Source organism: Pinus tabuliformis, chromosome 5_1 (genome assembly GCF_031772625.1).
Source record: "Pinus tabuliformis cultivar Carrire ecotype Pingquan chromosome 5_1, CPIR1, whole genome shotgun sequence".
NCBI classification, from domain to species: Eukaryota; Viridiplantae; Streptophyta; class Pinopsida; order Pinales; family Pinaceae; genus Pinus; species Pinus tabuliformis.
This window is the reverse complement of record NC_142305.1, coordinates 606762590-606834678: the sequence shown is the minus strand read 5'-3', so window position 1 is coordinate 606834678 and position 72089 is coordinate 606762590. Positions and strand designations below refer to the sequence as shown.

The 72089-nt window shown below is 36.7% G+C and overlaps 2 protein-coding genes, 1 long non-coding RNA gene and 2 pseudogenes across 3 annotated transcripts; 4 read left to right on the top strand and 1 right to left on the bottom strand.

Moving 5' to 3' along the window:
• Window positions 1-4953: 4953 nt before the first annotated feature.
• On the top strand, window positions 4954-5751 carry LOC149166375 (uncharacterized). The gene has a single exon (XM_089430146.1). The coding sequence runs from the start codon at window positions 4954-4956 to the stop codon at window positions 5749-5751; it is 798 nt and encodes a 265-aa protein (XP_089286272.1).
• A 21309-nt stretch (window positions 5752-27060) lies between these two features.
• Window positions 27061-27540, bottom strand: LOC149166374 (pentatricopeptide repeat-containing protein At3g12770 pseudogene; annotated as a pseudogene).
• Window positions 27541-27955: 415 nt separating this feature from the next.
• On the top strand, window positions 27956-28878 carry LOC149166373 (uncharacterized). The gene is made up of 3 exons (XR_016260415.1): window positions 27956-28251; window positions 28363-28575; window positions 28672-28878. It is a non-coding gene; the product is annotated as an uncharacterized LOC149166373 (long non-coding RNA).
• A 228-nt stretch (window positions 28879-29106) lies between these two features.
• Window positions 29107-30952, top strand: LOC149166372 (putative cellulose synthase A catalytic subunit 2 [UDP-forming]). Its single transcript, XM_089431328.1, has 3 exons — window positions 29107-29219; window positions 29331-29681; window positions 29780-30952. Exons 1-3 carry the CDS (start codon window positions 29112-29114, stop codon window positions 30362-30364), a joined length of 1044 nt encoding a protein of 347 aa, XP_089287454.1. The 5' UTR covers window positions 29107-29111; the 3' UTR covers window positions 30365-30952.
• A 24162-nt stretch (window positions 30953-55114) lies between these two features.
• LOC149166371 (threonine synthase 1, chloroplastic-like) lies at window positions 55115-65044 on the top strand (annotated as a pseudogene).
• Window positions 65045-72089: the final 7045 nt, after the last annotated feature.

Genomic DNA, 72089 nt, shown 5'->3' with positions numbered 1-72089 from the left:
TTTCATTTCCGGGATTGAGATCTGCTTAAGGGATATGTTTTGGTGTCTGTCGAAGAAAGAAATCCATGAGTGGTTCGAACATAAAGAAAAGGAATTTGCAGAAAAAGAAAATAGAAACCCTAGATTATCGAGTGAAGACTAGTTATAGAAATGCATTTACGAAGAGCAATATGATATATTATTTGGTTTGTTCCACATTAAATTGTAGGAGTGGGTGTCTAAGTTGACTGTGCATAAGATTTGTTTCAAAGGGCGACGAACCTAAGGAGTGGAATCGTGATTTCATACTACGGATCAAGAGAATCGATAACAATATCTCAAGGGAAGTTGAGTTTTGGATCGATAGCATTTTAGGAGGATTTATCACTGAGTTCACGATCGACATCATCGTTTCCTACAATGAAGTTGAATGAATATTCTTCAAAGGCCCACGAGGTAATTTCTTAAATTCGCTGAAGCTCTAGATTAAGATGTTATTGTGTGAAAAGGGGATTTTGCGAATGCAGTCAAATTAATGTTTGGGTAAAGAAGAAATAAGCGTGAACCAGGAGCTACACAAAGTGGAAAGCAATATAGAATAGAGCCAAAGAACTATATTGAGATTGAATATATCCCTCTATTAGGATATGAGAGCGAAGAAGAAAGAAGTAATCCTACAACCACGCGACATCCCCCTCCCCATCCTAAAGGCGTGTCGAACTAAGGAGCTGAGAAGAATAAGGGCATATTTGGGATTTCCCATCCATCTACCCCCCTCACACCCCATACCCCTCCCCATACTTCCCCTACACCTCCACCTCCACCTAGCCCACCAAGAAGAATAAGAATGGCTGATGACATTAAGTTGTCTGTCTTTAAAGGACTGGGATTAGAGGATCTTGACCAGTTTTGGTTCGTAGCTAATGTAGTATGGACAGTGAGACAGATTAATAATGACGATGTAAAGAAGGCGTAGATTGGTACGTCACTATGAGAGAGAGTGATGACATGGTATATGAAATACTCCACAAGTAAGCCGAATTCTACGTTTAATGAAATTAAGCAAGAATTGGTGTCAGAATTTAAGAAGCCAAAATCAGAATCGCAGTGTATCAAGGAGCTAAAAGAGCAAGCATCGACTGAATTTGTGTGGGAGTTGGATCAGCGATTCAAGGTGTTGATGGGTCAAGTGAACTTTGAAATACCCCCACAACAACACAAATAATGATTCATAGGCACGTTACTAGTAGATATTAGATTACCTTTGACACAATAGAAGATCACAATGCAAGCTGAAGCATTGGAGATTGCGATGAAGCTGGAAGCTTTGCTGGTTAGATATACTCATGTAGGAGTGTAGTAGATACAGAGTCAGCTAGCTAATCTGACCTTGGAATTACAAAATTTGAAGAAGGGTAAAGAAGTCATACTAGAAAGATTAGAAGTATGGTGTACAAAATGCAAAGTAGAGGGTCATTATAAGGATCAATGCCCCGTGTTTAGAGATTATATTGCAAGTGGAGTGTCTAATCCAGTAAATCCAGATCAGTGTTGCGAGATCTATAGAATACGAGGTCAGCATCACTCTAAAGACTCCTACCTATTACAGAAATACATACATACCTCGAAGAAGTTGTTTTGTAGCTTCTGTAGATAAGTAGGCCATGCAGAGAAAACTTGCTGAAGTTATGAATTAATGATGGAGCGCACTATTCATAGTTATAGATTACAAGCTGAAGGAAATACACATGAAGAGTAAGGCCAACACGCTAGTCGAGGATGATTTCAAGGACAAGGAGGAGGAGCTGGTCGAGGACGTGGCCAAATTATTTGTTATAATTGTGGACAAGAAGGACACTTTGTAAGAGATTGTTAGAACCCCACGACAACATGCAATTACTGCAAGTATTTCAATCATGTGATAGAAGAATGTCTCGTCCTTATTCCTGAGAAAAGAAACTAGCAGCCTGTAGAAAATTTCCAAATGATGACCATTGAGCTAGGAGAAGATCAATTGTCCATCGACATTGTAACAAGAAGCGGAACCGCAACTGGTAATGATAAGGTCGATGGGAAAAAGGAAGCTGAAGCTACATAAGGAAAACTACTGAAAAATATCCTGTATTTGATATCCTTAAGGGAAAAAAAAACATTCATGGAGGTGAGGTGAAGTTTTATGGATGATTGGTCCTTGACCTCTACTGCACAGTTGTCTCAGAAGGATAACCGTGAGATAGTACCGGTTGCGACATAAGAGGTGGATCGAATATCTTTAAATATTTTCTACAGACTTGCATGAAGTTGTTGAGGAATCAGAAGGCTATGGATGGATTACAGGAACATATAGACTCTTGTGCTTCTAAGGAGGTACCGCAGAGCGAGATGTGTGCAGTGAATAATCTGCATAGACACAAAAAGAAAATTGGGAAGGAAATGAGGCTTACAACGCAGATTGGAGAGTATGACATGGACCAGGTAATCTTGGATCTGGGATATGATGCTAATGTCTTGCCAAGGCAGACTTGGGAATCGATGGGTAAGTTGAAGCTGCAATGCTCTACTATTCAGTTGAAGATGGAAAATCAATAGAAGATCTTACCTTTAGGAAGATTGTCTTATGTCACATTGGACATCGATGGAGTGCGCACTACCACTGACTTTGAAGTATTGAGATAATGGGTGATAGTAATCCTTACCTCGCGTTGCTTGGATTGGATTGGTCGTTTTCTAACGTGGATATAATTAATCTAAAGAAAAGGAAAATGATATTCGAAAGCAATAATATGAGGGTTATTGTTCCATTGGATCCATCAGAAGGGGTGAGGTATACAAAGCCTGCCAAGGAGGAATATAGCACGGATGACGTTGATAATATCTATTAGATCACAACAAAGGAAGAAGAGTAGATCAATCCCACTGCAGATGGAAAGATGACTTGGGAGGAAGATAATCCCTGCACATCAGATTCATAAGAGGAATTGGAAAACTGGCAGAACAGATTGCATGAAGTGTCGACAAGGAGATGTGTAAGGATCACTAAAGTAGTGTGATGTATGACAACTGAGGTATGTGAAGTACCTTTATATGATGGTTTGGGTGATGTAAATACTTTCTTTAAATATTATGAAGACAGGTACTAGAAGGTCAGAGACAGTTAGCTCTGGATCAAGCACTAAAGGCTAATCATGATAGATGAAGGGGTAATCATAAGAAGAATATAGGAGATTGGAAAAAATGTAGAAGATTGATGTGGGTAAGATTTGGCTAAGTAGAAACAGAGCTCGCAGACAAGTATGATGGCCAAAATGATCCTAGAGACCATATACAGCTCTATATGGCAGCTTGGAGAGAAATTCCACGAGAAGACTGGGTGCATGGCTTCATCCATACCCTGGAGACAATTCCTCAGAATTGGTATTTGGAAACTAAGCTTTGACATGGCATTGCTAGTTGGGTGGAGATGGTGGATGAATTTGTGATGAAATTAAGATTTAAGGATGACTATCCACATATAGATGCAACCCTGAATATAGTTAAGAAGAACTTTTTTGAAAATGAAGTTCGAGTTATTTGGCAACCTGATTGGGATCCACAGAGCCAAAATGTGATAGAATGCTATAATCTCACTATAGAAGAGGACGAAGGTCCCTGCAACATTGATATCAAAGAGTCAGAGGGACATCATGAAGTGAGTGGACTTGAGATAGAGATGCTAGATATAATTCAACCACTAAGGATGAAGAAGGTAAATATATGGACAAAAGCTGAACCGAAGTATGCGACCGTAGGAGATTACTAGGACAAAGACACGGTCAACAAGATAAAAAATTTGTTGCATGAATACCAGTAGTTGTTTCCCATTAAGTTTTCAGACATGAAAGGCACCATAGGGGATTTGGGAGTTACAAGGATTCCTCTGAAGCTTGATGTGAAATCTGTTAAGCGGAGGCCTTATAGGCTAAATCCAAAGTATAAGGAGAACGTAGAAGAAGAATTAGACAAGATGTTAGCAGCGGGGATAATTGAACTTGTTGAAGAGTCTGAATGGGTAAGTCCCATGGTAGTTCAAGAGAATAAGGTGAAAGGGGAAATCATAATATGTGTGGAATTAAGGAAATTAAATGATGCATGCCTACATGACCCTTTCCCTACACCATTTATAGATGAAGTGCTGGATAATGTAGGAGGACAAGAGGCTTACTCTTTTATAGATGGCTTCTCAGGGTATCATCAGATCAGAATTCCGCTAGGAGAAAGACATAAGAAAATGCCACAGAATGGGGCTCTTATCATTATACAGTAATGCCTTTTGGGTTGAAAAATGTGCCTATTATATTTTCTAGATTTGTAATTGCAGCTTTCAAGGAGTACATACACAAATTTATGAAAGTTTACTTAGACGATTGGAAAATATTTGGGCTATTAAAGAAGCATGTGGCAAGCTTAAGATTGATGCTGGATACATGTAGGCGGTATCAAATATCGTTGAACCTAAAGAAATGCATATTTTGTGTGCCATTTGGAATATTATTGGGACATGTGGTTTTTAAATAGGGATTGATGGTGGATCCGACGAAGATCACAGTCATTTTGGACCTGCCAACACCGAAATCAGTAAGACAACTATGTACTACGCTAGGACACACTGTTTACTACAGGAAGTTTATAAAAGGATATGCGCAGATAACTGCACTGATGGAGAAGTTTCTAAACAAGGATGTGAACTTCTAATAGGATGAAGAATGCCAAAAGAGCTTGGATGTGCTGAAAGAAAAAATGGTAACTGCGCCGATTCTAGTTTTCCTAGATTGGAAGAAAGAGTTTCATGTGCATGTTGATGCATCTTGTATAGATTCAGGAGTAGTACTAGTGTAGCCAGGAACAAGGGATATTGATCATCCCATAATATTTGCAAGAAGGAAGATATCTAAGGCAAAAAGTAATTACAACACGACAGAAAGGGAGGGTTTAGCTATGGTGTATGCACTACAGAAGTTCATACATTACTTGTTGGGAGCACATTTTAAGATGTTCACAGACCATTCTGCGTTGAAGTACTTGGTGAATAAGCCTGTTTTAGGAGGGAATATCTATTTCTGGTTGTTAATATTCCAAGAATATGACTTGAAAGTTATAGTGAAGCCAGGAAGATTGAATGTTGGGCCTGATCATTTATCCAAAATAGAGACAGGAGAAGAACATACAAATATCGAAGATAACCTACCCGATGCACAACTATTTGCAATTAAAGTCACAGATATTATTAAGTTTTTTTCCATAGGAATGGTGCCCCTAGAGTACACTACAAAGCAAAGGAAGGAATTGCTGGTTCGAGCAGTTGATTTCTCGTTGATTGTGAGACACTTGTATAAAATGGGATTGGATGAAGTACTGCGTAGATACATCCCTGAACATGAAAGGCAGAGCATTCCAATAGAAGTTCATGGAGGAGTCACAGGTGGGCATTGTGTAGGAAAATACACTGTGCAAAATATTTTGAGAGCCGGGTTATGGTGGCCTACAGTGCATAAGGATGAAAAAGACTATTTTCAAGCATGTGATGTATGTCAAAGGGCAGGAAAGCCATCCAAAAGAGACAAAATTCCACTAGTAACACAAGTGACTTTGCAGGATTTTGATAAATGGGAAATTGACTTTGTTGGACCTATCAGCCTGATCAGGAAAAGGATTGGCACAAGATATATCATTATTGCAACTGATTCTTTGACAAGGTGGGCTGAGGAAAAATTGGTGAAGGATTGCAGCGCATAAACCATTGCGAAGTTCATTTTTGAATATATATTGTCCAGGTTTGGATGTCCGAAGATCTTAATGAGTGACCAAGGCACACATTTTTTGAATAAGACGATTGAAACACTAACTGAGGAATTTAAAGTTTACCATCAGAAGAGCACTCCCTATCATCCTCAAGCAAATGAGACAGTGGAAGCTTTCAATAAGATTATGGAGAATGCATTGAACAAGGTATGAAATGTGAACATAGATGACTGGGACATGAGGATTCCAATGGTGTTGTGGGAATATAGGACTAAATGTAAGAAATTGACTAGGTAGACACCTTTCAGGTTGGTATATGGATAAGAGGTAGTTATGCATATGGAATACATAGTGCCAAGTTTGAGAATTGAAGGTGTCACAAACATGGCGGATCTTAATGTTATGAACAAACGAATGTCACAAATAATAGCTTTAGAAGAAGAAAAATTCATAGCAGGATTCCATCAGTAGGTGCAGAAATCAAGGGAGAAATCCTGGCATGAAAAGCATATCAAGAAGAAGATATTTCAGGAAGGGGATCTTGTATTATTATATGAAAGTAAGTTTGTGAAGTTCCAAGGAAAATTCAAAACACATTGGTTGGGGCCATATATCGTCAAGAACATTTTAGATGGTGGTTTTGTTCAGCTTGCGAAGTTGAATGGTTAGATGCTTCTAGGACGAGTGAATGGTAGTAGATTGAAGATATACAGGGATGAGTAAGTCCCTAGAGCTTCGCACTGAAAAATGAAGGGAGGAAGTCTTAGTTCTACCTGCAGTTGAAAGTGGGCACGAGACTATAAAATACTTTGCAGGAAAATACTTTGTCATAGGAAGATTATTGCATGATACTTAGGAGTATGAAGAAGTTCGAAGGAGTTGCGATGAAGAAAAGGTGACTGCGCCAAAGGGAAAATATGACGAAGTTAGCCGGAAATATGACCGTTGAAAGGAAAAAGGGGCACCATTAAAAGGAAATTACCGTTGAAGGATGTGGGAGAAAAGCATTTATGAAGCACAACTAGCTGTATCTATCCCATGCCTCATAGGGCACAGGTACGAGTAGAAAAGATGTCGATGAAGAAACAAAGGAAATAGGGAGAGGATAGGAACATAGAGAACACCTTAGCGATGCGGGGGTATCAGAATATTTTCCCTTTGTGGTGAAAATCCAACCAAAAAATAAGCAGAAAGTGGATAAGGGTAAGGGAGCAGTGCCACTCATCCTCACTGATGGGGACATCGACGAGATAGAAGAGAAGATCCAGGAGATTAACATGAAAAACTAGGACAAGATTGATAATCGCTACAAAGCGATATTGGCTGAGGTGCAGTAGGGCATCACGGAGATGAAGGCATTTCTGCACGCAGTGAGGCAACCAGAGCAGGTAACCCAACCGTTGCAACTAGAACAAATACTGGAAATAACTTTTAGTGTCAGGATGTTACATGTGCTAGTTGGGGCACTAAAGTTTGAAGCAATAATAGACAAAGAGTGAGCCAAATAATGGTACAATTTCCATATGAATGTCACTACACTACCCCTCCATATGCTACATGAATTTCACCAAGGTATCACTTTAAAATTACAGGAACGAGAGCAGCGTATGTCATTGTTAAAATAAAAGGTGGAGTCAGAAAAAACATCAATGAGGAAGGAACTGGAGCAATTGACCAATGACAGAGAGGAAGCAAAGAAACAACAAGAAAAGTTGGAGAAGGCCATTGTTGATACTTGCACCACAGTTCTGGACGTGTAGGTCCTTGAGGATTAAGCACCACTAGAAAAGGTCACAAAGCTTGCCCTCGCAATCAAGGAATCAAAGGATACTATAGTTAACTTAAAATTTGAATATGAAGTGTAGATATCAGAGTTGCGAATAAGGTTGCAGCCAGTAACTCCACCAGAGGTTAAAGGGAAGAGACAAAGGGACCTCATCTCAACATTGAAAGGCATATCTAATACGATAGCAGATTGTGGAAAACTGCTCAACGATACGATGGAGATTTGGACCTCACTATAGGAGGATCAAAACGTCTTGAAGATAGAGGAGGAACTACAGGCCAAGCAAAAGCGGCATGATGAGATCCTGGAAGCTGTGAATACCTTACCAGTCTTGTAGAAGCTTTCCAGCATTACTAAAGGGAAGAACCTCCAGGTTCGAATAAATGATCTGTGGAGGAAAGCACACATCTTTCAGGAAAGGACTTAACCATGGCAGGAGGAATCCCTGCAACTTTCGTAGGCAGTGGAGGAGAGGTTGAAGGAATTGAAGAGAAGGGAAGAAAAAGTACTACAAAAGACTATTTTCCCTAATACAGAAGCTTTGCTGAAGGAGGCATGCCAGGAAGAAAAATTGATGGCAAAAATGGTCCAGCTGTACAACAAAGTGTACAACAGGATCTCAACAAAGATCAAGGGTGCCAAAGCTGAGTGACTCAGGATGAGTAACAGGTGAGTGTTGGGGGCCTATTGGGCATGGCCCAACTTGGTCCAGGTTTTGGGTAAAAGACCTTGCAGAAGAAGGAGTGGACCGTGTGGAGCTGGCAAAGATATATTCATCGCATGGTCTTTTAGGGCTTGGGGCATGGGATGAAGCCCTTATTTTGTAATGAGTATCATGTATTAGTCCTTGTTTTATGGATCCATGGTATGTGGATCATGATTTTGTAATGATGTAAACTATATAAGGAGATGTAATACTTTTTAATTGAATATCATATCATATCATCACAAGTGAATTAAATATCTATAATTCGCATCTGTAGTCTATAGTTTTGGGGAAGGCTCCACAGTTGAGTGTGCGGAGGCCTGGAAGAGTTTGCAACTGAGTGCGCAGACCACCTGCAGCTAGGTGTGCAGATCGAAGAAGTATATGTACTAAAGATTTATATTAATAAAGAAGAACCTTTGATGAAGTATTGTATCTCTTATGTGTGTATTATCTATTGTTATGTATTTGGTTATGTATGCTTTTCATTGAATTGTCTGAAGAACTGTAAGATATACTATTATTTGTTAGAGTTTATGGGTTTAAAGTGAATCTGTTAAATTAGTCATCTGCATGAAGTTCTATGCATGCAAAGTTATAAGATTAATATAAAGTAGAAGTATATACATGGTGCCACTACATGGATATCCCTTCAGTTGTAGAAACCTGGTTTTGCATCCTTCCATAATTGCTTTGGGTGAGACTGTGATATGCTTGTAGATTGTTTCTGAAAGGCCAGTAGTTGAGGGCTTTGTTGGTGCGCATCACACTCTGAACTTGGGTCAAGCCCCCTCAAGCCAACAACAACCAATCCAGAAGATGTTGAAGGACCAAGTGAGCCCATGCAACAAGTCATTATTCCAGAGGCTTGTAAGAGGCCAACTTGGTTAAGAACAAATCTATAGGAAGCCGAAGGACATACAACAACAAGAGGAATTTTCAAAGAGAGAAAGAAGCCTAAATGTTATTCATGATATGTGGCTTATATGACTAAGCTTATTGAAGTTGAACCCTCCACTTATGAGAAAGAAATTGAACATCAAGAATGGAGAAAAGCTATGTAGGAAGAATACCATTCGATAATGAAGAATGATGTCTGAAAAATAATTCCTAGACCTAGTGACAAATCAATTGTCACATCCAAATGGATATTCAAGTTAAAACATGCAGTTGATGGGAGAGTTGACAAGTATAAGGCTAGGTTTGTGGCAAGAGGCTTCTCTAAAAAAATGGAATTGATTATGAAGAAGCCTTTGCTCCTACAACTATATATACGACTATTAGATAATTTATCTCTCTAGATGCTACTGTGGGATGGAACATCCATCAAATGGATGTTAAGACAACCTTTCTAAATGGAATGATAGATGAAGAAGTTTACATTGATCAACCCTAGGGTTATAACATATAACTTGGGGTGAGGGCCAGTCGGGCGAACTTTTCGGTCCGCCCCCCCCAAAACCATACAACCATTTTATTTTAAATATATTTAGTGCACTGTATACGTTAAGATCTAGTGTGTGGGCTAGCAGTAATATGTTGCATTGTTCCATCAGAGGTCATGGATTTGACTCTTGTCATTGTCAGTTGGACCCTTAAAAAAAATTTGCACGGATCCGAGGACCACGTGGTGCCTTCCCATTGGGTCACATGGCATCCCCTGATTGGCTGATCCAAAACACAACAACCAATAAAAATTTTCCAACCCAACCCGTACGACTTGCCATGTGTCAGTATGAGATTTGCCCATCTGACGCCCATATTTCCCAGTCATCCTACTGACGTCAGTGCCATGTCACCATATGACCTGCCCATTCAGTAGTCGAGTCAACCCTACAAGTTGACTTTTTAGTTGTTTGCCAAAAAATCCAGAACGCGACAATGTTCACATACAATGTCGAATTGAGGCGACTCAAGCGTTGTTGGAATCAGAACAACAAGATCTAAGATTTGGCACTAGTTTTGGAATGTTTTGAGCACTTTCAATTTTGAGAAAATTTTTGATCCCCTAGATCAAACCACCTTAAACCTCAACCACAGTGATTCCACCTCCATTATCAGACATCAATGACACTAACCAGATTGGTGTCTACCCAAGTTGTCAGGGCTCTTAAAACTAGTAACTCAACCCACAGACTTCTAGGGCTCGAGAGTGTTTGTCTAACTCGGCTCTAGGGACTAGTAACTCAGCCCATAAAGGGATCTAGAGTGTTTGTCCTAAACTAGGCTCTAGGACTAGTAACTCTACCCAAGTTGTTGCAGGGATTCCAAATCATTTGTTCCAACCCACAACCATACGAAACATGAACACCAATAAAAAAAAAATCAAGTGGAAAAACCCACAACATCATGGCTATCTAGGAAATGGAAAGGCAAGGCTAAAACCACTATCAATCCAGGCAAATATCCATGCCAATGACAACAAATAACCAGAAAATCAAATGCATATACCATGCCTCCATCAATCAGCAAGGAAATCACACATTTAACCTATTACCTAAAGAGAATCCCAGTTTTAGTTATTGTTCCAACTGTTCCCTTATGCTTTCTTGGTTTCATTTTCCTTCTTTCCCCAATCCAAGTGAAAACTAGAGTACTCCAAGCATTCTCCAAGAATTCTCTAAGTGTGCAAATGTATGAGAGAATGATTGAATAGAAGAGAGCTCCACCCAAAAAATTTCAAAAGGGTAGCAACTGATCCTCATAAGCTTTTTAATCATTGAGGCCTCTATTTTCTTAAATTTTCCTTCAATTTCCTCCTCATGAAAATATGTGACTCTTCCTCTCCCTTTTCTCCTATTTTCCTTTATTCTCATAAATAAATGTCAATTAATGCTTCTTTTCCTTTGCCAATTTCCATAACCATTTATTAATCACCAACGATATCAATCGCTATGTTTTTCCCAACATTAAGCTTGGAATAAGTGTCCCGTGACCTTGGTTATAGTTTATTTACATGGAAATCAACCAGGGGTTGTTACAAACCCATCCCCCTTGGGGGAACACCGTCCTTGGTGTTCAGTGGCACTTATAAGTCAGTAAAACACATGCTACCCATGGAGCATTATAACACAACTCAATGCAACATTTACATCATATCATACTGCTGATACCATGACCATCATACCATGAACACCATACAACTTATTGGATAATTATAACACAACTCAATGCGGCATTTTATATATATATATATATATATATATATATATATATATATATATATATATATATATATATATATATATATATATAACCAAAAACACAACATCAAATGCATATATCAGAATGCATCCACTAAACTAGCGAATAGAGACGCATACATAGCCCGCATATGATCAACCATCTCCCATCTAGCTTCATCAAGCCCAAAGTGCTTCCACTGCACTTTAACTTGCTTGATTGCTCAATTCTAGAGCATAAGCATATTTCGCCATGGAAAATTTAAAATGCTAATATTCGCAGGTGGGCTAATTTTCCATGTTGTTTAAAAAAAAAGATTCACCAAATTCCATTTTTTCTGAAAAATATTTACCAAATTTTATAGTATAAAATTATTTGACCTTAAAAATAGCCAAAATTTTATAGATTCTATATAAAATCATTATAAATACAAATATTTTTACAAAATATCGTCAAACATTTTACAATTTTCTTATTAGGGACTAATAATATTCACCAAGGTTTCTAAAGTTTAAGATAAGTTTCCATCCTTATAATTTTCCTTGTCTTTCGTTGCAAAATGCACTGAGGTTCCGACTAGAATTCTCCTTATGGTTCCACTTACAATACAAACCAATCAATCACATGATCATCATCCTTCACATATATTTTAAGTAATGAAAGATGGAAAACATCATGGAATTTCATTGTTGGAGGGAGTGCAAGTTGGTAGGCCACTGGTTCAATCCTCTCAAGTATCTCAAAAGGCCTGTAATACTGAGGTTCCAGCTTGGCACATGATCCAATCCTCAAGGAGATCCTCTTGGGCTTGATGTGCAAGTACAGATGCTCCCAACCATGAAACTCCTTAAATACCTTGTGTTGATCTGCATAAATCCCCTACCTATCTCATGTTACCTTTAGATTCTTCTTGATAACCTGCATTTCCTATTCCATCTCTGCCAACATGTCTAGTCTAATCAGTATCCTATTCACTGGATCACTCCAATTGATGGGAGTATTACAACCCCACCCATAAAGTGCCTCAAATGGAATCATCTTCAAGGACTACTGATACTCGTTGTTATATGCAAACTCTATCAATGGAAGATACTCTTCCCACTTCATCTATTGATGCATGACATGCATTCTTAACATGTCCTTAAGAATCCTGTTAACCCTCTCTGTTTTTCCATTTCTCTGTGGATGATAAGTTGTCTTGAAAGCTAAATCTATCCCCAAATTCGCAAACAACTCTTTCCAAAACTTGAAATTTAAATTGGCTTCTCTGTTTGACATAATCTTCTTAGGAATACCATGCAACCTCACTATCTCCCTGATGAAAATCTAAGCTATGTCACTAGTTGATTTCGTAGACTTAACTACAATGAAATGAGCTACCTTGGTCAACCTGTCAACCACAACTATAATAGAATCATGTTGCTTCGATGTCCTTGGAAAACCTGTAATGAAGTCCATGGAAATGACCTCCCATTTCCACTCTGAAATCAAAATCGGTTACAATAAACCACCTATATTTTTACACTCTGCTTTTACCTATTGACAATCCAAACATTTCACAGTGTACTCAACCACCTCTTTCTTCAAGTTCGACTAGTGATAGAACTTCTTAACCGTTGTCAATGTCTTATGATATCCCAGGTGACCTGAATATGGATTAACATGAGATTCTCTCAAGATAAGATTCTTGAGCTCGTTGTTGTTTGATTCATATATCTTGTCCCTAAATCTGACCAAGCCATCCATTGTGAGATGACAATCCAGATACTAATCACATGTACCCTACTGTTATAACCTATGCTTAAGTTGTTGGTACCTATTATCTTATTATCCTGCCTACAAGATCTACTCCTACAAGTTTGTCCCATAAGAACTCACTGTTGCAATGTGATTTACCTATACTCTTCTACTAAGAGCATCTACAACCCTGTTTTCCTTTCCCTTAATATACCTCATCTTGAAGTCAAACTCACTAAGAGTAGCTAACCATCTAGTTTTCCTAACATTCATATTAGGTTGGTCAAACAAATACTTCAACCCACTATGATTACTCATCAAAACAAAACTTTTGCCAAGAAGATAATGTCTCCACATCTTCAAGGCATGGATGATAGCTGCCAAATCAAGATAGTAAGTCACATAGTTGTGCTTGTGCTCACTCAACTTACTTGAATCATAGTATTTACCTGTCCTTCTTGCATCATAACTCCACCAAGTTCCCTCTTGCAAGAATTTGTACATACCACAAACTCTTTATCCTGATCTGCAATCTTCAAGAAAGGAGCATTTGTAAGCAAATGCTTCAACTACTCAAAACTAGTTTCACACTCCTCAATCCACTCAAACTTCTTCCCTTTTCACTGCAAAGATGTAATAGGATAGGAAATCCGTGAGAATTTCCTGATGAACCTCCTATAATAACCTACTAGTACCATGAATGATCTGACCTCATCCACATTTCTAGGAACTGCCCATTCCATGATAGCTCTGATCTTTTCCGGGTCCACTACTACTCCCCTTGGAAACCACATGCCCCAAGTAATGAACTTGTGTCTGAAAGAAGTTGTACTTACTAATATTGGCATACAATTGATGCTCTCTTAACAATATCAACAATGTTTCTAAGTGTTTTGCATGCTTTTCATCATTCTTAGAATATATCAATATGTCATCAATGAATATTATCACAAACTTGTCCAGATAAGGATATAACACACCATTCATCAAACACATGAAAGTAGTTGGAGCATTAGTGAGACCAAAAGGAAATATACTACAAACTCATAATGCCCATACCTGGTACAGAATGTGGTTTTGTATATGTCTTCTTCTTTGATGCGTACCTGATGATATCCTTCCCTTCAATTGATCAAACAAGTCATCAATCCATGTAAAATTATACTTGCTCTTGATAGTCACCTTGTTCAACTGTCTGTAATCAATGCACAACCTGAGAGTACCATACTTCTTCTTAACAAACAATATTGGTTCACCCCAAGGTGATACACTTTGCCTAATGTATCCCTTATCAAGAATTTCCTTAAGTTGCAACTTCAATTCCACTAATTCTATAATGATTATCATGTAAGGTGCCTTAGATTATGGTGTTTCTCCTGTCATCAACTCAATAGAAAAACTCACTTCCCTATGAATAGGTAACTCTGAAATATCTGGAAGAAACACATCCTAAAATTTCTGCAAAACTAGATACCTCTTCAATACTTCAACATCCTCAATATCCTTCCCTTTGTCACTAGAAATACGAACTTCAAACAATACAAATCCTTTCTTGCTACTATGCTTTATTTTCATAGTTGTAACCATTCTCACTGATACATGCTTCTTCTTACCTTGTAATATTCTCCTCTCTCCATCATCATCTAGGCACTCAATAACCTTATCATACCAATCTACCTTAGTCCTATGAATGTACAACCAATCCATACCCAACAACATATTGTATGACCCTAATGGAAGCACATTTATATGTGTTGATGTGGAAATATTGTTAATCTCAAATGCACAATATCTTACCCAATTATGAACTAATTTCTTAGTACCTGTAGCCAACTGCACAAACCAAGGTTCTATATGCACTTATTTATTCAAGAAACACTTATCTACCAGGTTAGAACTGATATAACTATAGTTAGATCTAGGGTCAATCAAAATAGAAACAACTTAAGCACAAAACTTACCTTCCATCTTGATAATAGATGCTTGATGATCAACCTGCCTATTATCCAATGTTGCATAAATATGAGGGATACATTGTCCAACATCCCCAACTATATGTGCCTCCTAATCACTATAAATATGAAATCTTCCACCCTAATGTTGTGGAAAATCTCTCCTGCGATGATCCTTGCCACAAGTCCAACACTGTAAAGGCTTCCTACCATCATCCTTGTTCTTCTCCTTAGACTGAAATCCTTGTCCTATGTCAGCTACATTGAACTTCTTGTGCGACACTACATTCTCCTTATCATCTATATCCTGAGGTTTTCCTCTCTTCTTAGCCCACTTTACTTTATTCTTCTCTTTACCTTTCCAATCCTGCTTAGACTCAGTCTTGTGCTTCAAATCCTCATAACTACACTTCAACTTTCTGATGGATTCCTCCAATGATCTAGGCTCATAAAACTCAATTCTGTCTTTGAACGATACCGAAAACCCGCTGATGAATCTATGAATATTTTCTTTCTCCTTCTTAAGATATGGCACATATCTCAACAACTCCAAGAATCTGCTAATATACTCCTCATCAGTCATAGATCCCATCTTCAACTCATAGAAATTGTTTTCCCTGTCATCATAGTATCTTTGAAATAGATACTTCTCCCTAAAAAGTCTCTCAAAATCACTCCAAGTCAAGTCTTCTTCTCGAATGTCTCTGACATTCTTCACATCTTCCCACCAAATGTCTCGTTTTCCTTTAAGACTCAAAGTAGCTATCCCGGATTTCATATTTTATGAATAATCATGCAACCGAAAAAAATTATTCATCCCATGCAACCAAGCTTCTGCATCTTGTGACTTCTTGAATTCTCCATTGAATGTAGGAGGATTTTATTTCCTGAACTCCTCTGGAAAGTATTTCTTCTCACTCCTCCTATACGAATGGTGGCGGTGATGACGATGATGTCTCTCTAAATCATAAATAGAGTAGAACCCATGGTCATTACCCCTCCTTTTAGGTGTATCCAAGAACCTACCATCTCTGACTGTGTCATCCCTTTCAAACTTGTATCCTGATTGAGACCTGATGTCATATGCCCCATTGATCCTTTCCTCCTAGCCATAACTAATCCTAAGTGGTCCCTATCTCTACAAAATTTATGATAGACTTTGAAGGATAATTGAATTAACTTCCACTTTCTTCTCCTGTGCCCTGACAAGTCTTTCCTGTGACTGAATGATCTTGTCATTATTCACCTTACAAATTTTGATCTCTGCTTTCAAAATTCTCAATGTATCTGCTATGTCAGGAGAGTACTCATAGCCACGTTGTTCATGTGATCTGTAGGGAGAATCACAAGAACTGTAGTACACCATTATGCTAGTCATCTTGATCTTCTTCTTCCTACAAATGTACCATGCTAGATAAACCAAACATAAACATGATCAAACATACCCTATTGAAGTTCAGGGGACGATATCTCATCTACATAATCAATATGGATTAGCATACCATGTGTATATATAATGAAATCAACATATCAATCATCTCAACATCAACATAAAGCTAGTGTCGTCATGATGATCCAAACTAAAACAATTACCATCACAATTCATGCACAACGAACACATAGAAAACTGACATGAATGCATGACAAACACATTCTGCCTATCTAGTCCAAGTGCTTAAACTTGGGATATATACAACCCTGTGGTATCAGAGATCACCCAAAGAGAATAGAAACCCGCTTTGATGCCAATCTATAACCAACCCTCCCACATTTACCCAATTTCGTAAGCCTGTCAGGGTAAACATGAGACGAAGATTTACTATGACATGACCCAACCTCCAAGATTTAGTTATGAAAGTGGGGCCAACAATTGACTTCTCACAAACATCACTCAGGGTTACAGCACACTCAGGGAACAAAGGACCACCCCAGGTGACCAAACCTTGAGTTGGGGATTCTTTTCTCACATCTTAAGCCCCAACCACATGCACAATAAGGAAAGGGTGTGGTTATAGGGCTCCAACCACACGCATGACATTACTTCCATGCACTTATAGCCCAAAATATCCTATTCAGAGGGTGCAGTCTCGAGATATAAACCACAATTCCAGGCCAGCCTCCAAACCACCACCTATAACTATATGAGACTTTGCAGAATCATTATTGACATGAGAAAAAGACTCAAAATTCAAACATGAATCAAGAACTTGACCTAATCTGCCTAGAACACAGGTCATGAATACATATGGTAAACATGTAGGCTACAGGTCATGAATACATATTTGATCATAAAAGCATGAGATTCATCTGAGAATCACCAAGAAGGCTCTATACCCTCTCCACATAGTTTCAACAACACTTATTAGTCCATATATTCATCAACCAGTCAATAGTTAAACCATTCATGACAAGAGCCATAAATAACATACATCATGTAACCAACAAATAACTAGTAAATAACCAACATAGAAACCATGGCAAATCATCCATGATATTACCAACATAATCACCACAAATGCTCATAGATCACAATAAGGAAATGTCTCATATTAACATATGAAAATACCAACCAAGTCAGGGAATTCAATGTACCACTTGACCAAAGATTGGGCTGAACCAAATCTCTCTTTCAGCTAATCAACCCCGCACCATATTATAAGCATGATTTTGGGACATCATGGAATAAACTAAGAAAAAACCAAACCAGGGCTTCCAGATCTCAACCCTCAACCACAATGATTCTATCTCCATGGTCAGACATCACTAACACCAACCAAATTGGTCTCTGCCCAAGTTTTCCAGGGCTCCAGGAACTAGTAAATCAACCCACAACCTTCCAAGGATCCAGATCATTTGTCCAACCCGACCCTAGGGACTAGTAACTCAACCCAATAAGGGATCCAAAGCGTTTGTCCCAACCTAGGATTCAAAACTAGTAACTCAACCCAAGTTGTTCTAGGGATTCCAGAGCGTTTGTTCCAACCTACAACCATAAGGAACATGAGCATCAATAAAAAAAAATCAAGTGGAAAATCCCACAACACCATGGATATCCAGGAAATGGAAAGGCAAGGCTAAAACCATTGTCAATCCAGGAAAATCTCCATGCCAAGGACAATGCATAACCATAAAATCACATGCTTATACCATGCACCTAGAAATCAGCAAGGAAATCACACATTCAACCTGTTACCTACAAAGAAACCCAGTTGTAGCTGCTAATCCAACTATTCCCTTGTACTTTCCTGCTTTCCTTTGTCTTCTTTCTCCAATCCAAGTGAAAACTAGAGTGTTCCAAGCATGCTCCAAGAATTCTCTAAGTGTGCAAGAGTATGAGAGAATGAGTGAATAGATGAGAGCTCCACCCAAAAATTGTCAAAAAGGCTAGCAACTGATCCTCAGAAGCATTTTTATCATTGAGGCCTCTTTTTTCTTCATTTTCCTTCATTTTTCCTTCAATTTCCTCCTCATGCAAATCTGTGACCCTTCATCTCCCTTTTTCTCTTATTTTCCTTTATTTTCATATATAAATGCCAATTAATGCCTCTTTTCCTTTGCCAATTTCCATAGCCATTTATTAATAACCAGCGATACCCATCACTATGATTTTCCCAACTTTCAGCTTGGAATACGTGTCTTGTGCCCTTTTTATATTTTATTAACATGGAAAATCAACTAGGGATTGTTACAAAATCTATAAAAGGGTGCATTATATCATTCATTAACCTCATAAATTAGTTTCTACATTGCATAGGCCAAATGGCATGATTAGCCACTCATGAAAACCTTGCTTGGCTTTGAAGGTGGTCTTCCAGGTATCTTCTTCTCTAACTCAAACCTTGTGATATCTAGACTTTAAGTCCAACTTGGTTAAGTATTTCACTTGCTGCAATTGATCTAGAAAATCATCAATCATGGGAAGTGGGTACATGTTCTTGAGCATGATTTTCTTCAGTTCCTTGTAATCAATACACATATGCCAAGTCCCATTTTGGCACTATCATGATGTGTTACCCACATGGTGATTTACTCGATCAAATGACACCCTGTTCCGGTAGTTGCTACAATTGTTACTTCACCTCACTTGCTTCTATAACACACTACCTATACAACCCAATGTTTGGAAATGGGGAGTCCATAAATAGTTGGATATCATGCTCCACTTCCCTCTTCAGTGGCAACCCTTTAGTCTCCTGGAACACATCCTTGTATGCATGTGGAAACTCTTCCAATTGTTGTTTCTATTTCTTAATACACCCCTTCAGGGATTCCTTTACTCTTACTAACTCTTTTACACATTGATTCTCTCTTAAAAATAGTAAAACAAACTTCTTGCTAGAACTATTCTGTTTCTTGGCTTGGTTGGCACTTACCAGCAAAATTTTAAGTTTCGTCTGCGTGCATTGATGGTGAACGATTTTCTATCCTTGACGAGTCAGTACTAGTTATCTCTCCACATGAATATTTCATCTCATATGTACATGTAGGGTTCCAAACACCACTCCACATATATCAAGGGGAACTACATATATTTCTACTTCATCAACAAAATCAACATTGATAGCAAATCTAATATTGCAATGTTTTGTTATCTTTAATTCAATATTCTTATTTACCCATCCCAATGGATATGGGGTTTGATGATCATGAAATTTCCAATCCCAATTTGTTGACTAGTGTAGTTATAATGAGATTCACATGTGATCCTGAGTTAAACAAAGCATCAATCTTTATCTTCTTGACCTGTATCTTTAAGTGGAAGAGTTTGGTCATTTATTTTTCTTCTTATTGTTGAAGGCTACTTAGATTCACTTCCTTCTACATTGACACATAGATGATATTCTCCAGGTATTGTGCCTATACACAAGCCTCATCCATTGATTTGGGATTGAATAACATCACTTGCTTTCACAGATGGTTGTGTAAACCCCCTAGATACTTGAGGAATACATCTGGATTCTTTGGGGATATACCCAACATTATGGCCAACTTTTTGAACTTTGTGGTGTACTCCTATACACTTTGGCCTTACTTTTGCCTGAAGAAATACCATATGATCCACTGGTCCTCTACATAATCGATAGGGTAAAATTATGAATATATGAGGGTGTTAAAGTCCTCCCAATTAATCACTAGAGGACCCCCCCTCTAACTTCAAGGTCTTTGTGTGGATTTCCCACCAGATCAGAGCACGACCCTTTAATTTCAGTTGCACAAATGAAATGTTATGTTCTTTCTCTATATGATGAAAATTATAATATATTTCTAATTGTTGCATCCAATGATTTAGCTTCAGATTGTTTATATCACCTTGGTATGATGTGATATTGATATTCACTTCCATTCTGAATAGGGACTATGAATGGTTCATGACACTCAAACTAGGTTGATCCTTTCCAGGTCCTTTCTTCAACTTGTTCTATATTTATTCCTTACCACTTAATCTCCCTTATGATTGGACCTATACATTATAGGACCCATCTTCTATGAATATCCAGAGCTTATTGGTCAAGGCTGCCATGAGGAGATCAATGTTACAATTTATATCTACAACTTTTGATTCCAATCACGAAAACCTTTCCTTTGTAGGACCACGTGGGTTATTCACATATTCATCAACTAAGACTAGGATTTTATGACTTTTTGCTTGGCCAATCTAGATGCCATGAAAATATCCACAATATATCAAAAGACACTTTCTCTCATACCAATATGATTTGTAAATTGCCGTGGAAATTCCACTAGACAGTTCATCGCAACAGATTTAATAAAATGATACTAAAAAATCCAAAATCTACACTGTGAAGGTTTATTCCTCTTTAGATTTTCTAGATCTATAAATTATTGGTTATTACATATGTATGAAAATTATAATTATGCATAAAATATAGAAAAATGAAATAAAAACTCACAAACCACGATTGGCAAAAGATATCCTAGGAAACCCTTTCGAGAGAAAACCTAACTAGAAGGTGAGGCCACTCTACTCTCTTTCTTTGAAGAGAAAATGGTTGTGAGTACAAAGAATTAAGGCATATGACCCATGGGATATTACAATTCTCAAATAATCTCTATGTTCTCTCTCTCTATCCCTCTCGACTACTCTGCTCATCTATAGAAAAAATGTACTCAAAAATAATGGAACTACTTTTCCTCCTTGTGGCCTGGTTAAACATATACTGATAGCCTACTAGTGGTTAGGTTTGACTTCTTCAATTATTAACTAGAGTTACGATATGGACTCTTCTAGAGTCTAATTCATCATGATCACATGGCTCGACCATTTGCCTTGAGTAATGAGGGGTGATGTGGCATCCTCTCGAATTATGGTGGTCGAAAAATGAACTTCAAATTCTAAGTGGCATAAGTTTTGCATAGAGACTTTGATTGAGGTGATTCTTGCATAGTTGAAAAGGTATATATGTGTAGAATAGGGAAAAAAAGGTGCAACTCTAAAGTGTAAAAATTTTAACCCTCCTCCCCCCACCAAAAAAAATCCATTTGATGCCTAAAATGCTCTTGGAAGGTTTCAAACCCCAATTTGCCAAACTGGGTCTTGTTCGTAAAAATGGTCTCATGAGTTGATTCAACCACTTTTTCCACTATAAGAGCATTGAGATGGATGAAAAATAATATATCGATCCAATCCAAATAAATTGAATGACCTCTTCATATACATTTGTATTATATTGTAACAAACTAAACACCCCTCAATTTTAGTTCTTTCGAAATCCCATTTAAGCATGTTAGTATTTGCTTTCTTTCTTTAAGGGGAATTATTATAAGTTTCTCCTTTTTTATTAAATATTTTATACTCTTTCTTTTTTTTTATCAAACAACTCCTTAAATTTCCTTGATTATACCTTTATGATTATGGGATTTGATTATTTTCATCCCTAACTTGAATACTTATTTTATTATTTAATATTTTTTATGAGCCTTTGTTTTATTTGCTTCAAGTTCCCTAGTTTCATATTTTTTTGGTTGTTTCCCAAGCTACTTCTACTACCTATCATATTCTTACAAAGAATGACGGGTCAATATAGGATAGTCAAGGAAAATAGAATAGTACAATGCATTGAAGGTTTTGTCTCACTAACTTACGATTGTATTGATTATCACTTACCTCATCACCAACCTATTTGTAGTCTATACTAAAAGTATCCCAAATTAAATGAACACTTCATTTCTCTAGTTCATATTATTACTAGATTTGCAATTTTTCATTACTAAACACTTCATTTCTCTAGATCATATTATTATGAGATTTGTAACTTTTCATTACTAGGTTGTGGTTATGCAACCCGATCGCACATGTTGAATGGGAAAATGATCTACCCAACCAATAAATACTATTATAAGATTTTTCATATATATTATTGCATGTTTAGAATCCCCATAGTTTGAAATCATGTATTATCATTTATGTACATTGGAGGAAGACACTCTCATTGTTTTTCAAATGAATACTTAAAGTTAAATCTTATTGACAATGCACAACACATACTTACTTAAGATACATTACCATTGTGATGTTTTACTCACTTTTATTCATCATAAATATAAGTAAGACCATTATAAATCCTTGTTAAAGCTCAATCTTATCTTTTTTATATTTTTTCTTATCAAATTTTTTTCTAAACTTTAATATTTTTTTTGTTTGTTTGTTGCAATAGCATTGAACATTACTTCTTTGTTTTTTTTTTGTTTTTTTTTTTCTCAAATCTAATTGTTTGGTACTATTTTAATCAATAATATTAAATTAAAATGTAATATTATAATATTTCAAGAGAAGCAATGATTGAATATACTGCTCTTTCAATGGATCAACTTGGTGATGATACAATATCTTATTGCTTTAAACGTCCTTCATGGTACAACACCTCTGCATGTGTAGATATGAAAACATGTGTACACATACAAATGTGTTCACGGTGAAGTTTCTTTAAAGTGTTTTATATTATCCGAGTTTTAGTCCTCATTGGGGCACAAGTTCAAATCTCATGGAGAGGGGTTGAGTGTTGGAGCTAATTGTGAGAAACTAAATATTTTCCCGTGAGGTGTTTAGGCTCACACAATCCTAGCAAAAGCATCATGTAGTTGTGTAAATCATTCTTCCATCCAATATTAGGGTTATCCTTGATGTAAACTCTCCGTGTAGCTAGACAAACATGTGCGCATGTGTGTGTGTGTTTCTATATATATATCTATATATATATGGGGTTAATTTTAATGAATATTAATAATTCTCTAAAACCATGTATTGAAGGAAAAAAAATTAATTAAATTTAGAAGCTCACATGTGCAACTACACATTCTAAGGGATATCATGAGATGTTTGTTCATTAATAAATTTTCTTTTTACATAAAAAGAAAATGCAATAATGACTAATAAATAAAAATCCAAATCCACAATGATAGAAAACTTTAATTTCCCATTATAACCACAATCATGACATAAATCTTGGTCAAATTTCAATGAAAAATTTTAAAACAAATTTCCACAAAAAAAATTTCAAGCAAACCAACTCCATTAGACCATGAGATTTAACAATTATTTTTCACACATATAACAAAAATATTAAAAAAAAAATCCTCAAATTCAAAATATTTAAAATGTAAATAATTAAATACTTCTCAATTTAATTCAAAATTTAAAAAATTAAACCCTAAATTAATTAAGCTATGAGTTGTAAATGAAAACTCATAATAAGCAAAGGTTGTATAACAAAATTATAAAATCGTATTCTAAATGTAGCCTATGAAAAACTAGCCTTACAACAATAAATAGATTGAAAGTTGAAAACATCAACTCTTATAAGTTCAAGTCCATAGATTAGAATTTGATTTTATTATTAAATATGTCACAATGTTATGGTACCTAAATTCACCGAAAACACCCGCTGAAAAAACCACGTGTCAGATACTTTGGTCATGCCCCATGGTTATCGTCATTCAATACGTGACAATGCTAGGACACAAAAAAATACCCGCTATCAAAACTGCGTGGTAGACGCTTTGATCATGGTCTATGGACTGGGCACCCTACACGTCGCCTATGGTAGCAGGCACCCGAGTCGTGATCTATGTCGGTAAATCGACCACCTATATATTCTTGTTTTTCTATACACTTTGTTTTCAATAGATTGGGCTTTGGATGCATATATCCTACGTTTACACACTCATCCCAATGATGCCATAATTTTTAGGACCTCAGACTTTCTAGTGAGGAAGTATATGTTAATGTTGATTTTTTTTTCTTTCGAAATTAAGAAAATTGAACCAAGGATGGATTGCGTATTGGCCATAGCCCTATCCAATAAGTAAATAAATATTATAAAAATTATGGAAGGACTACATCTACCAAAATTAGTATGATGTAAGGAATACCAAAGTAATGCTCAACACATATAAAAAAACCGAATTAACATTTATTGTTACAGAAAAGAGAATCGAACATACTCCTCATTATTACATAAAATTGGATTTATCTTGCAAAATTAAAGTACATCGCTATTATTAAGTGCCCAACCAAATTAAGAAATCACAAATACCTATAAAAATTTGTGGCGAATGGATGCTTCAATGAATCCATGAGATGTGTATCTAATAAACCATTACTTCCTCTAATTAATCTATTAATACTACATTAAGGAGATAAATTTGTAATGCCATAAACTTCAGAGCTAGCCTGACATGAACACAAAGCAAACAAAGAATAAATAATTAACTAAAGAATAAATAAATTATTGATACAAAAAAATTGAGACTGATAAATAAACTTGTTGGAAAAATAATATATATTACAATCCATTAACCTAAGAAAAATAAGATTTGTAAATACTTGTAAAAAACAGTTTGTGAATGAATCCTCCAAAAAATCTAACTGTGCATCCATGAAAATTATAATTCCTGTTACTCTAGCTGATCATCCATATTTTACAAATATTTATTAAATACATAACAAAATTAAAAAGTCACAAATACCTATAAAAAGAGTGGTGAATGAACCTAAAGCCGTGCATCCAAGAAAGCACTAATTATTTCAAACCATCAATCGATTCTCCATTAAATGTAAATTTGTATCACCCTAGGCTTCAAAACTAGCGTGACATGCTGAATACCAAAGTAGAGGGGAATAATGACATTGTTAAAGTACAAAATTATTAATAATTAAAAAAATAACATTGTTGAAATACAAATTGATATAAATAGAACAAAACAATAGACTACTAGATAAATTTGTTGGAAAAATAAAGTATATCGGTGTCCAATAGAAAAACAAGAATTCAATATTACTTGTAAAATAAGCCAGGAATGAATCGTGCAGGAAACCTGTAGGTTGTGCGTCCATAAAAATAATAATTCTATAGCTGCTAATTCATATTAAGAGGTATTAGCCTCCACTAATGCAGGCAATCCATCCCTACTAGGTAAGCATTAAAGACTAATACTTTCGTTTTGTCATCTCCTTCACACCAAATAGGGAAGCATAAGCATGAATTCGAGGGTAGAAAAAGGATTTATAAAGCCCAAGGATAGATTTTTAGCATAGTGTTTTTAGACCTTAATAAGACATAATTATTTCCATCCCTTTCTCCTTACTCCCACTCTCTAATCCGATGGTGATTATCATCTCGTCCTCATGGCACGTCAGAAATATTCCTTCCACTCCCCATTCAATGGTTGCATTTGATTGGTGCAGAATATTCATACATCGTGGTCTCTTGGTTGTCGCATCAAACAACATGGAACGTTGTAGTTTATTAATTACAACATTGTCAAAAAAAAATGGAGCATTTACTAACGAGCAATGGCTCAGTCATATGGATCTTTGGGAATTCTTGTGAACAGGGTTCGATTTCAGCAACAGTTCGCTCTTACCTCTGAGATTCTCTTCCGCGAACTGTTCATCGATACGTTTAAGAGCAAGTGATATGCGAACTCGTGCACAATGAAGGGACTCAGAGTCATACCGAACCGCTTTACCTGCCTCTTTTCTCCCGTTTTCTTATTTCAGTTTTTCATCAACGATCAAAATTCGTTCAATCGTCGCCGTAAGGCGTTTTCCTTTGAGATGAATTGCCCCAGCCGCCTTGGTGTTCTATTGTCGACCGTGGATCTGTGATGTTAGACGATTGAACGAATTTTGATCGTTGATCGAAAACTGAAATAAGAAAACAGGAGAAAAGAGGCAGGTAAAGCGGTTCGGTATGACTCTGAGTCCCTTCATTGTGCGCGAGTTCGCATAGCACTTGCTCTTAAACATATCGATGAACAGTTCGCGGAAGAGAATCTCAGAGCTAAGAGCGAGCTGCTGCTGAAATCGAACCCTGTTCACAAGAATTCCCAAAGATCCATATGACCGAGCCATTGCTCGTTTAGTTCATTCTTAGTAATCGCCTGCATTCGTATCTCATCGATCCTTTCCTTATCTGCTATTTTCCTTATTTTTCTATTCAATAACTAATATACTCCTGGTTTTAATGTGTGCCCCTCAGTTCTATCCATAACTGGGTTCCAGTGGCATTTCTTGGATGAATTTGTATGCCTCTTCTATTCGTCCAGCACGACCTAGAAGATCCACTATGCATGCATAGTGCTCAACCTCAGGAGTGATATCATAATCTTCACTCATGCTCTTGAAATATAGCCATCCTTCCTCGACGAGGCCTGCATGGCTACACGCAGACAGAAGCGAAATAAAGGTAATACTGTCTGGCCTCAACCCTGCTTCATCCTCCTGCATTCGAAAAAAATATTTTATGGCTTCCTCCCCACGCCCATTAATTCCCTGCCCTGCAATTACTGTATTCCACGACACCAAATCTCTCACTGGCATTTCATCGAAGACTTTGCACGCAGTTTCTATACTCCCACATTTAGCATACATGTCTATGAGGGCATTTCCCACCAAAACATCAGCCTCTATTTCACTCTTAATTACATACCCCATGAATCTCCTTCCCCTGTTGCACAACTCCCAAGTATCCGCAGGCCGGGAGCAGAGCCGTAATGGTGATCCAATTAGGCTCCACGGCATCACTCTGCATTCCACGAAACAATTCTAGGGCCTCTTCAGGATACCCATTTTGAGAATAACCAGAAATCATAGAATTCCAAGAGACGGCATTTCTATGAGAGATTGTGTCAAACACTTGGCGTGCAATGTCTAATCTGCTGCATTGAGAATACATGACCACAAGGGCATTCTCTACAGCCACATCATGCTTCACTCCATTAAGTCGAATTATGTGATTATGAATCTGTTTGCCCTGTTGCAGAGCTGATAAGGCAGCACAGGCCTTAAGTACACAGGAAAATGTGAAATTATCAGGCTGTATAGCAGCACATTGCATTTGAGAATAGAGTTGAATTGCTTCCTGGAACAGCTCATTCTTCACATACCCGCTTATCATTGCAGTCCATGTAATCGAAAGTTAAAAATATTATTTTTCTATTCAATAACCAATATACTCCTGGTTTTAATGTGTGCCCCTCAGTTCTATCCATGTCTGCGAGGAGTTTTCGCTGGCCATGGCGAGCAGCTACAAAAAGCAGTGGAAGATAGTGTTACAAACTTTCTTTTGATAGGAAGCGCTGCGAACCAACCAGTGCTTCTCAGGAAAACCGTATTTTGGAGGGGATCAGATCGGCTTGCTTGACATCGCATTGGGTGGTTTTTCAGCGATTATCAAAGTCCTCAAGAAGGCTACCGATAGCGTTTTATAGATCCAGAGAAAATGCCATTGCTGAGTGCATGGATGGATCGATTCTGTAAATTCGATGGACTGAAAGAAGTGATGCTTGATTTTGCCGATTTTGCTGGTATGAAGTTGGCTTATGCCTGTGGAAGTAACCATATAAAGCTTGATCTGGTCAGGAACTCTGCACCCTGCAGAATCCATTCAAAAGGAAAAATTAATCAAATACTCACCTGCTCTGACCTGAATACAATGCTTCCTGCACTTCTGGGAAGGCTCATAAGCTGCACACATCCCTCCAATCTCTGAGCTACTTCACAACCAGCTACCACTGCTCCTAGATTGCACCCAGAAATCCTAATTTCCATTACGTTGCCAGTAGCATTTCCACTCTCCTCACCCATCGTGCTCATCTAGCAACCATTGGTAAGTAATTTGCTAAACCAAAATCTAGAAAAGTTATTTTGCCTTTTAAATTTGATTTTTTAAAATTATGTTGTTCTTAGTAAGAATGTTCCTCTTGTTATTTATTTACAGGTTCGTGTTTCCGCAGTTCTTACCAATGGCCCTTATATGCTCAATCTTGATTGTGACCATTATATAAACAACAGCAGGTCCCTTCATGAGGCAATGTGTTTTATGATGGATCCTACTCTTGGGAAGAAAGTCTGTTATGTTCAGTTCCCTCAAAGGTTTGATGGCATTGACATAAATGATCGATATGCTAATCACAATACAGTCTTTTTTGATGTGAGTGTTGATCAAATTGCATTGTTACAGACTTGCATTTGCGTATGCTGCTTTATGCGCTTTGAAAACTAAAATATTGTATTGGATTGTTTGTAGATCAATTTGAAGGGTTTGGATGGGATACAGGGGCCTGTTTATGTGGGCACAGGGTGCGTTTTCAACAGGCAAGCCCTCTATGGTTATGAGCCTCCTCACAAAGGTAAGATCCATTTTTCAAGTTGTTGTGGACCTAGAAAGAAGAGCAGAAAATCAAACAAGAAGTACAACGACACAAAAAAATTAGACAGGCCAACTGATTCAACTGTCCCCATATTCAATAGTCTGGAAGACATAGAAGGAGGTGTGGAAGGTAAATGCCAATTTCTAAACAGTTTCTTAAGCTACTAGATGCCACATTTTTATATTGCCTCTGCCTTACATATTTCACTGTTTGCTAACTATACACAGGATTTGATGATGAAAAATCCCCGCTGGTGTTCCAAAAAAGCTTGGAGAAAAAATTTGGTCAATCCCTTGTATTTGTAGCATCCACTCAAATGGAGAATAGCGGCGTGCCACAATCTGCAACTCCTGCTGATTTATTAAAAGAAGAAATCCATGTAATCAGCTGTGGTTATGAAGACAAGTCAGATTGGGGAAAAGAGGTAAAACCATAACCACCAATTTGCGAATAATAGTGCCTATATTTGGTTCTTTGGGCCTAGCATAACTGAGATTTGATTTTTTAATGGATTGGGATTTTGTATCTTGTGCAGATTGGTTGGATATATGGTTCTGTGACAGAAGATATTTTGACTCGCTTTAAAATGCACTCTCGTGGTTGGCGATCAATATACTGTATGCCTCCTCGCCCTGCATTCAAGGGATCTGCTCCAATTAATCTTTCTGATCGTCTGAACCAAGTTCTGCGATGGGCTTTGGGCTCTGTGGAAATTCTTCTTAGCAGGCATTTTCCAATTTGGTATGGTTATACTGGAAGGCTCAAATGGTTGGAGAGGTTGGCATATATAAACACCACTGTTTATCCTATCACTTCTATTCCTCTGCTTGCATATTGTACATTGCCGACAATATGTCTTCTTACTGGGAAATTCATTATTCCCGAGGTAGATTTTTAGCCTCTACTCACTATCTGGTTAAAACTGGTCTTTTAACAGACGTTGGATTGTTCTGACCCTTCTAACTTTCATTTGTTGATTTGCAGATTAGCACTCTTGCAAGTTTATGGTTCATTTCATTATTTTTATCCATTTTTGCTACTGGCATACTAGAAATGCAATGGAGCGGGGTTGGCATTGATGAATGGTGGAGGAATGAGCAGTTCTGGGTGATTGGAGGTGTGTCTGCTCATCTCTTTGCAGTCATTCAAGGATTACTAAAGGTCCTTGCTGGCGTTGACACAAACTTCACTGTTACCTCAAAAGCTTCAGATGAAGGTGGTGATTTTGCAGAGTTGTATATGATCAAATGGACTGCTCTCCTTATCCCCCCAACCACTTTGCTTATAATTAACATTGAAGGTGTGGTGGCGGGCATCTCATATGCTATCAGTACCGGTTATAGATCATGGGGTCCCCTGTTTGGGAAACTCTTTTTTGCTTTTTGGGTGATTGTTCACCTTTATCCTTTCCTCAAGGGTTTGATGGGTCGCCAAAACCGCACTCCAACTATTGTTATTGTTTGGTCAATTCTTCTGGCATCTATTTTCTCTTTGTTATGGGTTCGTATAGATCCCTTCACAACCAAGATCAAAGGACCAGACCTACAACAGTGTGGCATCAATTGCTAAGTGGCTCAAACATCCATTTGCTGGTCAACCATGTCTATTCCAAAATTAATTTGTGATTCGGAAAGGTTTCTCTGACATCGAAGATCTATACCGCTCAGAGGGCTTGAGCATTCTATTACAGCTTTTTCAGGATTTGATAATTCTCTTACCTAATTTGATGGGATGTTGTTGGCATGTAGATGCAGTGTTCTTGATATTTCTCGTCATTTGTTCTCTAGGGCATTTTTCTTGGCACTTGTGATCCTTCATTTTGGTGATAAGTCATCAAGTAAGATCCACTGAAAAGACGCTGGTAACTGATGGCATTGTGATATTGAAGACAGTTGTTTGTGTACTGTGCTGATTCTGCCGAACATGGCACAATTGCAAGCTATAGTTAAGAAATTTTGACTGTAGTGTGATTCCGTATCTGAAGATAATCTGACCTCCTGTGACAACGCCCAAGAGGGTTTGTGTAATATATTCATCATAAAAAGTGTGTAGTAGTGTAGTAGTTCTCGTAGCATTGATGGTCTGTTTTCTGTAAGATTCTTTGTAACGATATAATATTTTATTCTTAGTTTACTCTTTTGAACTATTATCTCACTACATGCAATGACACGGCTGTTACTTGTAAATAATTGATGACTTTTAACTGATGCCAATCTTACTATGTTCATATTTGTGGTTAAAGGAGCTGAAGCTCTTTCATCATGTACCCTGATGGATTCTAGATTTCTATGAAGTTATTGTTCAACGGATCTTGCTACACGGCCGGTCATGAACTTATAAAACTCCTGCCATCTTTACATTTATAATAGGAAGGAGGTTGAATTGCGTTCATTCAGAAGATGAATGTCTATACTGTGCTGGGATGTTTTGTTGGATGTCTCAGCCCCTGCTATGGAGGGACGTCTTTTTATCATAAAACTAAGCGTTTTTATCATTTTTACTAAGTGATCATTTTCGGTCTGTTAATTTTCTTATAAATCATAATTCTCTTCCTTGTTATTAGGGGAATTCTTCTGGTAAAAAATGAGTCTCCCAATAAAAAAAGTAATATCAAAATCAACTTTAAAAGAATCAGCCAGATTCAAGATGATAATGTCATTCTTCGAGGTACACATTTTGGGAGGGGAAACCAATGAGTTCCTGCAAGTGACATTTGAATAATGTCACGAAAAGAGTAGACAATACAATGAAAATTCAAATTTTTTTTTTCTCTTGATGTGTTACAAAAATGAATGCAAAGTGGATACTTGTCAGTCGCAGAATTTAATTCCACACAATGAATTCCTACGAATACAAGTTACATTTGAATAATGTCATGCAAAGAGCAGAAAATTAATGTCATGAAAAGAGCAGAAAATGCAATGAAAAAAATGAGGAGACTCGGTTTAGAACTTCAAAATTTTGTATTACTAACCAGGCCTTGGTGACGGATAAGCTGAGACTCCGATTTGAGTAGTTGGAAAGTTATGGAGTCCCTCTGCTTTTCGAATGCTAATCATGCCTTTAGTGACGTATAAACTGAGACTCTGGATTTGAGTAGTCGGAAAGTTATGAGTCCCTCTCGCAGAGAAGATACTTGAAAACCAGAACCAGAGTGAAGTGTTCCATCAGAAGTGTCACAGCTTCATGGTGACTCGGTTAGCTGATGCCTGTTTAGTGCATACGACGTTCCAAAGATCAGTGTTTAGGCATTGTTGAGGAGACACTAATGTGAGATTTCGAGTGGAATGAAATCATACTAGGTGAGTAGTAAGTACATGGTAAAATAGTTTGCAAATATAGAGTTTACAAAGGTTTCCTTCCCCTTGGAACTCAACAGAAGGTTTATTAAGATGGTCACTATCCTCGGCTTAACCTACCGAAGGGAATCCAAACAAAATGCAACTAATCCTAATCCACTGGGATTTTAGAGATAAATTATGGAGTAGATAGCCATATATGTTGATGTTAGAGATAAACTATGTACTAGATAGGCATCTATGTTAGAACTGTGGTTTGGCTTGTAATGTTGATGCTGCTAATAAGTTCTGTATTAAAAATTCAACAAACCATGTTGACTTGAACAGTCTGTGAGAGCAAAAAGTTTAAAGTTTATGTTTTCTAGTAATATAACCATGACTGTATTTTGGGAGGTGTAAGCTTTTTTTCTATTAATGTGTAGAAAATACACCAGTATTATAGTAGTAGACCACTGAATACACACGAAGAGGGTAGTAAGTTCTTCGATATAAAGTAAGTGTGAGTTTTTCTTCTATTAATGTGCAGAAGGTACACCAGTATTATAGTAGTAGACCATTGAATATGGGGTATGGGAAAATGGGTTAGCAAAGAACACGAGCACTTCGATATATATATATATATATATATATATATATATATATATATATATATATATATATATATATATATATATATAAGGTGCGAGCTTTGTTTATTTATGTGTATAAAATAAACCATTGAATACACATTTAGAATGTGGTGGCAATTTTTTTCTTTCTTTTTAATTAATATACGGGAAAATGGGTAGCAAAGAATATGAGCACTTGGGTTTATGGTAAATGATAATGAGAAAAGTGGTAATCAGCGCTTTTTAATCGCTTCGGTTTAATAAATATATATATTTTAAATAAATTTTTATATTTAATTATTTTTGGGTTTTATTTATTTTAGAATTATAATTAAAAATAATATGGATTTTTTTTAGTGATCATGGGAATTGGTAATTGGGCTGGTTTTGTACTCGTTTGATATGGGGTTGAATCTCACTGCTACCACTATAACTTTTAAGTCTCTAGGTTGCTCCTTCTGCGAGTTAGTTAAGGGGATTTGAACTCCAATAACTTTGATCATAACACTCTGATTTATATCGGGTTGCAAGTAGAGCTGTTACTGAGGATTCATTGAAATTTAAAATAAAATAAAATTTATAAATTTACCTCGCAAAAAAAAAGGGGGTCTTTTTCCTCCTAGTCTTAACGTCTAGTTTTATAATCTTAATCTCTTTAGTTCACTTTTCAACCTACTTAGTTCAAAAAAAATTTATGATAAAAAAAAAACTCAAAATCTGTTCATCTTCTTACAGTGTTTATAATCCCTTTTGTCCTTCTTATCCGAGCAGTGGCATTAGCATCTAACTCTTTGAGAAGTTGATACTTCCAGCATTTAGTGGAGCCTTTAGGTTGTGCCATGTCGACGCACCTCCCAATCAAGGGTCCTGAGTAAAAGACTTGATATCAATGTCTTTTACCAAATGTGTGCAATGGGGTGGGAGTTACCTAAGCACACAAGTTGAGTATGTCTCTCCCTCACCGTGATTTAGGAAGAGTCACCTGCACAAACAGGATAATTAACAAAGTAAATGCATAACCAACCTACAAAGTTGCAAAGGTATAACTAAGTTTATGTCAACTTAGAACCCTTTGTGAAAAGTAAAAAATCGTAATTGTTGGGTAAGGAAAACCTGGAAAAATGGTAGATTAATTATTAACAAGTGCAGAGTAGCCGAGACCCCAATCCATCAAAAGAAAAAAGGTGTAGTTGAAAACCTAACCTCTGACAAAAAAAACAAGGCACTGAATTAACAGAGCTCCGGTGAGGGTAGCAATGAAATAATGAAGGGTTCGGGGACAAAACCACTAATTGAGTGGAGCCTTTAGGTTGTGCCATACCGACGCACCTCCCAAACGAGGGTCCTGAGTAAAATACCTGATATCAATGTCTTCTACCCAATGTGTGCAATGGGGAGGAGTTACCTGAGCACACACGTTGAATATGTCTCTCCCTCACCGTAATTCAGGGAGAGTCACCTGCACAGACAGGGTAATTAACCAAGTAAATGCATAAACTCTCAAACAAATCGCCATTAAACTCTTAAAATGTCAAACAGGGGAGTTGTGAACTTTGAATACCTGCTAAAAGAAGCAATTTATGTTGTTGAAACCCTCTATCGCCATTAAGTTTCAGAGCATCCAGCAAGGTAGAGCCACTTGCTCAGTTCATATCTCAAGAAAATTGTCATAAACCACTGAACGGTTTTGTCCAGTGAAAAGGGGATGAAACCCCAAAATACACACACACACACACACACACACATATATACGCACATTACAAAAATGTTGAGCAAATACATAACCAACCTAAAGCATTGCAAACTTCGTTCTGCAAGGTATAACTATAGTTTATGCCAACTTAGAACCGTCTGTGAAAGGTAAGCAATCGTAACTGTAGGATAAGGAAAACCTGGAAAAATGGTAGAATAATTATTAACAAGTGCAGAGTAGCCGAAAACCTAACCTCTGACAAAAAAAAAACAAGGGACTGAATTAACAGAGCTTCGATGAGGGTAGAAACGAAATAATGGAGGGTTCGGGGACAAAACAACTAATTGAGTGGAACCTTTAGGTTGTGCCTTGCTGACGCACCTCCCAAACGAGGGTCCTGAGTAAAATACCTGATATCAATGTCTTCTACCCAATGTCTGCAATGGGGTAGGAGTTACCTGAGCACACAAGCTGAATATGTCTCTCCCTCACCGTGATTCAGGAAGACTTACCTGCACAGACAGGGTAATTAACCAAGTAAATGCATAAACTCAAACAAATCGCCATTAAACTCTCAAAATGTCAAACAGGGAGGTTGTGCACTTTGAATACCTGCAAAAGGAAGCAATTCTAGTTGTTGAAACCCTCTATCGCCATGAAGTTGCAGAGTGTCCTAACACTAAAGCACACGACAGAATGAGGCACAACTCTAGTACCAGGAAAGGAATTCGTTACACAACCTACTTATGTTTGCTCATGACCGTTAGATCTAGATTGATTGATCGCATGACTAATGGGAGCCCAAATAATGAAATATTTTTTTATTATTTTTAATAATGAAATATTTTTTAATTATTTTTAATAATGAAATATTTGTTAATGATATTATTTTAAATTTAAATTTAAATAAAATTTATATTTTCATAATATATATTTTTATACATAAAAGGTTGAAATAAAAATATTTTAATTAAAATAGAAATTAAAATATTTTTTTATTACTTTTTTTTTATTAATATTTATAGATATTTTATTTAAATTTCATATTAACATTAAAATAATTATACATGTTTAATTATTTTATTATTTATATAGAATTATGAAGGAATTATATATTTTTTTTATATTAGGTTATAAAAGATATATTTCAATACAATAAATAGTTAAAAGAATTAATTAATCTACTTCTCTCTTATCAAATAATGTAAAGATAGTTAAAATAATTAATTAATCATTCTCAATAAAATATCTACTTTCCACTTCCTTAGGGTACGTGACTTGGAAATTATCTATTCGAAACACTAGTTGAAAGAGAACAGCTTTTTAGCTCTGCACAGATGGTTTATTGGTTTTAATCCGCTTCGTTGCACGCCCCAAAACAATTACATTTGGCCAAAATTGCATGGCCTGCCTCTTGAGTTGTGGACCAAAGAATCTATGGAAAAAATAGGAAATGCTATTCGGCGATTCATATACGTCAATCCTAGGTGTATTGGGGCAAAAGACAAGCGGGTGGCCTAGATTCTCATAGAAAAGGAATTCAGAGGGGGTTTTCCAGAGTCTATTGATTTAACTTGGGAGCTGTCCAAAATTCAACAACGATTAGATTACTAGGGCGTCCCATTTAGGTGTTCAAATTGTCACAAAACTGGACACCTTTTTCGTAATTGTCCTCGTCGCCCTGGCGGTAAACAGAAGAAAAGGTTCCATGCTGTAAATATTCCTGTTTCGACATATGAAAGAGAAAATTCGGCATATGAATGGCCTAACACCATGGAGGTCTATCGGGCTCCAGTCATAACCAATGACGTCCTATCCTCACCGAAAGGTCATTCCCTAGATTGATGTGCCAGTCTTCCGCAATCTCGATCTGTATCTGTGGACCCTACAAATCGTAATTCTAACTATTCTGTTGATCGACCCCATTCTTCCACTGTTTCTAAGACTCCCTCGTTGTCCTTTTTTAACCTGTCGGCCAGAGTAACGGGCTTCTCCAATATTTCTCTGCCTCGTGAATTGGAACTGGACCCTGAGATTCCCCTCCCTCCTGCATCTTCTAAGCCTCCATGTATTGATCCTGCGTCCGCCCATATTCAATACATATCTTCATCGCCCCAATCCTCTTCCTCTCACATTCCACCCATCCAAAGATTCTCGTCTCCCCCCTCACTTGGTCGCTCTTTTGATATAAATAATAAATCTCCATATATAGCTCACTCCCCTAAACCTCCATCCCTTGGACATGTACCTGACTGCAAAGGTAAGGCTCCATATATCCCTATTTCCCCTCCACTATCCCCTTGAACCTCTCCCCGTAATTCTTTTGATCAGGATAATGACCTCCTTAAAAAAGCGTCTTTAAAACTTCAACCATTAACTGTCCATCGACCCAATCGTTCCCCCTCGCCCAATATTAGCCCTAATTTGGCTAGAAACATAACTGTCCGCCACAAAGAGAAGCGTGGTAGTAGACACTTCCGGGGTAGGAAGGGAAGACAGGACTCGTCAACCGGGATCTTTCCTTAATTGACATTCATGTTATAGAAATTGCAGCTGAAGATATTCCTGATAAAAGGCCTCTTAGAGAATGTCGGCCTAATGATGTTCCCAAATGATTGACATTCTATCAATGAACATTTGGGGCCTTGGAGCTGACCCCAAATTTCTAGCCCTAAAAAATATTTTTGTCTCTTCAAAACCTAAAATGCTTCTTATACAGGAAACCATGCACGATAGCTCACAAACCATTTCTTACTTCAGGCAGATGCTACCAACATGGCATATGGTCGCTTCAAATGCTGTGGGCATGTCTGGAGGACTAGCTGTATTATGGGACCCTAAATGGATTACGGCTGCTGCTTTTCAATGTTTCGCTTGCATTCTTGTGCTGGCCCATTTTCGTGGATCTTTAGACCCCATTCACATATTGAATATTTATGCTCCATATAAAAACCGGTTCCCTTTCTGGAATTATCTTCTTTCTTCTGAACTACTTGAAATTGACTCTTTTATAATTGGTGGAGATTTTAATTACACCTTTTGTAATGAAAAAATATGGGGCAATGGCAGGAAATATGATCCGATGGGGAGATTCATTTGGGAATCTATTATACAAAATAATTTTATTGATATCTTGCCTGTTGGTCAGGGACCAACTTGGGACAATGGGCAATCCAACAATTCCTATCTGGCGAAAAGATTAGACAAATTTATCTTCCATGAAAGACTGATAAAAAGATATGGGCCTCCTACAATGAACATCATACCATCTTTCATATCTGATCACCTCCCCATTTCTTTTCAATGGAAATATGTTGGACGCAGATTTGGATATCCTTTCAAGTTCAATTGTACATGGCTTGTTGATGGTCAATTCAACAAATTTATAAATGATACATGGAAGCTATCTCCCATGCAGGAAAATGACTCTTCCCGGCAATTCCTTGACTGCCTGCAATTTCTTCAAAAGGAGGTTAAAAAATGGCAAAAAGAGAAATCGGCCTCCAATAAAGGAGCTAAAGGACATATGTAGGAAACTGGAGTACTTATCTACACTTTTTAAAAATCCCTCCATGACATCCACCATCATAAAACATATATGGGATTTAGAAAAAAGAAAACAAAAGATATTATAAGAAGAAGAGGCCTCTTGGAGGCTCAAAATTCGAGCATTATGGCTCAGAGAAGGAGATAAAAACACCAAGTTTTTTCACAGGTTTGCAAATAAGAGAAGGGAGACAAACTCTATTTGGGAGATCAAGGATGAGGAAGGAAATTCCCACTCCTCAAAGGAGGCTATTTCTAGAGAAGCTGTGAAATTTTACAAAAGGGCTTACAGTGAGGATTCTGTTTGCGATATTGAGGATATTCTATGGGGAATAGACCCGTACCCCACTATGTTTGATGAAAGTCTAAACAAAGCTCTATTTGCTAAAGTTTCAGAAGAAGAATTATTGGCAACAATGAAATCATTCTAGAAGGACAAGTGCCTCGGGCTGGATGGGTGGACCATCGATTTCTTCATCCACTTCTTTGAAATATTTAAGACAGATATCCTAAAGATGGTCAAGGAAACGAGAACACAGGGTTTCATAAGCCAAAAAATCTCCTCAACATATATCGCTCTAATTCCAAAGAAAAAGCTCTCCTCCACATTTTCAGATTATCGGCCAATCTCATTGTGTAACGTATTATACAAGGTCATATCAAAGATTATAGCTATTCGAATTAGAAACACTCTATCTCTACATCTGTCTCCAGAGAAACACGGGTTTCTTAAAGACAGAAATATCTTAGAAGCGGTGGCTCTCACCCAAGAATGCTTACACTCAATGCATAGCAGGAAAATAGAAGTTGCTCTTTTAAAAATCAGCCTTAAAAAGGCATACGACTGTGTGAACTGGGGATTTATGCGATGCCTACTAGCTAGGATTGGCCTAGATGTCAGGTGCATTAGATGGATCATGGCCTGTGTGGTGGAAGTAAATTATGCAGTCCTAATTAACGGTGTCCCAACTCCTTTCTTCAAAGCGACCAGGGGCTTACGTCAAGGTTGCTCCCTATCTCCACTCCTTTTCATTCTAGTTATGGAATCTCTGAGCCTACACATAAAGAAAGCGATCCAACAAGAGAGATACAAGCCTCCCCCCATTTGCAGGGATATATTCATGTCGCATAATCTTTTTGTTGATGATATCCTTCTGTCAGCCATACTGTACAAATCAACATGGATATGTATCTATGAAATCTTGGAGAGATTTCAAAAAGACACCGGCATGTATATCGACGATTTAAAATCTTCATTCCATGTCGCTAATGTATATGGAGATATAATCACATTTCTAATAGATCTTTTCAACATTAAAGCATTTCCTATCCTGAAGGGCTTCAAATATCTGGGATTCAATTTGAAACCTATGGGTTACAGATTGGCCGATTAGTCGTGGATTCCGGATCAGTTCTATAAGAAAATATCTACATGGGAATAAAGGGGCTTATCAATTGGAGGTCGCACCATTCTCACACAATCCCTGCTGGTACAAATCATGGTTTCTTGGGCACACCTTTTCTATATCCCTTCATCTACTATTAACAGTTTAAACAGAATGATATCTAATTTCATATGGGGAGGACAGAAGGAGAAGATAAAATATCACCTCAGCAAGCTTTCGAAGTTGACACGGCCAAAAAATATGGGAGGTTGGGCCATACTGGATTTACACTCCTTTAGAAGAGCCCTTCTATGTAAATCAATGTGGAAAGCAATTATGGGTGAATCCAACTGGAGCAAAACCATTAGAGATAAGTACATGGATGAGAAAGACATGACATATTGGTATAGATAGCGCTCCACCAACGACTCATATATATGGAGAGGTTTTAAAAGATTGGAGTTGTTCTTTAGAAAAAAAATGATTTGGAAATTCCAATCCGGATCCATTATTATCATTGGATTTGATGAATTCGCAAGTGCGGGAGAAAAGATCCATATCTCCTCTCAACTTTTGAGAAATTTACACAGCAGGGGATATTTCTTTTGGGCTAGTGCAATAAAAAAATGGGATGGTGCTATTCCAATCTGGAAAACTTCTACAGAAATTCAATTACCCGGTGCTCTGGAATCCCAATGGAATGCTATCACTATTTCACTACAATCGCGTGGATTATATCACTCGTCAAACAGGAATTGCCTCATTTGGAAAGGTCTCGGTGGTGCATTGACTGTATATGCAAAGCATATATATCTCCAAATTTTATTATCAGAATCTGATGCATGTGATCATATTTCCCCCCCAACATTTTGGAAACCTGGATGCCCTTTAAAAATCATTATTTTTGCTTGGCTGGTTTTTCATGACAGGAATCTCACTTGGGAGAATCTCTAGAAGCGCAAATGGTGTGGGCCTGCCATATGCCCCCTTTGTAGGTCAAATTCTAAGAATAATTTGCATATTTTCCTACAGTGTCCTCAATCCCAGTTGATTTGGCAGAACTTAACTGCTCACTTTGGTTTCGCCATCGTCAATGCTCCTTCTATATATGAGGCTTTCAAAGCATGGAGCAACATGTACTGCAAGTGGAGGCCCATTTCTTTGTTAACAATCTGGGCCATATGGAAATGGCGAAATCGAATTATTTTAGATTCCAAAAGGGAACCATTTTATAAAGTTTTCGAATCTATCCTTTGTTTATATGAAGCGCTAGCTCGGCCACGACATTCCAAAGTCGGACAAGGAAGGAATCAATAGCCCAACGATGCCTATGGATATCCCTGTGCTTTTTTTGACGGTGCTGCTCAGCATGACACATGTGCCTGTGGAGTTTATATAATCCCAGAAGAAGGAAAAGCTTTTGACATACATTGGAATGGAGGACCTGGAACTAACAACAAAGCAGAAATTATGGCCATGGCTGGTCTCCTTTCTATCTCTGACTTCCTTGGCCTCAAAAACCTTCATATTTTTGGAGACTCGAAAGTCATCATCGACCATGTACTGTCTAAACATATCATAAAAAATATACATCTCTCTGGCTGGTTGAATAGGCTTGAGGCTTTGTGGTGCAACAGGAAAGACTACACAATCTCCCATATTTTCAAGGATAAAAACCGGAGAGCAGATGCTTTATCAAAACAGGGGCTATCATTGCCACATGGTATATGGAGGATGCAGATTACAGTGGACAACACCTCCCACCAGATCCAAGTCTTTTCCATGCCGAGTACATATTTCTCTATTTTCTGAAGTCAAATCTGGTATGATTTTCTGTTTCCCCAACATTTGAATCATATTTTTGTCTTTTTTCCATATATAATCTTGGCTCAAGGGACTGATTTTCTGAATTCTATATGAACATATGTGCATTATGCAATATATTTCCTTAATACCTTTATGTAACAGATCTGATAGGGCTACATATATCCTTTCTCTCCATGTGGTTTGAACCACATTACATTTTTCATATCAGATGGTTTCCATATCAACATTGTTGTACATATCTGCTGGATGAATATAATACAACCATATAGCTTGTTTTTCGTGCTAAAAAAGTTGCTAAGTTGCTGAGTAGCTTTATTGATATATCTATTTTGTAGCTTTACTTTAAAATAATGAACAAAAACATGTTCACATAAACAAAAACAACTACATGGATAATGGATAACCTCTACATGACATTACTATTATTTACAAAATGGCCATATTCGAATAGACATAACTAATTATTTCAAGTATAACTCATTATGATCCACCCTAGCTTTCAACAATGTCCATTCACATGTTTCTATTTTTCTACACACTGCTATTATTTACAAAATATCCATATTCAAAATACACATAACTAATACTTTCAATTGTAACTCATTATCATCCACCCTTTCTTTCAACAATGTCCATTCACATGTCGCTATTCTTCCACAAACTATTATTATTTACAAAATATCCATTTTCAGAATACACATAACTAACTATTGCAATTGTAACTCATTATCATCCACCCTTGCTTTCAACAATGTCCATTCACATGTCCCTATTCTTCCCCACTCTATGCCTTACGGCGTTTCCTTTGCAACATAAGATGCAAATGCTAGTTTTTCCCCAATTGGTCGATATAATATATGTTGTTGTTTTTGTTTTTAGTGGAAATTATATATATATATATATATATATATATATATAGCACTTAAAGTTGAGAAGAGTTTACCTTAGGTCATTTTCTACCAAAATTTAGTGATATAAAACAAAAATATATCAACCGTGGGTTCTTAATATGTGGTTGTTTTAAGATTTAAAGCATAATATTTATAACTTTACATGAACAAATGTAAAATAGGAGTCATAATATTAATTGACCATAAATATGGAAATTTGGTAACATAATTATATGAGTAATATCATACAAGTGTGTATTGTCTATATTGTCTATGGAGTAAGAATATACACATTGATTATATGTTGTAGAAATTATGTGTAGACTTGAATCTGCTCATGTAATTTACTAAAATATTAGACTTAAATCTACTTTACTCATCTGTGAAAGTTAATTCACAATAGATAACACAAATCATAATCATGCACAAAGATTTATCACATACACAAATATTTATCTAGGGGAAAGCAACTGCTCAAAACCCCGTCCTATATGTATTGCATTAATCAAATAATATAGATGAAATACATATGTTTCTCAAGCTTGAGCACATCCTACAATTGTATAGTCTATCCCTCTGCATGACTGACTGACTTTGGCCAACACTAAGCCAATTTTCAAGCCCTCCAAGATCTTATTTCCTTGTGTTGTTCCTTGAGGAATTAGACCCCCATTAATTAGGAAATTCCTCAATTAGAATTGTGTAATCCTTCTAGGTTCATCCTCTGACTGCATGCACCACCTGTACATTTTGGAATAGTCTACAACTGATAGTACACTTCCCTTGAATATCTATCTCAACTGGGTAACTCGAGTACTCTACATGCATCAATTAATTGAATGATCACTTACTTAAGTCACACTGCACAACTTGACATTGCACTAGTTCCTGTAATAGATAGAACTCATTTAACTGACAATAACTCAATGTAAATGAAAAATATTTCTATAAATTAGAAATCAATCATGCTGAACTGAACTCAAGCTTCTCCAACTTGAATTAACTAAGCTAAGTGAGTGACAAGTGTCATGTCACCTCAGTTAACTACCTCCAAGATTTCTGCTGAAATAGAAATTCGAATTCTCTCTAGTTTGACCAAGGCAAAGTCAAACTGATATTTTATTGTTGCATTTTCAACAATCCCTCTTAGCAAGAAAGGGATTATCATTTACCCTGATTCTGCCTCTATGGAACTCAAATTTTCCTCTTAACAAAGCCTTTGTCAAAATGTTTACATCTTGATCCTCTGCAGGGATGTATTCCAACAACATAATCTTCCTCTGTGCACAATCTCGTAGATGGTGATACTGATATCTATATGCTTGGATCAGTCATGAAATACATGATTTTGAGAGAGTTTGATACAACTCTTACTATCACAATAAATCATAGTAGGATCCATCATCTGACCAAATAGTCCCATGAGAATCTTTCTCATCCAGATCGCCTCACATGTTTCTTGAATGGCAGCCATGTATTTTGCTTCTCCTGAGTTGAGTGCCACTGATCTTTGCTTCCTTTTGTACCTGGAAACTGTTACGGACCCAACACTGAAAATTCCTCCTGGTGTAATCTTCTAGTCTGAAGGAATCCTTTCCCAATCTGCATTGGTGAAGCCTTGAAGCTTCATTCGCTCTGTTTGTCTATAGCATAGTCCAAACTGGGTGGTGCCTCTGAGGTACCGAAGAACATGCTTAACTTCCTTCCAATATAGTTTGGTTGGCCTAACCATAGTTTGACTAAGATGCTTGACTACATATCACATATCTAATCATGTGTTCACAAGATACATTAGTGAACCCACAAGCTACTGATATATGGTAGCTTCCACTTCCTCACTGAAGTGGCATTCTATTTCCTCCAATTTCCTGCTAGAGGAGTCTCCATGGGTTTTCTACTCTGCATGTGGAATTTATTCAATGTCTCATTGGAATACTTTCCTTGAGAGACAAACAGTTCCCCATCTTCTTACCATACTTCCAAACCAAGAAAGTAGTGCATGAGTCCCATGTCCTTAATTTCAAATTCTCTTGTAAGGTCCTCCTTGCAAGATCTAATCAACTTCTATTCATTGTTAAAATCAAATCATGAACATATAACACAATAGTCAATAATTTACCTTATACCATAACATGATAAATGTTTGCATTTGCTTCACTTTTGGTGAAGCCCAACCCAGTGAGATAGCAGTCGATCCTGGTGTACCAAGCACGGGGTGATGAAGGGATGCAATCTTTGATAAAATAGTAGAGAAGCTCAACTTTAGTTAGTTGAAGTAGAATCATGTTTCTTTATGATTATGACAAGGATGTTCCTTGTTTTAGATCACACTTAAATATATAACTTTACACTTCAACTAATTATTACACATAACTTGTTGATTTTTTCATTCCATAATTTCTTAAAGCATATAACTAGGTAAAAGAATGAACTATCCCCAAGGGTTAGCTCAATAGGTCGAGTTTCATTGTCAAAGCACCTTACTAATAAGCTAGCGGGCAGTGATCCCTTTAGGTAGATATGCCTGGATAGTTTCCATAGATGTAACAACCACAATATCTAGTGTCCATGAACCACATTGAAAAAAAGGAAAAAGAATGAACACTTGTGTTTAATCACTTACTATTGTAATCAATTTCTTGTGGAAATTTCATTTTTGAAGAGTATGTCTAGAATTAACTTCAATAATTTTTATATACGCTACCATTGTTGTCTAAATTATCATAATGGGACTAGTTAGTCAAATAATAACCCCCATCCATTTCTCATTTTGAAACATAGTTGTTGTCGTAGGGAGATTCAAACCCTTTTATACCAAGTGTATAAAAACCAAGATAAGGATGATGCACTATATTGTGCAAATGTTGAGATTCAATTGTTTCTTTTGGTTTGATTAAGTTCCCATCCCTTTTAAACTGCAACTCGTGACTTCTAGAGGTCGAATCCCTTATTCACACTTGGGAAAGGTATCTAAATGGCCAAAACGTAGGATTAACACCAAGTGGCTTTCAAAGGATGCTAGCACTTGATGCATATAGTTGTTGGCCACTAGATAATGCCCCCATTTCCCTTCATTATAATTAACTCTATCTTACCTTCACTGGCCATCTTTAGTGGAATTCATCACTTAATATTGAGAACTTTTGGAAGGCCAAATTTCACTTTGAGTTGAAGATTGTTAAATTAATAAGACACATGTTTTCTTTCTCCACAAAAACCTACACAAACAAACAATACATAAAAAAATTTACATCATTGTTTACTAAAGTACACTTACAATCCGTTTTTTCACTACCTATGCACTGTTGAAAATGAAACAAGAAAATATTAGTTTGACTTTGCCTTGATCAAACTAGAGACAATTCAAATCTATATTTTAGTTAAATTGAGTTATTGTCAGTTAAACTAGTTCTAACTGTTAGAGGAATTAGTGGAGGGTCAAGTAGTGGGGTGTGACTTCAATTGCAATTAGTGATCATTTAGTTAACTGATCAATCAACCCAAAATAATTGATGCATGTAAAGAACTCGAGCTACCCAGTTGAGATAGAGGTTCAAGGGTAGTGTACTATTAGTTGTAGATTATTCCAAGTGTTACAGGTGGTGCATGAAGTCAGAGGATGAGTATAAAGGATTGCAAAATTCCAGTTAAGGAATTTCCTAATTAAGGGGCCTAATTCCTCAAGGAACAACACAAGGAAATAGGAGCTTGGAAGGCTTGAAAATTGGCTAAGTGTTGGCCAGAGTCAGTCAGCCAGGCAGAGGGATAGACTATACAGTTGTAGGTTGTGCTCAGGCTTGAGCAAGCATTATATTTCATCTCTATTCTTTGATTAATGCAATATATATAGGAAGGGGTTTTGAGTAGTTGTTTTCCCTTAGATAAATATATGTGTATGTGTGATAAATCTTTGTGCATGTTTATTATTTTTGTTCTCGGTCATGAATTAACTTCCACAATTGAGTAGAGTATATTTGAGTCTTATTTTTTAGTAAATTACATGAGTAGTTTCAGATCTACACAATAATTTCTACATGGTATCAAAGTAGGATTCACAATAGAGAAGATATTTCAAAGTTTTTATTGTAGGAGGATCAAATTTGCATGATCAATTATTCAAAGCTAACAGGATGGATTTATATGGACTAAGAATCGAGTATTCCCTTTAGGGAAACTCGATTTATGTTTCTTGGAAGGACCGCATGCAGGCAGTGCTGGAAGATGATGGGTTGAAGGAATTTGTTGATACTAATATCCATAAACCAACAACAAACGATACTCAGAATCTAACAGAATGGAAGAAGTGTGTAGCCAAGGCGAGGAGGATCATATTGGAGGGAGTACGAGACCATATTGTCTCAAATCTCCACGAGAAAGAGAATTTGTATGCAATGTGGCAAGCATTGACAAATTTTTTCCAAAAAAGTAGTGACCATAGGAAGCTGGCACTCAAGGACAAGCTTCAAAATATAAATATGCAGAATAGTGACACCATCTCACAGTACCTGAGTAGGTTCACACAATGTCATGATGAAATTGGTAGTGTTGTGGCTTACTGTTGTGGAAGATGATCTGGAAAGCCTAGGACTTCTAGGCCTTCTCAAGAGTCGGCACAACTACCAAGGTTTGGTGAATGGGAGGGAAAATCTATAAAATTGGGAATGCCTATGGTTTGATTTGGTACAGGAGGAGATAAAGTAGAATACTAGAGACGGGAATTCATGTAAGTGTGAGGACGAAGAAAATTGTGCCTTGGATGGAAAGGAAAAGAAGAGGAAAGGGAAGAAATCCCAATCCAAAGGAGATTCCAGTCAAGGGGGCAAGAAGAAAGACTTGTCTAAAATCAAGTGCTTTAACTGTCATGAACTTAGGCAATATGCAATGAAGTTTCCACAGAAGAAGACAAGAAAGAAGACCTCAGGAGGAGCGGCAGGTGAAGCCTTGGCTTCACAATTCGAGCTTGATTTCACTCTCATTGCATGCATGGAAAGCACAATGATGGGGAGTGTGTGGTACCTGGATAATGGTGCCTCATTCCACATTATGGGGAACAAAGAATTTTTCAGTGACTTGGAGGAGAAAGATCTCCAGATGCACATTGAGATGGGAGATGATGGAAGGTATAACACAACCAATATTGGGACAAAAAACTTTCAAAGGGAGTCAGGCTCCCCTCTCAGGCTTAAGGATGTGATGTTTGTACCAAGTTTAAAGAAGAATCTAATCTCCATTGTGGTGTTGGAAGATTGTGGTTATGATATGATATTCAGCAAAGGGAAAGCATTCCTAAGACACATTTTCATGGGACAAGTGAAGAAGATTGGGGTTCGTGTGAATAACCTTTACAAGCTAGATGTGGAAGATTGTGTTGCAATGAGCACAAAGGTAGAGAAGGTGTAGAGCTGAGATGTTGGCGAACTATGGCATAGAATACTTGGCCATTTGCATCATGAAGCTTTGAATATTATGCAACAAATTTCCACGGGCCTCCCCAAAGGAGCACTAGAGCAGCAAGATATAGGTAAAGGGTGTACCTTAGGGAAGTACATAAAATCCACTTTCCATGATCGAGACAACAAGGTGCATGTAGTCCTTAAAAGAACCCACTCTTATGTCTGTGCACCTTTATCGAAAACCTCCACTACCAAGCATATGTATTATGTTATCTTTGTAGATGATTTCTCACGGAAGTGTTGGATCTACTTCATGCAAAAAAAAGATCAGGAATTTTCCAATTTTGTTGAATTCAAAGCACTTGTTGAGAAATAAACTGGCATGAAGGTGAAGGCTCTTAGGAGCGATAATGGAAGTGAGAATGTGTTGAATGAGTTTAAAAAATCATGTGCAAAGGATGGCATTCGACGAGAGTTGACAACACCCCACAACCCACAGTGGAATGGGGTGGCGGAGAGGAAGAAAAAAAGTATTGTGGGAGAAACAAGTGTGATTTTGCATGACCAAGGCCTACCACTTCACTTGTGGTGGTGTATTTGTATAACATGAGTCCTTATTAGATTCTTGGCATGAGTACACTAAAGGAATATTTTCAAGGAAGAAGTCAGATGTGTCACACTTCAGGATTTTTGGAGCTTCAATATATTGCCATGTCTCTAAAGAATAAAGGAAGAAGCTTGAGTTGACAACTGAGTTGGGGATATTTGTGGGGTACACAGAAACGCCTCATAAATACTGTGTGTACTTTCCATCCCTCAAAATGACAGTTGTGCAAAGGGATGTGAAGTTCGATGAGGAGAAGGCAATGAGGTGTTCTCTTGAGAAGGAGCTTCAGTTGTAGCCTGATCCGGTACTTTTGGATCCAAAGGAAGAACCTTAGGAAGTTGTGGAGTAGCCACAAGCAGAGGAGAAAAGAGTGGAGACAACCACTCAAGTAGAGACATCCAGAGAAGGAAGGAAACGAACCATGGAAGATGAGAGATTAATGCATGATGCTAGAGAGAATGTGGGAGCACCCACTTCATAGCACATGCAGAGGAGGTCATTGAATCGGTACAATTGCTACATGGCTCTAATCGTTGAGATTGTAGAGACTGAGCCATCCTCATTTGAGGAAGCATTGAGAAAATTTTATAGGTTGTTTCTATGGTAGAGGAATATGATTCCATTGTCAAAAATAGTGTTTGGTAAATGGTCCCAAGACTAGCAGATAAATCTGTGGTAGGTTTGAGATGGCTTTATAAGGTAAAGAATGCAGAAGATAGAAGAATAGGAGAAGCATAAGGCCATATTTGTGGCCAAAGGATTCTCTCAAGCTGAGGGAATTGACTACGAGGAGACCTTTGCTCCTGTATCAAGGTACTCATCCATTAGATCTGCTCTTGCATTGGTTGCGCAGATGTATGTGAAGACAACACTCCTTAATGCAGTTATTGAGGAGGAGGCGTACATTGAGAAATCGAAAGGCTTGAGATGTTTGACAAAGATTCACATGTGTACATACTCAATCAATTGTTGTATGGACTCAAGCAAGCACCCTATGCATGGTACACCAGGATCGAAAAATATCTCACCAGGTTGGGTTTCACCAAAAGAAGTAGATGCAAACCTTTATCATATAATGGTAGAAGGTAAATTATTTATTATTGTGTTATATGTCAATGATTTAATTTTAACTATGATGAGAAGTTGATCAGATCTTGAATGAAGGACATGGGATTCATGCACTACTTTCTTTGTTTGGAAGTATGGAAAGGAGATGGGGAATTGTTTGTCTCTCAAGGCAAGTATGCAAATGAGAAACTGAACAAGTTCCACATAGATAGTAGCAAACCCATAAATACTCCTCTAGCAAACAATTGGAGGAAATAATATGCCACTTTAGGTGAGGAAGTGGATGTTACCATTTATCAACAACTTGTGGGTTCATTAATATATTTGGTGAACACACAACCATATATGTGTTATGCATTCAAGTAACTTAGTCAAGCTATGGTTAGGATAACAAAACTATATTGGAAGGCAACTAAGCATGTTCTTTGGTACCTCAAAGGAACCACTCAATTTGGACTATGGTACGAACAGACAGAGGGAGTGAAGCTTCAAGGCTTCACAGATGAAAATTGGGCAGGGAGTCCATCAGACCAGAAGAATACTTGAGGAAGAATTTTTAGTGTTGGGTCCACAACAATTTCTTGATACAACAGGAAGCAAAGATCAATGGCACTCAACTCAGCAAAAGCATAATACATGGTTGCCAGTCAAGAAGCATGTGAGGTGATCTGGATGAGAGAGATTCTTGTTAGGTTATTTGGTCAAATGATGGATCTTATTGTGATAATCATAGTTGTATCAAAATCTATGAAAATCATGTATTTCATGATCGATCCAAGCATATAGATCTCAGGTATCACCATCTACGGGATTGTGTGCAGAGGTAGATTATGTTGTTGGAATACATTCCTACAAAGGAACAAGATGCAAACATTTTGACAAAGGATTTGTCAAGAGGAAAATTCGAGTTCCCTAGAGACAAGATTGGGGTAACTAATAATCCATTTCTTGCTGAGAGGGAGTGTTGAAAATGTAGCAAGAAAATCATAGTTTGACTTTGCCTTGGTCAAACTAGAGAGAATTCAAATTTCTATTTCAGTTAAATTAAGTTATTGTTATTTAAAATAGTTCCAACTGTTAGAGGAACTAATAGAGGGTCAAGTAGTGGGGTGTGACTTTAGCCACAATCAGTGATTATTCAATTAAATGATCAATCAACCCAAAATAATTGATGCATGCAGAGAACTCGAATTACCTAGTTGATATAGAGGTTCAAGGGAAGTGTACTATCAATTGTAGACTATTCCAGGTTGTACATGTGGTGCATGTAGTCAAAGGATGAGCCTAAAAGATTGCACAATTCCAATTGAGGAATTTCCTAATTAATCGGGGCCTAATTCCTCAAGGAACGATGCAAGGAAATAGGAGGTTGGAAGGCTTGAAAATTGTCTAAGTGTTGGCGAGAGTCAGTCAATCAGGTAGAGGGATAGACTATATAGTTGTAGAATGTGCTCAAGCTTGAGAAATAATTGTATTTCATACATTAATAAAAACACCAACCCTAATAGTAACAACCATATGGACAATCTCTTTATCAATCTATCTAACCTCCAATTAAGTGAACACATCCTCAACTTGTTAAGAAAAGGTTTAAATTTCTCTATCACACCTCGTAAGATTCTTGTTGAAGACATTCTTTGCAATATTGAGGATGGCATTAAAGACCTTCCAGATAACATCAAGGAACAAATCAGAAAAGATTGCTCTATCACCCTTAGGAAATACAAACCCCCCAAGAGTAACATTAGCAAAAATGAATATCTAGCTCTCAAATCTTTGAACTCCAACCCCAATGTCGTGGTGTTGAAAGCAGACAAAGGAGGGGCCATTGTCATCATGAACAAAAGTGACTACAGCGCAAAAATGTTAGATCATATAAATAATAGTGGTTGCTACAAAAAACTCAATAAGAACCCATTAAAAATAATCTCCAAAAAAGTATGCAACTTAATCAAAATAAGCAAGATGCAAGACAATAAAAACCTCCTAGTTAACAATCCTTACATGCCTAGAATTTATGGTGCTCCTAAAATTCACAAGGAAGGCACCCCCTTTAGACCCATAGTAAACACTATTGGTGGGCCCACATACCATCTTGCTAAGCACCTTGCCAAGAAACTAAAACCCCTTGTGGGAAACTCTAATTCTTTTGTCAAACACTCTATCCAATTCATTAAAGAAATTAAGAACATCAAACTTGATCAAAATGACATTTTGGTAAGTTTTGATGTTACCTCTTTATATACTAATATCCATATTGATGATGCCATGGAAGTTATCTGCAAATTAACGGATCTTGACACATCAAAGCTAATTGAAATCTGCCTAAGATCCACCTTCTTCAGCTTTATGGGTGATGTTTATGAACAAACTTGTGGTGTTTCCATGGGGTCTCCTTTGTCCCCTATTATTGCCAATTTATTCATGGAAGACTTTGAAGCCAAAGCCCTCATGACTTCACCCTTGAAACCTAAATTGTGGAAAAGATATGTTGATGACATGTTTATCATATGGCCTCATGGAAGAGAAACCCTAGAAACTTTCAAGCAATACCTAAACAGTTTATCCTCTTCCATTAAATTCACCATGGAAGTTGAGGTCAACAATAGCCTCCCCTTCCTTGATATCCTCATCACCAGGGATGATGATGGCTCCATATCCCACCAGGTGTATCGTAAGAAGACTCATACCGAACAATATCTGCATGCTTCCTCTCATCATCATCCCACCCATAAACTCGGTGTCCTCAACACCTTGGCCACCAAGGCTCTGAGAATCTCTGACAAGGAACACTTAGAAAAAGAAAAAGAACATCTTATAAAGGTATTCCTAAAAAATGGGTACAACAAACGTCAATCCATTAAAGCCATAAACAAAGCAAACACTAGAAATAAGAATAATAATTTTTTTGATAATATTGTGGGTAAAGTAAACCTCCCTTACATTTTAAGGACCACTGATAAAATCTCCCACATCCTAAAAAAGAATAAGATTTAAACACCTTCAAACCTTTAAACACCATCCGAAGTTTCCTCAATCCAGTAAAAGACCTAATTGATCCCAAATGTCATAAGGGTGTCTATTTAATTCCTTGCTTGTGTGGCATACCCTGTGTAGGAGAAACTGGCAGATCCTTTAACACCAGAATCCAGGAACACTCTGCTGATATTAAACATAATCGATCCAAAACATCAGCTTTAGTAGAACATTTTGATAAAACCAAGCATTAAATTTGTATAGAAAATACCCGCATCTTAGCTAGAAGTGATCACTACTTCCTGAGGAAATTCAGAGAAGCCATAGAAATCAACAAACACCTTAACTACCTCAATAGAGACGATGGATGGACCATAAGTGAGAACTAGATTCCCACTTTATCATCTACTCTAAACTCACCATAAACTCTCTCCAACCTCCTTAATGATTCACGTCTTCAGCAATTTATCATCATCTCTCATACTAATACTCTCCTATCTCTCTTAATCATAATTTAATATAATAATCTTTATAAAATTTAATATCACTTATCATTTATTAATTAAATAAATCTCAAACACATTAATTCTTTACTCGCATCACATTACATTTTTAATCATTTTATTTAATTAATTATAACTAATTCAAATTTATATCCATTTATCATTTAAACATCAATTGAAATTAGTATATATTTATGTAATGTTACTTTAAAATCCCACTCTAAAACTTTAATTTAATAATCAAATTTATAATTAATTTTAATATAATTTTAATTTAATAAAAAACAAAATTAATAATTAAAATCTAATAATTAATTTTAATAAATTTTAATTTAATAATTAAACTTTAATTTAATAATTAAATTTATAATCAAAATTTACCTAATATTAAACTTTAAAATCTCCCTCTAAAACTTTAATTCAAGAATTAAACCTACAATTATTAAATTTATATTAATTTAAACTTCAACATTATATAAATATATATTAATTTAAACTTTAAAATCCCACTCTCAAAATTTAATTTAATAATTAAATTTATAATGAATTTTAACAAAATTTAATTTAATAATTAAACTTCAATTTAATAAAAAAAATTAATTTAATAACTAAAATTTTATAATTAATTTCAATGAAATTTTAATTTTATAATTAACTTTAATTTAATATTTTTGGATTTCATGGATCTGTAGTTCATTTTTTTAGTTGAATCTCGGAGTACTCACAGTAATAATCATGCTTATCAACGTTTCAAATCCCAGCAGGGATCCATCATTAAGACAATTATTGAATGATGATAGAAGAAGAGCTAAGTGAGAGTATAAATAATATTAAGATACTGTTAAGATAACTTTGATTTCAAGGAGATGAGGTCGGCTTGGAATTTTATTTTTATTTTTAATTTTAATTTATATTATTTTATTATTTAAAATAATTATTAACCATGTTTAAAGTTTTATTATAATTTTGTAATAAATTGTATTTTATTATTTTCATTTTAATAAATAGTTTTTTATTATTATTAATAGATTATGCATAATGTTTTTTTTTTTAATAGGAGGGGCTAGTTCCCAGGAGAATCGTAATGGGCCCTCTTTTAATTACAATACACTGTGAGACTGAGCTGAAAAACCGTCAAATCATACATACAATCATTGTAAACAGCCGGCATATCGAGCAAGGACAGAATACGTTGCAGCACTGGGGCGCAGCTCAGTAGGATTTGAACTCGGCCGGGGGGCGTGCAACCGACCGCCCCGACCATTACATCGCGCACCGAAGTGCAGATTATGCATAATGTGACAATTTTGTAATGTTTTATTAGATTAATTAGTTAGATAGATTTTTAATTTTTTTTTAATTATTATTATATTTTAATTCTAATAAATTAATTAATTGATTCATAATTATTATAATAATCAAATTTTTATTTAATTATGATAATTAATTTTATTTTATTTTAATAATATAACTAATTTTATTATATTTAATTAATTAATTAATTAGTTACTAAATATTATAATTAGATACTAATTACTTGTTACTTGTATAGTAAGCTAGATGCTATTATAATAATTAATTTTTGTTATAATATTATAAATGAAATATTCCTATTATTATTATAACTAATCTTTAAATAATTATTATTCTTTTAATTATAATAAATATTTAAATAATTATTATTCTTTTAATTATAATAAATATTAACTATTAATTGATTAATTCTAATAAAATTAGTTATATTATTATAACTTAATACAATAATTATTATTATAGATAAAATATTCCTATTATTATTATTAAATAATTATTATTATAGTTATAACTAATCATTAATGGTTATTATTATAGATACTTAATAATAATAATAATTAATTATTATTAAGAATCACAATAATAGTTATTTTAATTTTTAATTTTATCTTTAATTTAATAATTAAATTTATAGTCAATTTTACAACTCTCTAAGGTCATTGTCGGCTCTTCATCTCCGACATCTATTTGTTGAACTAAATGGTGGACCAGTCTTTCACAAATCTTTCTCATCCTGATGATGAACCATCGTCACTGGTTCGAAACGTCGATTACAACAACAACCAAATGTGATATGAATCCGGAAACTGATTTACACAAATATGAAGATCGCATAAACTTGAAATCGGAGACCATCATATCTATAAAAGTAAAGTAGAAATTGGGGCGGAATGCTAAATGGGACATTTGTGGAATGAAACATGCAAAGTGGCATCACACTATGAAAATCGAACAGGTAGGTGTGATAATCCGGTTTTCCACAATATCCTTGTTACACCGAAGGTGTTCCCTATATAGAATTGGCTGGGCAAACACTGTTCATCGCAGCCAATCCCAATGCCTCATTTTCGTCTTCCTATCCAAGGAAAATATGACATGTGTTCGTGAACCATTTTCCCATGGCAATGTCGATTCTTGTTTACTTTTACAGATTCTGGTTTACTTTTACGGCTTCGATTCTCACGTTTAATTTACTTTTTCGGAGGACACAATGGCTTCGATTGTCGTTTACTCACTTTTTCGGAAGACACAATGGGCGCATAGGTACGATTGGTGCCAAATATTGGATATTGGGTTTTCTCTGCAATGGCCATGGCAAGCTCAACAATGTTGCAGGGAAAATCGTTTCTCCAACAAGTCAGGGCATCAAGTGCGCTTTCAGCATAGGCAAAGATGGCTCAACCCAGGCACGAAAATCACAACATTTAACCTCAGAAACCCTGGTTGTGTGCTCACCGAATCACAAGCAGTCTCAGTAGACCATGATCCAAAAGCCAAATCAACACCCCGTGAAAGCAACGGTACAAGAGGTAGGAGGAGGCATAGTGACCAGAATATTAGGGAAGAAGCTAGGGTGCTTGGCACCAGTGTTGGTGTGGGTTGTGCTTCGACTGGCAATACATCGGTTGTGTTGTCAGCATATTTTGTTGTTGTAGGGATGCCTGCTATTGTCTTTCTGCCTACAAATCACAACTCGATTGTACAGTTAGTGCAGTCAATTTCCAATGGTACGTTGGTGTTAGTCTGGACACTGATTTCAATGGGTGTATGAGGTTGGTCTGGGAGGTGACTGTAGAGTTGTCGATTTATCTGGCAAATTCGCTCAATAGTTTGCGGTTGGGGCAGAAGACTGCAACGATCGATATCTTGCAGTAGTTTGGTTGGGAGGTGCCAAATTAGGTCATTATGCCCGGTGAGAACTTGGGGAATATCTATGCCTTTTATAATGGGTTCTAGATGTGCCTGGAGCTGGGCCCGACGAATGTTATTCCTCACTTTGTCTGTGCGTAGGCTGCCAAGGCCAATCCTCTGTATTTGTACTGTAAGTCAAGGTGGAATGAATTTAATCATGTGACTACCAATTCCACCTTCGCATCGACGAGATAGATTGGTGATCCTGTGTCAATCAATTGAGTTGTTTATGCATTGAAGAATTCAGATGGAATAGCCGAGGAGAAGTTTATGGCTGCTACCATTAGAGAACTTTTGAGGTATAAAATGGGCCTCCTAAGAAAAATGTACAACCAAAATAAAGTTTATAAGAACCAATAGGATTCAAGATGATTATGTCAACCATGGGGGATGATTCACCACTTTTGGGGTAAAAAAGTAAAAATATTAAAAAATAATAAAATAACAAAACTACTTTTTCAACTTATATCCCTAAGTTTTTACTCAAATTTCAAGCGGCAACACTTGTTGGATGAAAAATTTAATTCCTCATCGAAGGAGTACTCATGTTGCATACTTTTGATGGACCCTACTACAAAAAAAATAAGAAATACATGAAAAAACGTGATTGCAATCATGTTTTTCATGTATTACTAATTTTTCGTGTAGTAGGGTCCATCAAAAGTATGCAACATGGGTACTCCTTGGATGAGGAATCAAATTATTCATCCAACAAGTGTTCCTTCTTGACATTTGAGTAAACCCATAGGAAGATAAGTTGACAATATGAGTTGAAAAAATAGTTTTTTCATTTTTCCTTCTAAAATTTGATGGTGTAATATAATCTTATTTTATTGTTTTCACTATTATTTTATAATTTCCTTAGGAGGCCCATTTTAGACCTCAAAATTCCCCTAATGAGCTCTCGCAGATCTGAAAGGTATGTTTATATGCCCTCATACTCGAGTGGCTCTTGTAGCATTGACAAATCTCAGAAGTAAGGGTATTATTAGGCTTAATGACATGACCGTTGTTGTCAGTACTTCTCATGGGCCGAAGTATACACAATCCAAGATTGACTATCACTCAAAAGCGAATCCTGACATGAAATTCAAATATGCAAACCCTCCTTTTCCAGGTTCGATTGGTGCTTAATTATATTCGCTATTTTATTGGTCTGTAGAGTTTTCTTCACCATTGGAGCTTGGATAGGTTATTCTCCATTTCAGAGAGTCAGAGTTTTCTTCGCCATTAGAGCTTGGATATGTTCTTCTCCATTTCAGTGAGTCTAGCAGTAATCCATGTTGAAGAAGGCCGATATTAATACAAGCACAGGGAGTCCTATGCAAATTTGAATTGGGATTAAAAAAAACAACAAAATGAAGGAAATGGGTAAGTTGAGGGTTGCATTTTTTAGAGAAAAATCTGAGCAGGAAGTTGTCATCTGCCCGAAGTTGCGAAGGCTTTGCTTGGTTAACCACCCTTCCTCCAAACTTCCAAAACCCTTGAAATGGAAATATAATCATACTCCAAAGCACAATGAATTGAGCACAAGATTTCAAATTTTGGACATAATTCTCAGCATGAGTGGGTGTAATGATTCATCAAACCTAGGATGTTCATTGCCATATTTTTGTGGTTCATGGGTAGGCTGAGGGTTGCATTCTTGAGAGGAAAATCTGAAGAGGAAGTTTCCATTTTCCTGAAGCCACGAAGGCTTGGCTTGGTTAATCACCCATCCTCTGAACTTCCAAAACCCTTGAGATGGAAATGCGGTCATACTATAGAGCACAATGAACTGAGTGCTCACTGTGTTGGTACTCTATAATTTTCGTGTCAGTTCATGAGCGTATTGAGCTCATTTTGTGGCGTTCCCAAATTTAAGGATTTCATAGCTCATACTATTTTATTAGTAGCAGGTTTTGGGTAAGGTTGCAATTGAACCAAAAGGCTTGTCATGACAATCAAGAGCATTGTCTTCGTGGTGAACAACTAGAGAATTACTTGAAAATAGAGGAGGCAAAGGTTGAAAACATATCTAAACTATTGTTGATTTTAGTACCAAAGTTATTGTGAATAGTGAAGGTGGTGAAAGACTTCCCCAAGTAGTAGAAGGACTTCTTTTCCTATACCTAACAAAGAAATTCCAATTCATGAATTAATCCTCATAAAACATATCACAACTCTTGATATTGGGACAGTGCAAACACTAGGTGAATCTAAGCCTGACTTTGAGATTGTTGATGGTGAATCTGAGAAGCTAGGGTCTGCTTATGTTAATATGGTGGTGGTGCACTCATCATTGATTATGGACATAATAGAATAGTTTCAGACAACTTATAGGATATAAGAAAGCACAATGTACATCATTTCTTATTCTCTCAGATGGCACTGGATTGGATGAAAGTCACAGGAAAAGCTACCTCAATTGGAGGCAACACTCATGGAACATCCTTTGAATTTTCTCTTCATTTGTATTTGTACATTCTTTTGCATGCATTGGCAGTTGCTCCAGCTTCCTGGGTGTTTGGGGTAGAACAAAAGATTTTGGGTGCTCATCTATTCTATGCTCAAGGTATTGTGTGGGGTTTTCTAAACCTTCTTGAACCATGAGATGGATGTCACAACTAAAAATAGGGGATTTACTGGACATTTTCAGCCTTCTACCCAGTTAACTTCTGAGATAGTTTTTGGGTAAGCGGGGATGAGTTCTAAAAATATGAGAGAGGTTATGGTCAAGCACACATTAAGGAACATTAACCTCTTTTAATTTTCCAAAAGGTGTTATAGATTGGGAGAATCGAATGCATATTTGATCCCTAGTCCACTTTCAAGGGACATCCCTCTACCAAGAAAACTCACTCACACTCACCAAAGACCATTTCTTGCCATCCAAAAGTGGATTTCTTTTGTTGCATTGCGCTTTTGCCAGAAGTGTTGTGTTTTTCCAAAAGGAGCTCCAATATTTGTTGCAGCAGGTTCCATAATCAAATTCAGGTTTTATCTCATCAAATTCAAATAAGTGACCTCAATTTCACCTTGTTTGTGCTTCAGTTGTGCTTGGAAAACTCATTTCCCTCTCCTAGGGTTTTGAGTGCATTTTTCTTAGTTTCATGACATCCATGATGAATTGATAAACAAAACTCTTATTATTAAGCTCATAAACATCTCTCTATCCTTATTATACATTCCTAAACACTCCCCATCAATCCCATCCCTCAATTTCATCATTTTCCCACAAATCCTAGCCTAGACTACACTTTCCTAGGTTAGGATTGTGTTTTCCCTCTTTGAAGCTCTTCCCCCACTCAAATCCTGAAATTTCACTTTCCCCAATTCCCTAACATCCCTCAATATCTCTCCAAATTTTACCAAGAATTTACAAGCTCCCTATCCCTTTCATCTCCCTCAATTTCCTCAAACTACCCAAATCCCCTGTTTTTCCCTACAACTAAAACCCTAATTCCTCTCCCATTGAGCTAGGGCTTGCCATGGAATCTGAATCATCTGAAAAAAAAGAGGCACAAAGGAGGTCATATCAGTATATATGAGCCAAATTCAACACAATAGATAATGTCTTCACCATTTCTCAAGAAATCATTCCAAGAGACAAATCAGTTGCTGCACTTCTGGAGTAGTCTTGGCAGATTGAATTTTTAGGTGTCTTGGAGCAGGTGTTTGCAGTGCTTGATGACTCTATTGTGTAGAAGACATCCCTAGATTTCCAACCATACCACTTTCAACCCAAAAATCCTCTGGGAATGCCTCCAAATCACTCTCCAAACTTTTCAATGCATTTTTTGCTATCAACACACTGCGGTTTTCCAATTTTAAGTGACCAACTTCAAACTTCTATTATGAACAAATGGAAAACTATTTTTTAAAACTGGAGGAGGTTTTTCTTCCTAACATAACAAAGAACAAAAAAACCTCTCATTTTTTCAAAAATATTTATGGTTAGATATATATGGCTCCATCTTTAAGCCTTATTTTTGTAAAAAACCCAGAATGTTTTGGCAATTTTGACACAATCATGGAGTTAAAAACATAGTGTGCCCCACACTGCGCTTTTGTTAGGGAGCTCCAATCACATTTTGTTTGCATATATGGATTTGGCATGACTTATATATCACATTTATGCCAAGGGAGAATACATTTAGCAGGTTTTGACAGGTGAAAATGGCCAAAACCACCTAAAAATCACTTTTCTGCCCTCCTGTTGAAGACCATGCTGTGTTTCTAAGAGTACCTATGGGAGAATGAATTATTGAGGGGCTAGAAGTAACATTTTTCAACTCCTAAAGATTCCATCATGTAGCAGACATCCACAACTTTCCAATGAGCCATCAAGATCAGAATTTGGACTTCAAGAAGGCCTTCAAAAACCAATTCTCCCAAATTCACTGTGTTTTCTCCAGGCTCGCTGTGTTTTTGGCTGATTTTGCTACATTTTTTCCTGTGACAACTTTTCTTCAGTTTTATCAGTTGGATTCAACTTTTTATGGTGTAATTTATTAACCTTGATGTAATTATGATATAATGATGAGTAAATAGTCTTGTTAAAGTTGTTTTATGTAAAGTTAGGCTTCATTAATGAGAGTGGTTTGAGTCAAAGTTTAATTGGAGGAGTTGTTTTAACCTCCCTAGACATTAGGGTTTGGTTGGAACACCTCATGTAGCAGTTCCTAGACTCATGGATTTGACCCCTGAGAGCAGGGAGGTGTTGTTTTGGTCTATATGTATCATTTCCTTAGTCATAGAACAGGTTGGACATCAAAGAAGAGAACACTTGTAGCTTGTACTTGGATACTTTATTCAAGAAATCAAAGGAGCAGTTTGTAGCTATTATCTAGGAATTCATGTGCAGTGAGTTTGTGATGATGTATTTTCTTTGTTTTAGTTTTACTTGAATGATATACATCTCTCCTTTCATATCTTGTTTCTTTAGTGGTTTTCCTTAAAGTTTATAAACATAATTCTTTGCATAAAGCTCTGCTTTTATGGGAAAATCATTTTGTGTATTTTTCCTTCTAAACTTAATGAATTCATGTGCTCATGCTCATTAAGACCGTTTTCTCCTTCCAAACACTACACTACACTGACAAACCCTAAAGCCATCACAAAATTATTGCTACCTTTCTCCTCTATATCTTTGCTGTTGTAACCCTTTCATCCTTTGACCTAGCTACCTGGTTTTCATTCCTTGTCCAGCATCAATACCTAAAACTTTCAAAACCCTACCCGAGCTTAACATATCTAGCCTAACATCCTTTTCCATTCTAGTCATTTTTGGTTGTGAATTCATAGAAAGATCCCTCTCTGGTTTAGTAGGGCTAGCTTCTGAACCGTAAGTGGTTTGAGGTTACCTCCTTCGATTTCCCTTCTCAGCCTTGGGATATTGTGGAGGATAACACACCGGAATCGTTGCTTTCACCAAAAGCAATATCCCTATTAAAATGAAGAAACATACCCGAGTTAGAATCGATTTGAATCTCCAAAGGTAGGGATATCCCCACATTATAGGATCAGGTGGCCACCGTAGGGTCAAGGTCCAGGATTTCTATTTGTTTTCAGTCACTTACCCTATGCGTCACAATTGCTATGAAACGCCATTATCAACATAATTCACAATTTCTATAAGAAATTGGCATAATTCAAGATAAAATATAATCGAAATTGTGAAGCCCAGTTGTCGTCACGTCACCAAATCTTGATTCCATAAATAAAAACCTCGATTTTGAGCATTGCCTTCTGAATACTCAAATCCATTGGATCCATAGATGTGGCCTCCCCCAAATTTATTAATTTAGGATAGTCTTCCCCGTATTAATTTATTCCAATGCTATGTTAAAATAAGCCATGACCATGGAGAAAATTAGTTTGGTGTCGGCTCTTCATTGATACCTTACATTTGGATGTCAGCAGCAGAGTTACCCGGAAAAACATAATTAAAGCCTTAAGCCTATATCGAAATCCAAAGAGTCTCTTTATTAACGAAGTATGAAAAAAATCCTCTGCTATTTTTGTATTTACTAGCAATATTTAGTAGATATCTGTATCGATCACGGTGAATAAGGTTGCTTTACATAGATATTACGATAGGGTATGGGTATAACTAGAGAGAAAAGAGGCCATTTGCATCTGGCTATTCTTCACGAAGAATTCCTTGAGCTCTCTGGTCTACTAATGGGGGTATCAACTGCTATGAATGAATAAAGCGAGCATAAAACATGAATGAGCTTTCAGAAGCGGTGTGCAAAACAAGTCAAATAATTGGAATTCCTCGCATGAAGAGGTAAAGTGAAGATCTGTAATGTCCACTAAATAGGTCGAGAAGATTTTCCAAGATTTGATTCCTCCCATCCCCATATTCTTACATCCCACCTTCATTATGCAAAAAAAATAGAAAATAAAAAACAGTATGAAAGAGCCAGAAAGAACCATTACCATAAAAAAAAAATAGGGTTCAAGAAAGTTTACTTGATTATAAAAGAATATAATTTAATTTCAGTAACATTGAGTCTATCATTAATCAGTCATTTCAGTTATATAGCTAGAGGACATTTGCAGTCTATGAATGTCAAGAATCTACTATTTCAGTTATATAGCTAGAGGACATCTGCAGTCTATGAATGTCAAGAATCTATTTGAAGGTGAGTTAATAAGTTAACCAATTCAATTTCTTGAGTAGAAATATCTGAGAAAACATATCATCAAGGAATTTAGACTTCTGTGATCCATAACGTTTGTTTAGAAAAATCTTTGGCGAAATCACATAATTGATCATTTGTCGACGCGTTTCGAACCAACTAGTGTGGTTCATCGTCAGGACAAGTTGAAGATACAGATCCAGTATAGCGAGTTAAATAGTCCAAGCAGAGACTCCAACGACTAAAAAGACTAACGGCTATTTTTCAACTTAAGGACCCAGTCAAACCCCTTTAACTAAATTAATATTAATATTCTTTATAATTATTATTATACTACTAGAGCTAAGTAAACTGGGTAAAAATTAACTAGATCAGAGATTATTAATCTATTTATATATTTAATATATAATTATATATAATATTTTTCAATATCTAATATAATACTATATTTAATATTTAGTTTTTAAATTATTAGAAAACTATAATTTTTACTAAAAATTGAATTAGATCAATGGTTAGTTATCAAACTAAATCATTTATTTATTTAAAATATTATATATATATATATATATATATAAATTAATATATTACCATACCTAACATTCTAATAATATTATATTTAATGTTTAAATATATATATATATATATGTGTGCTCTCTTTTTTTTTTTTTTTTTATATATATATATAAATATATCAATTTAAAATTCTTTAATAACTAATCATTCTAATAAAATTTTTATTTAAAGTATAGATATTAAAATATTATATCAATTTCTATTTATATAATTAAAAAACTTTTTTTAAAATTTTTATCCTACACTATCTCTTAAGGTTAGTTCAATTAACTAGAACTAACAAAAAATCAAAATTAATCAAATGAATAAATGAAAAGTAATATTGATTAGTTAAGAAAAATGCATATTTTAATTATACATGTATTTATAGCATAAGGATGTTAAAAATATAAGGTTAATAAAAAGTAAATAATTACCGTACAATCTAAGGATAGTTCAATCATATATTATGTTAAATATTCCCAGGTTGCCAAATTTAATAATCTTCGAATATAAAGGGAAAAAGAGGGGACTAAATCAAGATCATAAGGGCGATGATTAATTTTGATTTTTTGTTAGTTCTAGTTAATTGAACTAACCTTAAGAGATAGTGTAGGATAAAAATTTTAAAAAAAGTTTTTTAATTATATAAATAGAAATTGATATAATATTTTAATATCTATACTTTAAATAAAAATTTTATTAGAATGATTAGTTATTAAAGAATTTTAAATTGATATATTTATATATATATAAAAAAAAAAAAAAAAAAAAAAAAGAGAGCACACATATATATATATATATTTAAACATTAAATATAATATTATTAGAATGTTAGGTATGGTAATATATTAATTTATATATATATATATATATATATAATATTTTAAATAAATAAATGATTTAGTTTGATAACTAACCATTGATCTAATTCAATTTTTAGTAAAAATTATAGTTTTCTAATAATTTAAAAACTAAATATTAAATATAGTATTATATTAGATATTGAAAAATATTATATATAATTATATATTAAATATATAAATAGATTAATAATCTCTGATCTAGTTAATTTTTACCCAGTTTACTTAGCTCTAGTAGTATAATAATAATTATAAAGAATATTAATATTAATTTAGTTAAAGGGGTTTGACTGGGTCCTTAAGTTGAAAAATAGTCGTTAGTCTTTTTAGTCGTTGGAGTCTCTGCTTGGACTATTTAACTCGCTATACTGGATCTGTATCTTCAACTTGTCCTGACGATGAACCACACTAGTTGGTTCGAAACGCGTCGACAAATGATCAATTATGTGATTTCGCCAAAGATTTTTCTAAACAAAACATATCATTTCACTTATATAGCTGGAGGACATCTGCAGTATATGAATGCCAAGAGTCTATTTGGAAGTGAGTTAATAGGTTTACAAATTCAATTTTTTTGAGTGAAAATATATGAGGAAACAAATTTTCAAGATAAAGTTTGAGTTGAAGCTTTTCATATTGATATTCTGAAACAAAATTTCCACCAAAAATAATTTGGTAAATGTCAAGTTATTTACTTCATTGAATTTAAATGAATAGTTGATCCTTTGGCTTTGGCAAAAGCACAGGACCTAGAGATGTGGCGATCAGGGTCATTTACTGCAGAATATGCCACACAGATTTGCATGAACTTCGAAATAACTATGGAATTTCTCATTATCCAAAGGTTGTTGGTTGTGCATATGTATATTGTTTTAAGATCATATGATATCACCATTAATATATGTGAAGTTTCTTTATAACAATTATGTGAGTTTTTTTGTGGCATGCAGGCATGAAGTGGTGGGAATTGTAACAAAGATTGGTAATGATGTGAAGAAATTCAAAGTGGGAGAACATGTAGGAGTGGGTTGCATTGTTGGGTTGTGTCACAGGTGCCAGGCCTGCAATGATAGAATGGAACAATATTGTAACAAGAGGATTTGGAACTACAACGATGTGAACCCTGATGGTACTCCTACTCGAGGAGGATTCGCTAGCACCATGGTGATTGATCAGATGTGAGTTTTTAACAGGAAGTGTAATATTATTATTGGGTTATTAGTGGAATGTGGTCTTGTTTATGTGAGTTAGGCTAGCTACTATTATAATCACTAAGTCTCTCTCTTCAATATGGATTAGTGGGATTAAACCAAAAATTTCATAACAAGTTTACATGTTTTGTTAAATAAATTAAGTTGAAATTGACCTAATAATGATTACCTTTATTTGATCATATTTTTTTTTCATTTAAATTAATATATAATTTTAAATTAATTGTTGTAGAGAAAATAAACTATTTAAATTATTTATGAATATATTGTATTTATATATGTATGTAAATATACATTTTGATAATTAGATAGATGTGGTTGGAAACTCTGAAGGGAGACCCTTAGCAAATTTGTCTAATTATTAGACAGTTAAGTGGTTATGGTTCCCTTTTATTGGAGAAAAATGGATTTCCATGGTGATCTGATAATCACCCTATGAGTGACCTCAGCTAAGATTTATTAAACAAAAGGTATTATAGATTCATGTGCTGGTGTGTGTTCTGTGTTATTGAAACAACGGATCGATCAGATTGCCAATACACAGACATTTTGAATGGAAAGATAGCAGAGAAATGCAGTAAGCAACACAAAGACACAAGCAATTTTTAATAAGGAGTTCACCCTATTCTCCAGGGCTGTCTTCGGTCCAGCTTCAATGGTGGCCTTGTTTTATTATGTCTTTCAGCAGAGAAATTATAATTCAGGGACTCAATATGAGTTCTTGATCCGGATTTAAACAGGAACGCAATAGATTACAGAGATAACCATAAATACAGAGATGCGATAACCATATACACAAAGATGCAGCGGAAATAATACTTCATTTCATTAATGGAAAATACTGAAATATGCTTACAAACATAAATGGAAAGAAACCAGCTAGGGCGATGGTAGCTTATCTCTGAGAAGAGATGTGCGGCTACATGCCTCTGAACTGTTCCGAACTGTGTTACAAGGAGACTCGAAGGCCTATTTATTGTTGAGAAACAATGAAAAACCCTTCACATCCCGAAACCTAACCCTAGAAGATGAAATGCCAAATTGTGGGCCCCGTTTGGGTAAATTGGTACATCAATTTCCCGGGGTCGTAACTTTGGCATACGATCTTCGTTTGACACGTATGATAGCTCGTTAGAAAGATCTATCCGAGTACTACCACTTTGGGAGGCAACATCGGTCCATGGACCCATGTTGCCCCAGAATCCCAAAAAAAACGTCGTTCAGGGCCTCAAAACGGCTACGGAAGTTCAGGACCCGAAAAACTGCTAAAAATAGTAAACTGTGCTGCAATTTAGGAAACTGAAAAGACTGAAAGAGACAGTTGTGGGGGTCCAAATGGGTTGGTGGGCGGCCATCAACATCCACCTGGATCATTCCTCCCCCCTTAGGAAGCAATGGTCCCCCTTGCGTTGAGTTCCTCCATCTGCTGAACTTGTCCTGCAATCTCTGATGTGTCCAGTGATGGTGGGAAGCATGGTCGACGATGGTCCACATTGAACATTTGGTGCAGGCGAAGGAATGGAAGAATGATGTGCTCCAAAGCATTGTTCCCCATCGCCTTGGTACTGCTGTAAGGACCATGTCGGAGTGATCTGAGCTTCTGATGGGTTCTAGTAAGGCGTTCTTTCTGTCGATGCAACCAGACTTTGTTGCCCACCTGAAACTTGTGTGGTACCCATGTGGGTGAGGAGAAGTTGTTCCTGTGTTTTGTCATGACCGTATCCCTTTGCTGCTGCTGCTGCGTGGAGGAACCCTTTGCAGTGGTCATGGATGTAGCAACGATCTTCCCCTTACTTTCGGAGTGAACCATATAGATGAATTTCCTGGTCTGGGAGATGAGCTTGCTGCCTTTCTTAGCAGTGATCAAAGATGTGGCAGTAGGTGGGGCTACCTCTGGTATCCTGTATAATGAATTATTTAAAGAAATAATGACAGCACGAGGCCTTGACTCATACACAGCATGTCGCCTCCATAAGTATGGTTGGCCTAATAATACATCACAAACATCCAGAGGTGTAACATCACACAATACCTCGTCTGTGAAGGGCTTGATGTTGTAGGGAAGGCGGCACTGCTGGCAAACTTTCAGATCTCGTCCTTCGTGAAGCCACCCGATACTATACGGTTGTGGATGTGGTGTAGTCGGTAGGCCCAACCGCTTCACGACCTCTGCTGAAACGAGGTTCTTTTGGCTGCCACTGTCGACAATGAATTGTAGCGGCGAACCCTTCACCCACATTTGTGAGTGGAAAAGACGCTCCCCTTCCTCTGGATCTGCAAGTTCATTCTTCTGGATCTTGGCAATGGCAACAGTGGCGCTGGGATCCGCATCAATGATCTGCTTCCCTTTTCCATTACCCTTGTCGGGTTCTGGCTCAGGGTCGGAACATGCATCTGATTCGGAAGCCTTCAACTCAGCCACCAGCGACTGCTTGGTCCGACACTCACTTGTGTTATGGGTGGGACTCTTGTGGAACTCACACCACTTCCCTGTGTCCTTCTTCGGCTTCATGGTGTTGTTCTTTTCTTGCGGCTTCGACGGGTTGTCTTGGGTCACCCCGCCTTGGCTTTGTCCTTTGGGCTTCGGATTTGCAGATCCAAAGTCTCGCTTCTTCTGTTTGAACTTTTGCTCAATTTTGACAGCATATCGGTATGTTGTGCCGAGTGAGGGGATGTTCAAGAACCCCATCTCTTCCTGGATGTATCTGTGTAGGCAGCCGCGGTATTTGAGTACCAGATGCAACTCAGAATCTTTGATACCCAACTGTGTGCGAAGGGTATGAAACATGTTTGTGAACTCCGGCACATCTTGGTCTCGTCCCTGCCGCAATGTGGTCCATTTGATGTATTTATCCTCATAGCTTCCGACAGGGTAGTACTGCTCCTTGATGGCATCCCGGAAGTCATTCCAAGTGGGTGTGGCTGAAAATAGTGAGCCTGTACTTTCATCCTTCTGCTCGCAGTAGGTTTCCCACCAGTCCTTGACGTGGGGGGCTGCTTTGAGAAGAGCGAAAACAATCTTTTCCCGACTTGAAAATTCATGAACAGAAAAATACCCATCTAGTAGATTTAACCATTTATCTATGGCATCTGCGTCTATTTGACCCTCGAAGATGGGGATTTCAAAATTAACTTGTACCTTAAACGGTGTGGCGTTTCCAGAGTCACTGTTGGAAGTCGATGCGTCGCCTCTGGGTAGCCGCTGAAGGATCTGCGCAAAGCTATCCATCATCGCGTTCCTTTGCCGCTCGAGCGCTTCTTCGAGCAAGATTTTGATAGGATCTCCTGCCCCCTCGTCTTTCTTCTCATCCGCCATGGGAGGCCGTCGGGATTTGCGAGGCTGGTCTTGCAAAGGTTCGACCAGTTCAAGCCCTAACTCCTTATATCCCGACCTCGTTGGGGACATGCAAAGAAAAACAGAGAAAAAGCAGACCGCTCTGATACCACTGATCCGGATTTAAACAGGAACACAATAGATTACAGAGATAACCATAAATACAGAGATGTGATAACCATATACACAAAGATGCAGCGGAAATAATACTTCATTTCATTAATGGAAAATACTGAAATATGCTTACAAACAGAAATGGAAAGAAACCAGCTAGGGCGATGGTAGCTTATCTCTGAGAAGAGATGTGCGGCTACATGCCTCTGAACTGTTCCGAACTGTGTTACAAGGAGGCTCGAAGGCCTATTTATTGTTGAGAAACAATGAAAAACCCTTCACATCCCGAAACCTAACCCTAGAAGATGAAACGCCAAATTGTGGGCCCCGTTTGGGTAAATTGGTACATCAATTTCCCGGGGTCGTAACTTTGGCATACGATCTCTGTTTGACGCGTATGATAGCTCGTTAGAAAGATCTATCCGAGTACTACCACTTTGGGAGGCAACATCAGTCCATGGACCCATGTTGCCCCAGAATCCCAAAAAAACGTCGTTTAGGGCCTCAAAACTGCTACGGAAGTTCAGGACCCGAAAAACTGCTAAAAATAGTAAACTGTGCTGCAATTTAGGAAACTGAAAAGACTAAAAGAGACAGTTGTGGGGGTCCAAATGGGTTGGTGGGTGGCCATCAACATCCACCTGGATCAGTTCTCCTGAAGCAGAGTTTGCTTGGCAGGGTGGTTCTTGGATTCCCCAAGCCACCTGGAGTACACAGACTCTTGTTCTTTCTACCAGCTCTGTGACCCTCGATCTACAGTGGAAAGAGCCAACTGTGATGCTCAATCCGGACAGATTCCTCTATGGGAAGGCTTGATACTTCAAGCTCTTTGGTGCTCGATGCTGCCTATGGTCAGCCCGGCCGTCTGTCTCCTCTGCTTGGCTTTACTGCTCTCTGTGCTCAGTCCTCCTCTCAGGGTTCACTAGTCATTGTCTCTCTGGGTCGCTTGGACTCTTCAATCTGAATCTCTCTTCTGATCTCTCTCGTTCACTGTCTCTACTCATGGCTTTAGCCATTCGACCTCCGTGCCTGTTCATTTCCTCTCCCGCCTGCATCGATTCGCCTGTCGCTTGTGTGCTTGGAATTCCTTGTTCAGCGTCAGCATAACGCTCAGGAAGTAGCCACGTGTCTCCATCGGAACTGTGCCAGCCCGCTTGTCGATTCGTTGCTTTCTCCACCGTGGCGGTCAACGGATTCCAAATCCTCTTAAATTGCGGCTTAATCCCCTGTCAATTCCGCTCTGTCTATCGGGCGCAATCTCAGCCGTCCGATCTGGGCTCCTCCAGATCCAACGTCATTCGCACGTCGAGCGCGGTTGACTTGCACGACAGATAACGCGTGATCACGACAATTTTTCTCTCTCCTCCACTGCCACGCGTCGATCGCTGAGGCTGCTCACTCCGTTTCTTTCCAAAACCTCTTACCGTTCAAGGGCACCCCAGGTAAAACCATCGGTTTCCAGGTCGTGGGTCCCACCTTCGTATGATGGCGCTATTTTTCGCTTTTCTGCCCATGGTCCCCTGGCTCCTAACGTGACCGAGTGCTTTAAACCCTACCATTTCAGCCCTGTTTGCCCAGCGATGCGCGTTAGCGCTAAGCACTAATGCGCATCGAAAACGAGCTCCTTATCTTGATCCGGGGCTCCCAGGGGCTATTTTGACCTCCTGCGCAGTCTCCATGGGCCTCGGTCAGCGTGCTTTGACCGAGGTCCTCATCGTTCCACATCGGCTGCCATGGCCACTGGTTCAGGGTGTTTTCGATTACTGTTTTGGATTCTTCAAGGATTTGTTCGACCTGTTTTAGTCACGGTTCTATGACAGTTGTTTATGGATCCGATTCAGATCAAATGGAGAGGGAGGGGTTTTTACTTTTTCCATATTTTCTTGGAGAAGAAGAAGAGGGAAGACGTAACCAAGAAAGTGCGGGTGTATGCATTCAACAAAGGGCTTTATTTTTGACAAAATAATCTTCCCAAATTTTCTATTCCTTCGGTGTATATTTTCACCTTTAGGGGCAATTGCTAGTAAATATCATTGACGAGATTAATGGAATGTGTAAAAGGGGGAAGAATCTCCTTCAAACCCTCTTATCTTTGTGCTCTTGTTCTCATTACAAAACCATTTAAGCCAACATGTACTAAATGGTTTTGCGCAAAATTAAATTATGTTATGGCTTGATAAAGGATTATGACCAAGAATGTGGTTATTTGAAGGTTTGCAAGATACAATGTATCAATTTCATAAATAGCTTGGATGTGATACCATGCATCACAGACTATTTTGTGGAGCAAACGATAAGAATCATGAGTGTCTTCGAATGACATGATCTAAGGGTTGAAGAATAATACTCTAAGTAATCTCTAGTGTACCATAACTCGGTGATATGAGTTTGGAACTTGTCAAATTCATAGATAGGGGAAGACTCTCGATAAGCAGAGCATGACTAATTAATTAGATATAACCTTATGCATGTCATTGAAATGAAACCATTTAAGACCCCATCTTAATTTAAACACTAAAGGGTTAGGAATGTTACAATGATTTAGCCAAAGGACTATTATAAGTTTACTATAAGCAACTTTTTGGAAAACAAACTGCAAAATCTCATTGTAGGTAATGGGCTCAAGGTATGGGGTGGTAGGTTGTTAGTAGGGGGTGTTATTTTAAGCCTCAAAAGATTTTATTTTATTTTATTATTTATTTATTTATTTTTATTTTTTAATTTATTTTTTTTGAAATTAAATATGCTTGGAGTTTGGACACATCAACAGATAATAAGGTTGAATTCTAAGTTCTGTTTCAAAGCTTAAAAATTGCTATAACCATTGGCATCCAAATATTATGTGTGATATGTGATTAAAAAGTCATCAAACATTTAGTTTTAAACACCAATCTAGGTAATATTCTTTTAACCTAAATATAACATAGTTCAAAAAAAATATAGAACATTTCAAAAACAAACACAATTCATTCTCTAGAAAAAGCTCAAACATTATTCTTTTAACTTCATTATTAGAATAAATAACTAAAAAATTATAAATTTTCCCGGGATCAAATATCTCCATATTTTACATAAATACTCATTAAAAATTACACATTTCAAACCACATCGTTGAAAATGGAAAATCATGGTTAATAATATTCTTATCTCCCAACAAATTCCATAACCTAATATGAAAAATAAGGCACATTACTTCTATTTAATTAGGACATGGCTGGTAATATATTTTTAACTTAAACGTAAGACGGTTTGAAAAATGTAAAACATTTATATGACAGTAACACGATTCATTCTTTAAAAACACTCATTGTTTTTTAACCTCATTATTGACTAGAGATTATTCATTTAACTTCTTTATTGAAATGAATAAACAAAGAAGTTATAAATTCAATAACATTAATGAAACATTATTCTTTTAGCTTCTTTACTAAAAGGAATAAAACAAAAAGTTATAAATTCAACTGAACAAATCATAACTATGAAAATTATATCATCAAACTAGGAAAATTATATATTGATAGCATCCTCAACTACCAACCAATTACCAATTCTATATTCTAACATGAAA

What these genes read in the sequence shown, in the direction of transcription:
- LOC149166375 (XM_089430146.1), top strand. Translation starts at nt 4,954, where the DNA reads ATGGTGTATGCACTACAGAAGTTCATACATTACTTGTTGGGAGCACAT.
- LOC149166372 (XM_089431328.1), top strand. Translation starts at nt 29,112, where the DNA reads ATGGAGAATAGCGGCGTGCCACAATCTGCAACTCCTGCTGATTTATTA. An exon ending in AGTCAGATTGGGGAAAAGAG is followed by an intron (nt 29,220 to 29,330) that starts GTAAAACCATAA and finishes TATCTTGTGCAG; the next exon opens with ATTGGTTGGATATATGGTTC. An exon ending in GGAAATTCATTATTCCCGAG is followed by an intron (nt 29,682 to 29,779) that starts GTAGATTTTTAG and finishes GTTGATTTGCAG; the next exon opens with ATTAGCACTCTTGCAAGTTT.